Here is a 72,089-nt window from a genome sequence, read left to right as displayed (position 1 = left end):
CAACTCTCAAGCAGATGTTTTACTGCACTCAATCTGCTTATATTTCATTGTCATGGAAATAAATGAAGTTTTTAAAATCTGAATTGTATAAGAAACATAAAAAGTATTATTACAGATTTTAAAATGTCACTTAATGGATAGTTAACTTGGTAAGTGACAACATAATAATGATAGATCTCAATTTTTGTAGAGTGCCCGTCTATTGCAGTACTCTACAAATCTCACTATACCTGCCATAAAAACACCAGCGAAACAAAACAAAACAAAACAAAATAAAGCAAACAACAAAGGACAGCCTTTCTGAGGCTGATACATATCTGTTTTATCACAAGGCAAATAATCAAACGAATACTTATTGACCTGTGCTACTGGCAATACAATACTGCACAAGGATTAACATGTTTTTAATACAACCTAGTTCCAAAGATGTGTGAAGACTGTGTTTCCATTCTCAAAATGTGTGCAAGTGGATAGACCAAACTGCACTGGCAACCAAGTGAGAATTCTGCTGAGAATAGGATTCTATTCCTGGAAGAGGAAAAGGAGATCGAAAAGACTATCTGGGGCAAGGTAGATGCATTCAGATTGGTGGAGGCTGACATTTAAAGACTTGACTACATCTTGAATTCAGAGTAGGCCAGAGAAAAGCTTTGTAACAGTAGGGATAGTAATATACCCCTGGCTGGCTCCAGGGGCTGAATCAGTCTGGTTGTAAGCCTTTATTGTTTGCATTATGATGTACCTCCTCTGGTAGCAACACTGTGTCACTCCCTTAATTCTTCAGTAATGTTACAATTCCAAAAATAAATTCAGAAACTTTAAAATTATTTTCACAGAAATGAAAGGCAAACTAGTTCCCAAAATAGATATTATTCTGTCTTTATAAGGTATGTTACTTCAAAGCTTTTTATAATAACAACTAAGAATAATTGAGGCCCTGACAAATTATAAAACAATTGGCCTGCTTCACATATGTTTCAGACAAAGTAATATCTTCAGTTTAGAGCAAGAATAAATCTACTTTTCTTTTTCCCATTCACTGAAAATAGACTTCATGCCACTGCTAATAGTATTTCTGATGCTCATCTAAGGTTTCTAACAGCTCTTTGTTTTGTCATTGTGCGTACATATTGTCATGTTTCCAGATTTACATGGAGGGAAGTAAAAACTTACAGCATTTTTAGCAAATAAAGGAGCGACTTACAGAACATATGGTATTAGAGATCATTTTTATCCAAACAGAGAATGTGTATTTAATTTTAGATTTACATGTAAGTTGAAGTCTGTTAGTGAAGTCAAATACATATGCTTCACTTTTTGTCGTTTCTTCCTCTGTTTCATCTGAAGGTGTCCATAAAATTTTTGTGCATTAGTAAAAAGCTGCTATTCATTGACATGCAAATTCATCATTATTAGTCTAAAAATTAATAATATATAGATAGAAATCATTTACAATGGGGAGGGTTAATATTAAATAATATAGCTATTCAGTAAGTAGATTTTTATTTTCTATTTTTCTTTGCAAAAAGCATCAGTGTTCATCATCAATGCAAGTAACCAATTCTAAAATATTGAACAAAATACAATATAAAATATAAAAATAAATCAAAAGGCTTTAGAAATAGTTTGAAAAAAATGATGCACGGAGTAGAAATACAATAGGATTTAGATGCTATTTTGGCAAAATAATAAGAGCATTTAAGTTTTCAAACATTGTTTAAACTCAAAATTGGGGTTATTAAACACACTTCAAAATTCACTCAGATGTACACTTTTTGAGAAGATATGTTATAACTTAAAGCTTAGGTATGCTTAGTGCCCAGGGATGCAGTTCATTCACAAACTAAAAAGTAAGCTGTTTCTCTTGATATTTAGGGTCTGACACATCAGAAATTGTTAGAGCATGCTGTCTTGGAAATTGTCTATATGAAATGAAGTATTGAATCTGGTTAGTAACATTCCACATGCACTTCTGTGTTTGTTTGATTGATTATTTGTTTGTTTGTTTGTCTTTGAAGCTATAGTTATATAATGGGATTAAAAATATATGTATGTGGTCATATAAAAAAAAGTTGTATATCTATATTGCATTCCCTTATTTGCAGAAGTTTTGTTTTCTGAAATTAGAATGCAATACCATAGCTTCAGAGTACTGTTCATCCTTCAGTCTCTAATATAAGCCACAGCATGGACCAACAATGTGTCCAAAACTGATCTGTAGGTACTTCAGATGAAGTCCAAATACGAAATGAATTGATTCTGCCCTTTGAAAGCCACATTCTAGGAAGGGGTGCAGACAATTTTCTGTAGTGCTGGCTCTGTGCTGCTCTGCTCTCAAGATTGTCTTTTCAATAGATTAACTGAAGAGCTTGTTAAAACTTCTGTGGTAAACAATATAAGGTATCACGTGTCTGCATCCTGAGACTGAATGTTGTCCTTAAGTGCAGTATATGAAAATATTATTCTATAACTATAGTCTACTGTATACTTCAGAGTATTCATCAGATGCAATTTTCCTTTTTTCAGGCACAAAACTTGATTACGGATTTTCTCAGATTCAAAGAACTTTCAAGATCGGGCACTTTTTCTTAATCTGTACTAATTTCTATAAATATCAGTCAACATACGAACTCTATTAGTAACATTAGATTGTGAATAGAAATACACAATGTTAGAAACATCTCCATCTATCTTGAATGTATCCCAAAAATAGAATGAATCTGAAGGAAACACAGAAACATAGAAATAATAACCGTAAGAACTAGACAGTAACCTAGACATGGGTAGACAGAAATCCTTCCAAAACATCTGTGATTAAGAAAATCCCCCTATCCAAAACAGAGACAAGTTATTATGAATGTTATTTCTGAAGTAATATAAAAGGTAAATGTAGTCTTGCAGCACATACTGCACTGCAGTGCTTTGTGTAGTCTCCCTGAATGCCTTTGCTAGTTCTACAGATCTAGCCTTAAGTTCTCAGAAATTCTTGAGCAAGATATTCTCTACTGAAGATCATTTTATTCTGTTTTTCTTTGCTTCCTCTACAAAGTAGTGGAGCCCTTTCCAGGGAAGTACTTCATGCATCACTTTGAATTGCAAGAGAAGACATCTGCTATCATACTGATCATAGTCCAACAATAAACATGAGAAAATAATTTATATTGACATCAAATCAATCCAGAAAGCAAGCTTGCATGTACTGGTCAATATATAAAAAAAAAAAAAAATCTAACTATAGTGTTTTATAAATGTTCTTATGTCCATAAATATGCTGTTAATCTAATTCCTAGGGATAGGCAAGTGCTTCCATAAAGTCATCAGGAAATATCTTAAAAAAAAAAAAAAAAAAAAGAAAGGAAGAAAGAAAGGAAAAAAAGGAAAAAAAAAAAAAAGAAAGAAAAGAAAAAAGAATAGGTATTGCGTGTGTGCAGGAGTGCAGTGGATTTTTTGCTCTCCAGTTTAATAAATCCAATTGCCAGAGTCTAAAAACCCTTCTGATTCTTCTCCAAGAATCCCAACAAAAAGGTAATAAAACTGAGTTAATCAGAGTAATATTCCAGGCAGTTTGATTCAGTTACAGCTCAGATTAAAAATAAATTTGAATAAATATTGAGTAAAAGTTAGTCTGTGTTTTACTATATAGAAAAATATTATTTAGTGGGAGAGTAGATTAAATTTGTCAGATGGGACAGATATACTAGTTACATCAATTTAGCACAAGGCATTTTTGTAAACAGAACTCTTCTAATTGTGCATTGTCTTCAGTTCTTTGTGTGGCAAACTGATTTGCTACTGTAAAGTTATTTGACTGGGTTCTGGCCTAGGAAGCAAAGTTTGTTTTGCCCAAAATGTTAAATGACTGTGAAACACAGTATAATAAAACAGCTCAATCTACTACCAAAAAAGAAAAACACATCCAGGTGAAAGAGAACTTTAAGTCTTGATGCTGTTCAAAATCCTAAGAACCCAGAATGACTTCTGAAGGTCTTAAAATGGACTCATGTACATGCAGAGTATGCACACATTTTAAATTAAGGAGAATAGACTTCTCTCTCTCTCTCATTTTTCTTTCTTTTCCTTTTTTTCCTCTCTTTTAAATATTTTGCAAAAACAAGATCTCCATTTTCTCTTTCTGATTGGATAGAGTGTCAAAAGATATTTTCAATTAAGGTTTTATTTATTTATTTATTTATTTACTCTTATTATTTAGTCTGTAAATACAGACTAAAGTCCGTAATACAGAAGTTAGTTGTCAAATGTCCACATATACACATAATGAATCTGACAAACAACAGCCTGTATCACGACCAACTTCAGATTCTTTATTTCATCAACAGGGTTTTTTTTAAGATTACATTATCAATGTCGCTGTTACTGTCTGTGTTATCTAGTACCTCTTGTCCTTCACACCTTGGCATTTTGCTTTAAGAAAACATTTACTGCACTGACAGCTTATTTCAGTCAGTGATTTCCCCTTTTATGTTTCTTTCTGTGTTATCTGCCTTTAATTGAATCGAGCTTCTTTCTTCTTCTGATTGCTAACAAAAACATTTATGAAACACAGTTTCCACTGGCCCTGAAGATTTTCTTTGGACTTTGCAGGGTAAGCCTCCTTTCTCATACTAACTGTGAATATGGCTTTTTATCTCAGGTGGACTGTGAACACTGATTAGCTCCTGACTGGAATATTCACATACACATGAGCTAGCTTTATTAGAATTATGTAATAACATGGCCCTGCAGTTTCACAGGATATCCTGTAATCTCCTCAAAATCAGCCCTTCAGGTACAAATTCGTTGCTTAAGTAGTCCAGCAGTTTTTCCTGATCCTGCTGAATGCATCATAGCTTCCTGAAATTTTCAAATATGGAGAATTTTATAGACCTGATTTCTTTGTCCTCAGGTTTGTTTAAAGAAGAAAACAAAAGCTTTACACAGATACAGAACAACAGACAGGAGAGACAGAAGAGGCTTTTCTTCACTTTTGGTACATTATTAATTTAGTTCTAAATTTCTCAGACTACATAATAGCAATGTGATGTACATAAGTGATGGTAAGAGGAAAAAAAATGTTTTATTTCTCAGATATCTTGTGAATTAAGATGTTAATTAAAACTACTGGTTTTATCATCTACTCCTACAGACCTCCAGAGCTGAAAAATCTAAAGTCTTAGTGAGAAGGGCATTATACATTTTGCATTATTTGGATATACTCAAGTGCATCACTGGGCAGTTGAAGTACACTTTAAATATTAAGGTACTGTATTTTCATATTCAGCTTCCATTTCTTTTTAGAATAAATCAGGAGAAGCCCAGACATTTACTTTGGCTTCTGCTGTGAAACCTCTCCTACAATTTAAACCTCATTTTAACAGCTGGGAAGACTAATAGCTAGCAGACAGGTACAGCTTCATCAGAGAACTCTGATTTTAAGTTGTTGCACATATCAGATACAGAACCTCTGAGGAAAGATGTCATCAACATACATGGTGCATTACATAGAGACAGGTACATTTAGGTCATTGCCTGAAAAAAGTCAGACAAGCCTGGACCACAAGTGAGGACTGACTGCCCATGGAAGATCATTTCATAAGGGTACATAGAAATAAAGTGTTAGGAAAGAGGGGTCAGGTATTCATCCCAGTTGAGATAAAATGGAGTGATCGCAGGGAACTTACTGAAGTGGTGGCTTCAGTTGATGTTCACTTAAGACTTGAGACAAAAAAAATCAGTGGTCAGCAGGAGTTAATATGAAAATAGAACATACAAAAGTAATAGAATTCAGCTGTAAAGTCAAGAAGTACAACTAGAAAATAGTAAGTCTTACAGTCTTGATTAAACTGAGTCCTTCCTCAGTGAGATAATAGTAGTTGGATTATAGAGCAAAACATTACAATTGATTAAAACCCTGAAGACTTACTGGACCAAGAACAAACCTGGAGATAAGAATGAAGAGTAGTTTGATATAGCGATTGCAAATTCAAATTGCCTTAGATAATAAAACCTTGATCTAGAAATGTAAATGTCAGAATCAAGAATATGAAGCTACATGCTGTGAAAACTAGAAGAAGCCAAGGCATTACCTGGCATTTGGTGAAAAAATGCAAGAAATGCAGCAGGGCTTGCATGAGCTGATGAGCACCCATAAAGGACGTATAATGTGGGTAGAGAGGATAGCTGAGGAGTAAGATCTAGTGCAAGATTTTAGTTCTATTTTCATCTCCCTTTTACAACGTAAGAGGAAGATGTGCTTAAATAAAGGAATATACTTAACAGTAGGCGGTCAAATTCATTTTACAGGAGTTTTAAGTCATTTCCCAGCACTTGGGAAGCACTCAGTACGAAAAAGTCTGAAGCCAAAAGTAAGTGACACATAATTTAATTGTTAGAAAAACTTCCAGTGCCATAAAGCAGACAAAGCAAAACAAACAGACAATGCTTTGGGTAATTGACTGGACTGTGGTGGCAGGAGAAATGTGAGGGGAGGGAAGAACAGTGGGGAAGTGGCACGAAACCAACACAAAATCAAACAGAAAAATGTTCTCTACACAAAATCAAAAGAATTGTTGACCTGCAGGAAAAGATGTATCTACTGAGTGAATAAATAAATAAACAAATAAATAAGGATCATTGTGTGGCAAAGGGTTTGTCAGCTGAGACAGTCTATGAACATGTAGCAATGAGAAGTTCCAATTCCTCAGATTGCTTTTTGAGTCACCCTATGGAAAGACTTTCACAGGTAAATAAAACAGAATAGCACAACTGGGATAAAAATTAATCTTACAAGGAAGAAGGAATATTTGCAGTAAGCCTGAGCTCATTCGTCACCAACTTGCTTGCTTCCACAGACTGTCAAAGTACAAAGCTCCCTGCCAATAAGCACACATTTTTCTTGACAATCATCAACCTCAATTCTAAAATTGTCACTCTAGCAATGCTACACTTCCAGTTGCACACCTCAAAACTTGATGATCTGAGATACTGACAAAAATGCTTGGAGGAGTCCTAAAATTTGAACTAGGTCCAGCACTAAGTTATCCAAACTCTGAGAAAGGTGCTACTAAACTCATTTGCAATGGCGTGATCAAAATCTGCTAATGCATCACAGCTGCTTACACAAGCTGAAGGTCAATACTGTCAAATGAAGAAAGACTCTCATATTGTACTATGAAATCCACAAGCCATTTATTTTTGGAAAGATGCTGCCACCTGGAACTCATCAGAAGTGGTATAGTATTATTGCCAAAAGTACTTCCCATGCTCCTCCTCCATCCTGAGAACAGAATATGCCTGCATTCTGTACTGGAAATTGAGTTGCAGAATTGTAGAATGGCTTGGGTTGAAAGGAACCTTAAAGATCACCCAGTTCCAACCCCCTACCACGGCAGGGTGTCCACTCACTAAATCAGGCTGTCCAGGGTCCCATACAACCCAGCTTTGACTGTCTCCAGGGACACCACCAGCTTCTCTTGGCAGTCTGTGCTCAGTGCCTTACTGCCCTCTGAGTAAAGAACTTTGCCCTAACATTCAATCTAAATCCCTTCACCTTCAGTTTAAAGCCATTTCCCCTTGAACTATTACCATCTGCCCATGTAAAAAGTTGGTCCTCATCCTGCTTGTAAGCTCTCCTCAAGTACTGGAAACACATAATGTGGTCTTTCCAGAGCGTTCTCTAAAGGTTGGTTCTCTAAAGCCAGAGAGCAATTCTAGCCCCTGCCAGGGGAGGACTGACATTGTGCACATCACCAGAGATCTTCTGCCTCATCTTCTCTCTTCTTGGCATGCTTTGTGTTCTGTTTTGGGGGGTAAGGAGTTGGAAAAGCGAGAAGATGCACAGATCTTGATATGGTTCATCTGTGTTTTGCACTGTGGGTGTTCTCAGCCAGGAGCACATCAGTTGAGCACAGCACTTTACAGCAACTCAGCAAAACAATTTAGAACGACCAGTTTATGGTCACAAATCTATATTAATCATGTACTTTTGTCTAGCGTAGGATCAAGAAAGATTTTTGCATTCTTCAGCTGAAATAGATATATTTTGCCTAAATTCTGCTCAGATAGGTGATGATTCCCTGTTTAAGCACTTCAAACTCACATTTGTCACTACTTCCATAAATAGAGTGTTATCATACCTTCTAATTTATAGCATCTCATGTATGTGCTTATGTGAATTTATATATCTATCTATCATCTTTCACACAGTGTTATGTTTCAGAAAGAGTTAAAACTTATTTAAAATTGAATATCTCTTTCACTTTAACATTAATGTTCACAGTTGCTTATAAGCTGGGTAAATCAAATTTGCATTCAAGCAACATTATCTAAATTATAAAAATATTTATAGTGCTATTCCTTTTCATCAAAAATAGCTACGTTTGATTTTGTGATATAATTTGCTTTAAAGAGCACTAAAATTCAAAGCATGCTAAGCAAAAATAAAAAAGTTATCTGCATTTTATTTTATGCAAATCGTATTTTTAAAAGTCAAAAGCAGAAGTCTCTGAAGTTGATACAGAGCTTACATTTCTTCAGATGAAAATGTCTTAGAATTGAGAAGCTTTTAAAAGACTTCTATAACTGTGACCAGTTAAGATTTTGTATGCTCTTCCTGAGTCATCAAAATATGGAAAAAATTATTTCCCTCTATACTGTCTTTGTGTTGGCTACGAGTAATACTATTAGGTTATTAATGCAATTCCTACAATATATGTTTTTACATTTTGACATTAATAAATAAACAAATCTCCTAAGAGATAATATTTAATGAAATGTACTTTAGATGCTCTGGAAGTAATGTCTCCCATTTATTTCCACTGAAACTATAACAGACACAAAAAGGACAATAACATGGTTAGATAGAAGCATATTCTCAGCTACAAAACACATATATTTCAATGCAGTCACCTCCATTTGCTATGAATTTTCACTAGTGATGAACAAGACCCTGCACACTGTGCTTGTTTCAACCTGCACCAGCAGAGATGGCACTGCTGCTTTTTCCCCTGTTGCAAAGCATTACCCACAGACTCGCTGTGCTCAGATTCACTGTTTGGTCTTCAGAAACATTCAGCATGTGCTGATGAATATTTGTCACTGGTTGCCATTGTTTTTCACAAGGAGGAATTCAATGACACACCTTTGCTTTGTCTGCACTTACATGTCAAATGCCATTCTGTCTGATTGTCCTCTGCTGCCACCTGTAACATAAAATGGTATATTAGTGGGAAGATTCAACTTCTACTGCCGTATCACCAGCATCCACCTCTGACATACATACAATGCTATACAGTAAATGAACAGGTACTCTTATCAGCAGCAAACAGAAGAGCATTTCAAGGTAGCTCAGCAGTCAAGAAATAGGGGTGACCTGTTCATCTGTACATACGAGGCCTATAAGCTGCTCATGAAACAGGTGGAGAATCTTCTCAAACAGGAGATATCTGTCCAAACCCTTTGTATGCCAGGTGAGTGTAAAACAGACTTAATTACTTGTTGGAGTAACCTCTCCCATCAACCAGAAATTCAAGTTTGGATATAGCAAGCATTTCCTTTTGCTAAAGTACAAAGACATCAAAATTTTTTTTTCCAATTAGGAAAAAAAAATGTAAAAATAGTTCACAACAAGCTGTAGTCTTGATCTCAGCACATTCCTCAAAGTATTGCTGTCAAACAGAGATAAGTAAGAAAATACAGCTTAAGGCATATAGGAAACATTTTGTGTTGTTTTAATTTTTTTTTTTTCCCTATCACAGAGAAAGAAAAGTCAGAGGGTTTGTAGTATCTTTTTATATACAGTTTAGCTACCATTAAATTAAGGAAAATTAAAAATAGCAATAATAAAAATGGGAATTAATTCCCCAAAAGTGAATTCAGACTAAGCTTCCTTTTCTTCCTCCAAATCTATAGTGCCCAGCTGGAAATCCTGCTGGAAACTATTAGAAAAATGATGGTTCTCACTGGGAGGTCATTCACAGTTGTTAAAATATAGTAGAACCTTACAAATTCGCATACCTCATAGCCTCTCATAAACAGAAAATAAAATAAAATAAAATTATTTCCAGTCATCAGACATGGAAAATTCATGCAGTAATCTCTCATATTATGTTTCCTCCATGTTGTGTAGGGGATATACTACAGCTCTGCATGTTGTAATGAGTTAAGAAATGTTATAAATTAATGAAACTGAAGTATAGCATTTCAAATTTATGAAAAAGTCATGTAAGCTTTTGTAATTGTGATTACTTACTTCAGAATAAAGAAAAAAAAATCACCACGCAAACTCTACATTACTGGATGCACTATCATGTCTTTCAGATGCTTCCTTAAACACCATTTCTGCTGTCACAACCAAAAAGTATTCTAATAGCTGGTGTTCTGACTACATGCCTTATTAACAGCTAGGACAACTGAGCTCTTCCTGTCCCACATGGGTCTGAACTGGGATCCATGAGCTAAGGCTACTGCTGCTGAGTTAGAGAGGTTTTGGAACTAGTTTGGACTTAAGCTTTATTTGCATGCATGAGTCCAAAGAAGGATCAGGACTACATCAACACTGATATTGGTCTCCTTCCCTTCTGCAATATGAGTAGGTCAATTAGCAGCTTAAGAAGGTGCTCACTGTCTCTTCACCCTGTCAGGAAATTCCTATGACTCATAAGGAAATTCTCTGAAGAGCTGTACCGTAATGAAGGTTTTCTTAACTCCTACAGTCTTCCTCGTGGGATACTTAAACTATAGGCCTGGGTTTAGAGTTAATAGAAAAGATGTTTTGTTCCCTTTACTGTCAAAAGAGTTGGACATTTGTTGTAATTAGAAAGAGGACTTCTAATGTAGTTGTAATTGTTTTAATTGTATATGCAATACACATATTGCTAAACTACAAGGATGGACATACAACCAGACATTTTCTTGTCTTTCATGCATCTGATCAAAAAGGTTTTTTTGTTTTGTTTTGTTGTTTTTTTTTAAGTAAACAGCAGTATCCTAGCTGAACATAAGCAGAACTGTATCTAAGCAGTTAAGAGAGCCTGGGGCTAGAGCACAGGCTTAAGTGCATTCAAGCAAAGGAGATAACTGTTTTGTTCTCTCCTTTAAAAAACAGCTTTTCCTTTGGCTAGCACAGGAAAGGCAAAACAAGGAAATAGACACAAGTCTATGTATTTCTTACCTCAGTTTCTTCAGTGCACATGAATTGGTTGTGCTCTTGCATTCAAGAGATTTCATGATATTTCTCTAGACTTTCTCCTCCCTTCTCTTTTATTGAACTATATACATGGCTGTTTCTTTCTTTGCCAGTTCCCAAAACACTAATCTCTTCATCCTCAGCCTCCTTCTCTATTTCTTTTTCTCTTTTGTTTTTTCCTATTACATTCCTACTGTTCTCAAATCCTTATTTCTGCTTCCTGATTTTTTTCTTTTCACCCCAATCATAAAAAATATAGGATGATCACTTTCCCTGAAGGCAGTCTGTCCTGAGTCTCACTGAGAACAAAATATGGGAGGTGGTGTTCATCATTATTGAATTTCATGCACACAGCCTCTAGGAATATGATAGCCATTTTGATTTAAAGCAGTGTGGTTTTAGCTTTTCTGAAAGGTACAGTAGCTGATAGGCATTTTGAATTATCAGAAATTTGCATATATATACCAAGGTCTATGGGACATTAGCAATATCACATGTCACAAAGGTAATGAAGTAATGAAAACTGAAAATGTCCTGTTTTAGGTTGGCAGGTTGGCCACTCTCTGAATGATCACTCTACTTGAAATGTTAATCTGATTTACTCTACAACCATAAAAAAACTGTGCCTGGATCAGGGAAGTCTGCACACAATAGTGCGTGCCCCTAAATTAAAGACTCTTCCTTGCTGGTACACTGCAACTTCAGCTGGGGACTTCTGCACTGGAGGAATACCTGACTGCACTAAAAAAATAATAAATGTAAAACAGAGAACATGACCTCATTGGGATTTAGTTCTCACATGTCTAAGGAGCTGCTGTGGCATTTCTTCTAAAAATTAAGTTCTCTCCCTATCACACACACACAAAGAAACTTCACAGAGATTCATGCAAGTTTATTGCAGCTGTCTCCGTATTATTGATCCTGAGGTTGTTCTGTAGAACAACTGCAAACAATAAGTCACCATTGCATATTAGTCACAAAAACAAAAGGGGAGGTGAATTTGAATACAGATTCTGACCTGCTTTTTATGTCTCTGAACATTAACAAAAATTTAAGCATCACTAACCCAAACCCTGAATCTTATACAATTGAATAAATGCAGTTGACAGTGTAAAAATGTAATTTATTGGATCATCTTCAATCCTGCTGCACATAGAAAAGCAATTGCTTTATAAGGCTGATGCATTTGAAATGATGCTATTTGCAATGCTAGTAATGCTAAAGATGTAATACAGAACTGTTTCCAGTACAATAGTATGTAGATTACATTTCAAAGAGAAAGACATCTTAACAAAAGTATGCACGGATAATGACAAATAGAATCACAGAAGATATTCAGATTTTGACTGTAAGAGTATTTCTTTTGCAAAGTATTAGTGATTTGTGAACATTAAACAAACAGTGGAGATGTCTGGTATCTTTGCTTAAGCCATCAATGAAAATATTAAAAGATACTGATGTCTGGAAGAAACAGATCTAAGTAACAGATCTACAGAAATATGTTTCATAGAGTCACTCACTTTTTTACCTGGGGTTTCTTTACTACAACAAAGCTTGAACAGTTAATACTAATAAACATGTTGCAAAAGGTGGGGTTTAAAACTTAGCAAAAACAACAACAAAAAAACACTTGACAAGCCTATTCCTGAATCAGAAGATGAACAGATGACATTGCCAGCAGAGTATTCAGTATTCTGGTATAAGTTATTCTCTATGAATTCGAAAACTATACTGTAAATTGAGATATTTGCATTATAATCATAGGAAAATATATATATATATATATATATGTATATATAAGGGACAGGAAAAAGATGCCTCACCTATCCTTTCAACATGGGTTAAGAATCCAGAGATTCATTTAGCCTCATCCTAAAGACACCCACTGATGGAAATGCTATCGCTTCTCCAGGCAATCTCTTCTAGTATATCTCTGTTCTCACTGTTAATGAGGACAGAATTAACGCAGAAGATATTTTCTGGGCACCGACACTCAACATGAAAAACCCTTAATGCAAAAAGGGCTTTATATGGTAATATGTTTCAATGAATGTAAATGTTTCAAGTCTTGAGCTGCTTTCTTCAGCATGAAATGAAGCCTTTTCAAGAACTCTTTGCCGTAGGAACTAATTAGCACTCTGAAATTTGAAATGCTTAAATGCATGATTATTTGTATTATTCACATTTTCACTTCTCTAGTAGTCTTCATGAAAGAAATTTTACTGTCATCACCAGCTGCCATGAAATAGGATTTACTGAACATGTTTCTAGGTCCACAAAGCTAAAACCAATTCTTTAATTCATATAAAATAAACCACACTGTTTGATATAAACTCTATTCATTATTTAAATACCATCAGATTGTATGAGAAAGAGGAAAGTATTTCAAGGCATAATTTAGGTAGCTTGTTAAAGTTATGAAGTGCTGTTGATGATACATTAAAGAAAGGTAATTAAAAGAATTGCTGAAGTGCTAGACGTGAATGTTTAAATTCTTTATATGGTAAACTCATTTTGTGTTGTAATAAACTTTGTCATTGCAAATGAAATGCACCACCTGGCTCATTTATGTTAAATATATTATATATGTGTATACTATATGCCCCAGATGCCTCTGCCTGTTACTTAAGTACCTCAGAGAGCTGCAGGAGAGAGGTGTGTTAGGAGAGAATTGCAGAATCACAGAATATACTGGGTTGGAAAGAACCCACAAGGATCATCTAGTTCCACTCCTGGCTCCACATAGGACCACCCAAAACTCAATCCTATGTTTGTAACCATTGTCCAGATGCTCCATTACCTCTCTCAGCTCAGGGTGTGCTCTTGGGGGCCTATTCCATGCCCACTGCTCTCTGGTCTAGAACCTTTCCCTAACCACTACCAACCCTCCTGACACAGCTCCATTCTGTGCCTCTAGGCCTTGTTGCTGCCACCAGAGAGAAGAGCTCAGTGCTGCCCTGTGAGGGCTGCAGCCGCCATGAGGTCTCCCCTCATGGTGCTCCTCTTATGTCTTAGAAAATCTGTAATAGCTTTATGTCTTTCTTGTACTGTGGCACCCACCCTGCATGCAGTGGTGGAGGTGAGGCTGCGCAGTGCAGAGTGGAGGTGGCGGTGCTGGGCCTGCTGCACCACAGGTTACAGATGGCCCTTTGGCCTCTAGGGCACACTGCTGCTTCATGTTTAACTCGCTGTCCCCCAGATTCCTTTCCACAGCAGTTTTTCATTTTCTTAGTCCCCAGTACCAAAACATTTACAGGGTTGCCACATCCCAGGTGTAAAATCTGGCATTTGCTCTTCTAAAAATTAATGTGGCTTGTGATTTCCCAGCTCTTTAATTTGTTCAGATCTTTCTGCAAGGTCCGCTAGCCCTCAAGGGAGTAATCTCTCTACCCTCAGTTTAGTGTCATCTACAAACTCACTTAGCATGCATATGAGTCCTGTGTCCAGATCATTTATAAAAACATTGAAGAGAACTGGTCCCAAAATACAGCCCTTGGGAACCCCACCAGCAACTGGCTGCCAGTCTGATTCAACTGCATTTACTATAATTTTTAAGCCTGACCTATCAGCCCATTGTTCATCCATCGTATTATGTTTTTGCCAAGCTGTATGCTGGACATTTTATTCAGAAGGAGAAAAATGATACAGAAAGCTTTTCTGAAATACACAAAAAATTACATCAACTGTTTTCCTTTTGTCACCTAGGTGGGTAACCTTCTTATAAAAGGAAATTAAGTTCATTACACTGGACTTTCTCCTCATTAATCCGTGTTCACTATGACCAACAACCATGTTGCCTCTGAAGCATTTTTCAGCAATTTTCAAGATAATCTTCATAATTTTACCAGACAGTGAGGCTGACAGGCCTATAATTACCAGGGCATTCTTTCTTACTTGTCTTGAAAATGAGGACTGCATTTGCCGGTTTCCATTTCACCTCTTCCAAATCACAAAACTATTGAAAAACAATTGAGAGAGGTCTCACAATATCATCAGCCAACTCTTTTGATACCTTGGGATGAATCCCATCGGGCCCCATCATTGTACATGCATTCAGCTGAAACAGCAAATCCCACACAAATTCACTATACTGAGAGTTAGTTTTTGAAATTGTAGTCCTCCAGTTATGGGCTCCAGAGTTTCCAGAGCCCATCATATTACAGACAGAAGTTTAGCTTGCATTAAATATATTTCCTTTGCATCCCTGTTTGTGAAATGACTACCCTCATCAAATAATGGAACAATGTTATCTTTGGTTCTCCTGATGCTGTTAACAAACTTGGAAAAAAAAAAACAAAAACACAAAAAACCAACATTTTTCCCCCAACAGTAACGGGCAGCTTCAACTCTAATTGATTTTTGTCTGCATTAATTTTCTCTCTGCAGTGAAGAACAGCATCTTTGCAGTCCTACCATGTTTCCTGACCTAGCTTCCGATGTTCCTAGACATTACTGTTCCACTGGAATGGAAAAGAAAATCACAGCTCAGTCAAATTAGCCTTTTGCCACATATGCTTACTTCTAATATGTTGGAACTGCCTACTTATTTACTTTCAGGTGATACTCCAAAAGTGGCCAGCAGTGATGGCCAGCAATACTCTTGAAAGCAGATTCCCATGCAACATTACTAACTAGTTCTTTAAGCCTGAAATTTGCTCTCCCAAAAACCAGGGTAGTAGCTTTGCTGACTGTTTTTCTCATATTATCAAAAATTTCATTCAACCATTTTATGATCACTGTGGCCAAGACAGCTGCCAATCTTCCACTGACCCATGAGATCATCTCTATTTACCTGTGCTGCTTAATGCATCTCAGGTCTGCCAGTGCACACTGTTAACTCAAATTTCTTCATAATCAACTGAAGCCGCCAGATCCCTTTCTGTAGGCCTGTGCTACAGCTGCTCATCACAGACTATAAGGAGTTCCAGGATTGGACCATTCCAGGTACACAATCTGGTGTCTGCTTGTGCTAAATATCACACAACCAATGACTGACCAGCACTCTGGTGTATAAAGATTTCTCTTCAGGGCCTATCTACTCTCAAGGGAATTGGCAACTTCTTCCAAATAAATGTTGCCGAGAAACTTATTTAATATAGACCTAACTCAAGCTGCCAGGTCAATGATGAAAACATTAGAAAAAAAACCAACAAAACAACAGGCCCTAAGATTAAGTTATAGGTGTCATGGTTTAACTCTAACCTAGACAAAACTAGGAACCCCACAAGTGGTTGTCTACCACTCAGATGGTATTCTACGTTTTTCAGTTCAACCCTTCAGCTAATCGTGCACATATACCCAGCAGTATGCTGGACATTTTGTACAGAAAGATGCTGTAACAGACAGTACCAAAGCTTTGCAAAAATCCAAAAACTACATCCACTGCATTCCTTTGGTCAACTAGAGGTGTAACCTTGTCTTAAAAGAATATTAAGTTAGTAAGACATGACTTTCCCTTCATGAAGCCATATCAGCTTTCTCTGACTGCTGCATTGTTTTTCAGGTGTTCTTCAATAACTCCAAAAATTATCTTGTCCATATATTTACCAGGAACTGAAGTGAGACTGACATGCCTGTAATTGCCAGAGTCTACTCTCTTGCCCTTCCTGAAAACTGGAATAACATTTGCTAGCTTCCAGTCGACTGGAACTTTTCCACATTCCCAATATTGTTGATAAATAATGGAGAGAGGTCTTACAGTAACGTCACCCAGTTCTGTCAGTAGCCTAGGATGAATCCCATTGGGCCCCACAGATTTATGTGCATTCCAGTTGCAGCAGGAAATCCTGTACACATTCAGTATCAGCAAGGAGCTTGACAGTCCTCCACTCGTGGTCCACCAACTGAGGCCCCACAGGTCCCAGGCCTGTCAACAGTGCTAAAGACAGAGATGGGGAAGGCCCTAAATGCCAGCTTTATCTTTCATCTCTTTTTTTTGAGTGACCATCATCATTAAATAAAGGACCAATATTTTGTTTAGATCTCCTCTTATTGTTAATATACTTGAAAATAAAAACAAAGTGTAATCACAGTTGTAATTGTGCTTGGTTTTAAACTCAACCATTTCATGATCAATGTGTCCAAGACAGCATCCAAACCATTGGTTCACCCATGAGACCATCTCTATTTACAAACAACCACAACCAAGAAGGGCACCTTTTCTGGTTAGCTCCCTGAATACCTGCATCAAAAATTTCAGTGCATTCCCTGGACACTTCAGACACAGAGCCTGTCTGAAGCCAAATTCCTGCCCTCTCTAGGTGACAGAAGTAGTTTTTAGACAGACTGGTTGAATGCAGGTCAAGCACAGACAAAAAAAAAGTGCTCTGCTGAGCAGGGATCTCCCTCATTGTATCCATCCCCCTTAGTTCTTCAGTCTCTTTGATGTGAGCAGGTCAGACTTTGTATAGGGTGAAGATCAGCCTGCCCCTAGGAAGCTGCATCTTGAGCTTCATGGAAAGAAAGCGTATCTGCAGATGAGGAAAAGGAAGAGGAAGAAGGCAGCAGCACACTACTTTCTGAACATACACATGGCCTGGTATGAAACCAGGAGCTGCTGCTGTCATAAAGCTGTGCTGCTGCAGTGATACTGTGAACTACCATCTTTTGTTATGGCTGGAGCCTCACCACCCATAACCACCACTGAGGATACAAGAATTGATTTTGAAATCCTCTGTATGCTTTTCAATATCTGTTGCTGATGAGCCCATATAGCTAGAAAAAATAATACAATAAGGTAATGTATAAAGAAGAGCATTACAGATGCTCAGCAGGGTTAACAGGACTGATGGAACCTTGACTTTCTTTGAACAAATGATATAGTTTGTACACTGGTACTAAAATGGGTGTTTGCTTTGTGTTACTTGTTTGTTTTTTTGTGGTTTTTTTTTTCAAAAAATAACCTGTCTGATATAAATTATATCAAATGAAATTTGCAGTTTTCACACACACACACACAAAAAAAAAAATAGAATGACTTTTTCTGCATTTGCTGGTGATGCTGTTTGGAGGTCACTTTCTGAGACAAGCTTTTTGGAGCTGCAGAAGTGCAGAGCGTGGAAAACAGAGCTCGATCTGGCTTGTGTGAAAGGAAATTGCTAAGCTTCCATTCTTTCCCACTGAGGCTGAATTAAACCTTTCTCGCTAAATAAAATTGATTTTTAGAGCAACACAACTATTAGACACTCTGGCATCCTCAAGGATTTTTCGAAACCTTACTTTACTTACAGTGCCTGCGAGTGAATATTCTCTTTTGTAAGAAAAAAAACCAAAACCTACTCATCTCCCAGTTTCCTTGCATGTGAAATATCTGATACTGAACAATTCTGGAGACAGCCCATTAAACTAACGAGACACCGGCAAGGTTCTGTCGTCCTGTACTATCTCCCAGAACGTGGTGGAGTCACAAAATCTTCACGGCTTTCCGTGGGAGAAGAGCGACGCTGATGCTGCAGCTTTGCTCCGTCAATGTGAACCTGTGTGAGCAGATCCCTGTCGCACAGAATGGGGACAGCGCGGGACAGCCCAGCCACACAGCAAAGGGCAAAACAACGCAGAGGGAAGCGAGCACAGCTCGTGATTTCTTCCTCATGTTGCATCATGTACTTGAGTTTCAGGTTTGTTTGTTGGGATTGGTTTGCGAGGAAGGGCTGTTGGGGCATTTCATGCAAATCGTGCCCGCACAAGTTGACAACGCAGAGTGGGTGTCGATGAAACGAGCGCCGGACAGCGGATGAACCCCGCTCCTACAGCACCTTCCGAGGCGCTTCCGCCCTGACACCCCCGGGGACTGGTCGCCACCCCGAGACAGCGGCCACGTCCCCCCCCGGTACCCCGTCCCGGCCGCCCATCCACCTACAGACACGGTCCGTCCGCTGTATCGGCTGCCCCCCCCCCTCGCGGCCCGCCGGACGCGCTGGGTGCCCGCCCCCGCACGGAGCCCATTGGCCGCGCTCCGCCCGCCACCGCCCCGCCGCGGGGAGGGAGGCGCCAGCGTCGCCCTCGGGCCGCCGCCGCCGCCGCCGCCGCTAACGGAGTGAGGTCGGCGCGGAGCGGGAGCGGCTCAGAGCAGGGCGGCGGCGGGAGGAGCGGAGAGGAGCGGAGTTGTGCCCCGGGCCGAGGGGAGCGAGGAGCTGCCTGCGGGCCCAGCAACCGGGCAGGGCAGGGCAGGGGGCAGGAGAGCCAAACTAAACGCCCAACAGCCTCCGGCATCCGCGGCTGCCCGCTTTCTTTCTTTTTCTTTTTCTTTTTCTTTTTTTTTTTTTTTTTTATTTCTTAATTTTTTTTTCTCCTTAAAATCATTCCGAAAGAGAAACATCACAGTGTTTTTTGGCACACTGCTCCGCGTGCGGAGTTGATTTCCGCGCACCGCTGACAAACAAAGGAAAAGGGGGAGGGGGACCGCGCTTCGCAGAAGACATGCGTTCCGTCAGGAAGAGGTGGACTGTGTGCACCATAAGTCTCCTCCTCATCTTCTACAAGACCAAGGAGATCGCGCGCACTGAGGAGCGCCAGGAGGCTCCGCTCGCCGGGTAAATGCGGCGCCGCGCCGGGAAGGTCCCCGCGGGGACGGCGACGCTGTCCTGAGGGCTCCCCGGTTCGGCATCCCTGAACCCCGCGGTGTGCTCGCGGCCGCGGCTCTACCGAGGGCCGGGAGGGTCCGCCCAGAGCAGAGTGTGGCCCCGGCCCCCGCCCCGAAGTTTGTCCGAGCGCTGTGCGTAACTCGGGGCATTCCGTCTGCTCCGGGCACTGCTCTGCTGGAGAGCCGCCGCTGCCCTCTGCCAGCCTGTGGAAATAACAGGCGAAAAGTCCCTTCCCGCTTTGTGCTGCGCCTCAGCTTTCTCTTTCTTTGTTGGTCACCTTGGCCATGTACTCGCATGCCGACGTTACTCTTCTCCCTCATAGCATGCACCCATCCTGTGCAGGAGTTGGGTGTTCCTCCCGGGCTGCCTCTTTCCCGGCAGGGGTAACCGGCACCGTTCGGTGGAAGGATGCGTGAATCCCGCGGGCACGGTCAGCCCGGTGAGGGTGGGGACAGGGCTCGTGGCTCGTGTTCCCCCGTGCGCGTCTGCTTCGGTGATATGCGCCCAGCATCGGTTCTCTTTGGGTGTAAGCCTCTAGAGGGGAAGGTATAAAGTTACTGAAAGTGCCCATAGGAGCCCGGAGGGAGCGAGGGCAACTGCAGGCTCCGTGCGTTTCTGCACACCCCTCTGTCACCTCCGGAATCGGGGCAGAAAGCACGTCTTTCCCCAGCTGCTGCTCGGGCGCAGCGCGGCACAGTGATGCAGGACGCATCTGGGGCAGCTCTGCAGTGCAGCGGGGCAGTGGTGTGGTGCCTCGTAGGATCAGCAGGTCGTAGAATGAGAGAATCACGGAATATCCGGAGTTGGAAGGGACCTGCCAAGATCATTGAGTACAACTCCTGTCTCCACACAGCACCACCCAAAAATCAGACTGTATGAATAGGGCTGGTCATGCCTCTCTGCGCCTCTGGTGTTGTGTTTGGTACTCGAGGCGTTAAGGGTTTTCATAACTTGCTGTAACTTTCCCTGTTGTCCAGTTTGGGTGTGATGCTTCTGCTGCAGTGCTGTGGCACCCATGGATTTGGAGATGTATGGAAGTGTAAAGTGTTTAGGTTGTGGGGTGCACCGAGGTTGGTGTGAAAACAGATCTGTGAGGGACAGTCAGCCTCAAGCAGAGGTAGTGTGTTTCTTAGCAGACAGTTCTTCTTGTCAAAGTAGGGGAAGGTAAATGATTCAGGAATTAGTCACTAGGTAAAGCCCATATGTGCCAGAAAAGTCCCCTACATGTTATGATGCATTCTATTTGGCATTATTTAAGAGGGACTAAAGAGAACCAGTGCATTAACAAAAGTGTGTTTAGTCATAGGTATGTATGTCTTCAGCAGTGCTTCAAAGCAAAGCCATAAGGCACCAGTCCCAGGTCACTGAGATGCTTGCTTTGGTGGCAGCGGGACCTCCTGTGCAGGGTGGAAGGTGATGGAATGAGGGCCCTTCACACCCACTGTCCTGTGCTTTGCTGGAGGACCACAGCTGGGTGCACTGTGACCATCTCCCACCACTGCTGGCATGAGGCTCCCTTCCTCTCTGGTCTTTCTGGTATTCATGGATTGTTCCTGGCTGCCACACAGGAGATCCAACTTGTTTTTCTGTGGGATGTGTTACTTCCAGAAGCGCCAGGAACAGAACTGTGAAGGTGGGAGGTGGTCTGTTAGGGGTTTTTGGTAGCACCACAGTTAGATCCTAGGTGTTTGAAAACTGGCTGTTTGAGTGATTCCCAGGCATGTGCTGGTATCATCTGCTGTGTTTTCATAGATAAGTTTTCACAGACAGTCTTTGCAAAAGTGTGCCTGGTGTCCTCTTAAAGGTTATGCTAGTAATGAAATATTCATTACATGGAAGGGCTGTTTCCTACACATCATTGTCTTGGTGTGAAATATACCTCTTAAAGCTGCAAGGCAGTTACTCATATTTGGTGAACCATGAACAGGAGAAGAGATCGTTGTCCTGTGCTGTCTTGGTCAGATTGGTCACCAGAGGAAGCTGGGTTGGGGCTGGGGCTGATACCATCAAAAGTAAATGAAGGGGAGCATGAAGTGAATGCCTTTGTGTTCGTGCTACAACCTTAGTGCGCAGGACCTTATTTTAGTTCATGAGAACATAATTCAACATTGTTCTGCTCCACTGTATAAAAATCTGTGCAGTTCAGTGCATGTCTAAATCACGAGTGCAGAAGACAACCACATTTGGAATGCAAGGGCACCGTAGGTGGTGTCAGCATCATTTCTCCCTGAGTTGTGTCACCTGTGCCACTGTTAAGGTGCCTCAGGACTCAGTGGTGCTATCTGTGAGGTGCTTTCAGGCTGGGTACTTTCCCCAGATGCATTTTGGTATTTATTTTGTTAGATGTATACAGTTGATCTCACCACAATAAAATATATGTGGTTATCCACAGCCATTATGGGAATTTTTAAGGAGTAATATAATAATAATAAAAAAGGATAGCGAAAATATTAATTACATTCTGACTATTGAATTCAGAGTGTTCAGCAACATCCTTCCAAATTAGAGTGGGGAGGATGGTTTGCATGCACATCGTGTACATACATAATTGCTTACAGTGGTAGGTTTTTCGGTAGGTGGCACTCTTACCTATGAGTCAGTGCAGTGCTGGTGCTGCAGTGTGCTGGCATAGGAGAGGGAGGGAGAGTGCTGTCGGTGATGCTGGGCTGCTTTTGGCTTTGTTGGTTTGTTGGTTACAGGGACTCTGCAGTCGTAGCAGCTTTTGCAAATGACCACCTGCTACAAGATAAGACAGCTTAATTAATGTCCCACTGAAGGATAGTTCAAATTTAGCCTGGTGTATAATTTACAAAGTCATTGAATCACAGAATCCTTAGAGTTGGAAGGGACCTTTGGAGGTCAACTAGTCCAGCTCCCCTACAATGAACAGGTCAGGTTGCCCAGGGCTTGATCCAGCCTTGGTTCAAACATTAATGCTGAGCTTAGTGCAGCTGTATACTGTAATAGTTCTCATTAAGGGCCAGGATCCAGGTGCTTTGTGTACTTACAGCCACAGGAGAATAAAAGCCAGCCATCCCCTGGATGACCTTCAGCCACACATCTTTAATCTTACGTCCTGGTGGTAGAAGGGCTGGTGGTCATGAGTTCTGTTGGCAAGCCAAGTGGTTCTTTATTGTTGGTTGTATTTCAGACCATGCTTATTAAACTCATAAAGACACTTCTGTACATTACTGTGATGCATGTTCTTTCTTTGTTACATTCTGCATGGTAAAATGTTAAATCTGATTTTGATCTATTTGTATATATGCGCATTTATTTGTACATACATATATGCATATGTGTATGTATATATGATATATTTGTGATTAACAGCTTTGATTGAACTGAGCTTAATGTCGCTTACGGGGAAACAGTGTAGAAGATAATGAAAGCATACAGTGATAAAACACAATTCAGGCTTTATGCTGTGCTTGCAGTGTTCTATCATTTGTTTTATCTGTGTGACCCTGTTGATGAATATAACTGATAAGATTTATGATTCTTCATCAGGTACTCTGTGGTTGTCAGCCACAGCTTACTACAGTTCTTTCTTTACTCGCATAGCTACCAAAATTTCAGTATGAGGTAGATGAAGAGGTTTAAAACAACTGAAATTGTTTGGATACATGCATGCAAAAGTTTCATGGATGGAAATTTTGTGTGGTTAAAGCCATTAATGTCCAAAATTCCTCTCATGAAAGTGCTAGTGGGAGGGAGAGTCTGCGAGGCAGTTACTGTGTGCAGTGCGGCCAATTGCTGGGGGAAAGATTGAAAGTTACCATTTAGTTCTTAGTTTAATGCTGGAAATTTGTAACACAGAATTGCAGAATCTGCTTGTACACCTGGAATTTGGTGTAGATTCACATTTTAGAGTTTATTGTCTTTATTTTTTTAAATATGTTTCATTAAAAACAAAAACATACTAGAGCTCTTAAGTGGAACATTAAAGTATTAGATATAGACGTCTCAAAGGATACTCATAGGGAGAGCTTATTTTCTGTGGCAAGTAGAGAGAAGGGAAGATAACGGCTTCTTTTTGTGAAGAAAAGGCAATAGTGCCTGTGAAGTAAGGTGCTTAAAAACAGAGCTAGCCATTCTGTGACTGTCTTTTCTATGTTACATTGCAGAGATGGTGAGCTGAGTTTGAGTCGATCAATGATCAATAGCTCTGATAAAATAATCCGAAAGGGCGGCTCCGCTATCTTCCAGCATTCTGTAGAAGGTTGGAAAATCAATTCTACTTTGGTACTGGAGATAAGGTGAGTGTCTTACACAGTTCATTTCATATTACTACTGCCTACAGTTCTTCTGGTTCGGAACAAAGTCATTTGATTTACTGTTGCAGGTGTATGTTTTATAACTGTACTCTCTAAAGGTGCAGTGTTAAATGCAACTAAATGCCATTAGGCTGCAACGTAAAGTCAACCTTTGTAAGAATGAATAAAATGTTTTCACCTGGCTATGTCAGTCAGACCTTGAGGACAGTATCTGCATTATGCATGTTGTCAAGAGCCCACTTGGAGTCAGTAATGAGAAACTGGTACTTGCAGGATACGGTTTCCTCTCATCCTAGAGGCCTAGAATAGGACAGATGTAGCCTGAAAGTACCTATTTTTCTTCCTAACTACAAAGGTGTTTCAGGCAGGTGACTTAGATGTAGGAGTCAAGAGCTGGGACATGAGGTGCTGACCTCCCTGAGGCTGGTCCGAGTCAGAAGGTCAGACACCAGTGATGCTGACAGTCTCATACAGTTTTCTTTTTTTTTTTATTTTCAGAGACAGAGTGGCCAGAAAGAGCCTTAGGCTCATATTGAATGTGGGAGCACAGTAGAAGAATAAAGGCAAATGGTAGCTCTGATGTGTCTTAACAGAGTGGGCCTGCCCATGCTAGGGCCTGAGGGAAGAGCAAGTGAAAGCTTCTGAGTACTATATTGCCATCATATTTTCCTTGTCTCAGTTAGTGAGGTGGGCAGACAGCAGGAGGGAAATGTGGGGCAGGGCTTAGCAGTGTGGGGCTTAGGAGAGAAACATGAAAGTGAACAACCAATTTTAGATGCAGTTGTTTATCAGAGTAGCCTTAACTTTTGGAATATTAGGATGCTGAATTGGAATTTGATCGAATTAAACTGGATTTTCAATGTGATTGTTCTTTCTGCCTTTTTTCTTCTTTCTTTTCCTTTTTAAAACAAACACAAACAAACTAACTAAAAGAACATGTAAGGCCAGCCTAACAAAACCCCTAAACTAGCAGTCTTTCAACTTACGAAAGCGTGGCTTTTCTCAATGAGGAACTCTGGAATTTTTTTTAATGACTACAGTTCTGTGTTTTTAATTCTAAAACACATAGAGAAACAAAGAACTGTAGGACCACTAAATGATATGTGTTGGAAGAGACCTCAAAGATCATCTCGTTCCGTCCCCATTGCCTTGGGCAGGGCTGCTACCCACCAGGTCAAGCTTCCCAGGAACTCATCCAACATGGCCTTGAATGCCTCTTGAGCACATGGTTACCTCAAAAACGATTTATATGTTCACAGTGGTAGTAAAAGCAGTGAGCACTGTATTTGTCACCCCATTCTGGAGCTCCTCTAATGTGACAGGTGAAGTGCGTTCTCACTGCAGCAGCAGAGAATGAGGTCAGGGATGAAAAGCATATCAAGAATTGAGGTAGGCAGTGAACTACGCTGCTCTTTATACTTTGGATCCTGTAGATGTGCCTCAGTTCTGTGGTGCACTGTGGTATTCTGTCCCCTGTCTGGGCTCTGCGCTGCTTCCCAGGCTAATATCAGTGAGCACCTGGTAGTCAGCCACCACAGATGCACTGCCAGGCCTCAGCACTGGAGTTTTTCCCAGGAATGTCTGTCTTTTGTCACCTGTCTGGTCAATGTGCTGGCCAGTTGCTCCGAAGGTAGGCTAGGAAAGATACGCAATGTCCTGTACTGATATCTAAAATTCATATGCATGTAACAGACAGTTCAAGTTGTACAAATAGGAAGCAACTTCAGAAGAATACTGTAGAATTTTCAAATAATATATTATAGTTTTGAAGAAAACAGCACACTGTCTTACTTGTGAAGTAAACAAACTTGGAAGCCACTGAGAGACTGTAAGTAGAAAAAGGTAATTATCCTTCTTAGTCATCCAGTTTTTTGGAAAAATCAATTATCCTATTTCAGAACCCTCTACAACCAATACACCTTTACTGCTCAAGCCAAACAACAAGCTAGTAAAAAATGTTAAAATAGATTTTTGATTAAAGTTAAAAGAGAAAGTGAAACTTGAGTTATGCACATTTCTCTCCTGCTTCAGAAGCAGCATACATCATTCAGACGGGGTAAAACAGTGGTTGAATGCCTTTGAGTTTTTTTGTTTTTTTGGTTTTTTTTGTTTTGTTTTTGAAGTCTGTAACTACAAGAGTATAATCTCAATCTACCCCCAAAAAATGAGTTTCAAAATCAATACCTTTTCCTTATTGTTGGAGGTGGGGGAGTTCTGCCATTTTAAAAATAATTAATGTGCTCTGAAGAAGCGTATGGTGTGAATATGTGGTGTTTCTTAAAAATGGTAGGGTGAAGAATGATTTTTGTCTCAGTAGCACAGGTAGGAAAAATATTTATCCTGAGCACAGTATATGAAAGGAGTTCATGAACCTGCTAGTCTTACCCTCTCCAGAAACTTCTCTGCTAATATGTGTAGCATATTCAGTTATGGTATTCAGCAATGAGGAAGGGAACTTTGCAGTACTTTCTCCTGAGGATCCCCTTGTGAAATGTGTTCTGTTCCTGATGCTGACTGAACAATACACATTATTCTTCCATTTTTGCATGAGGGTTGCCATAACCTTTCTTCCCCATTTCAGCAGCAAGAAGCACCTTAACCTTAAACATTTTTGCACTAACAGGGTTAACTTCAAATGTAACTAGCAATCTCCTGTAGTGCTTTCATGGGTAAACTAACTCTTCAGCCCTCCAAAGAGCATTACACTCACTGTGAAGACCATGAGGATGATTCATGCTATTACTGCAACTGTTAATGTGAGCAATGATACTCTTGTGGTTGAGTGTCATCCTAACAAGTAACGGTAGGAGAGAAACATTTAAAAAAAGCTAGCACCTTTTCAATGATGTGTAAAAAAAACTTAGCACTTCTAAGGAGTGGAGAAATAATTTGTTTAACTATTAGCATACAGCCTAGAGACATTTCATAAAACTTTTCATCACTCATAAACTGCAGCTACCTTTATGTGTTACATCAGCTTGACACCCACAGTGACTATTTTAAAGCATGGAAAATATTTGTCAGTGAGTTTTGCTGTGTGAAAAGACTGTTCTTTAGTGGTATGTCTGGACGCTGCTGTCTGGCAGCTGGAGTGTTACGCTTTGTTATTATACTGTGCTGCTTTCCCTGTACTGTCGTGTGTTTGGTTTTATTAGCTCAGGATAGTGACCAGTTTCTGTCAAGCATAAAGGCCATATGGGTTCTTGGCCAGGTCAGGCCTTAGTGGGTTGGTGAGTGAAAAGCTTAATTATCTGGACCCATAAAGGTTTCATAGGGTGTCTTGTGTAATAGAATGCTCTCTCTCTGGGACCGTGCAGCCAGAAGAGACGGGGGAATGTAGCAGCTGTTTTGGGAGGCCAAAGCCCTTTTAGGAGATGCTAAGCAAGCATTAAAATAAAGTACTAGGCTTTCTGTGATTGAGGAAGGAATGATGATGTCATTAATTACAAGAGACTCTAGCAAATTTGCTCTTTTGCCGGTCACAGTTGCTCTAGCGGGAGAGTGATTTTTCCAACTGATGTTACCTACTGATTGCTGACAACTTCTTTGAAAAATAATAAGTAATTCCTGTGCCTGAGGGAAGAAGACTGCTTGTTTGACTCCCTCTCTGTCAGAATGATTTCAGCCCTGTGTAAGGACAACACACCTTCTGCAAAATTGTGCATTTTAAGTCCTCCTTATTCTTAGTAGAAATGTCAAGGTTTTCCTGGTACAGGAACTGGGAAATTTCAGTTGCATAAGGGGCTGTACCTTCAAACAGGAGAGGTGTGGCTGAGATGATACAGACCTCACTGATGGGAGACTGATGCTAGCACTTCTGTAGCCTGTGTGAAATCATATAATTGCATTGTGAGGTTTCAGGATGGGACTTTATTCTTCCACTTATTTTTGATTAAATATGGGCATGTGTTTTTGTTGAAGGAAGCAGATAGAAGCTTTGAGTTTTGGGAAAACAAAATGAAAAACATGATGCGTGTCTAGGCTGTATTCATCTCTTTACAATGTGAGAGAGTGGAAATTTCCCTTCAGAAAAGTGTGAGAACTTCTAAGATGTTAACAGCATCATTTAAAAAAAGTACAAAAAAAAAAAAACAAACAACATTGTGACTTCCCTCTGAAGAGTTTTGATTGTTATCATTGTTTATCTTTCAAGTTAATGTGAAACAGCTATGATAAGACACTGAACAGCAAGTGATAGACACTAAGCTGGCACTGGAACAGTGAAATTGCTCTGAAGCTTTTGTAGGAGCTTTCGGAGGTTTTAGAGCCAGCCATTCTGTTTCTTCCAGATTCTGAGGCCTGCGAACTGGGGCTTTCCAGTATGGTTTAGTCACAATAAGCTTTAGAGGTTTTTTCCTCCTCCATCCTTAAACATAAACTGGAAATTCAGTGTTCTCTATAATTTGAGGCGGTTAACTCCTTTGACCCTTTTTCTTTGATTCTAGCTTTCTCGAGTGCATGGAAAGCTGAGGTATTTCTAGCCTTTGTATGTTAAGCAGCAGTGAGGTCATGCTGTGTTTAAAAGTCCACTCTTCCTTTTGCTTGTAAGCTCTGAAGATTTGTAGCTCAATTATGATAGCTCAGTTATTGAAGCTGGCTTAGTGTATGCTTCAGCTGCTGAAGTGACCTTTTGTGGTCAAGGAGGAGTGTGGTGCCCTGAAAGTGGTGAGGGGGTGCTAGCATGGAAACAGTGAGCAACTGCCTGTTAGCCAGCACTTGTGTTGGTCGTCTGTGGGCTGGTGATTGCCATGAACCTCTCTTTCCCTTGTTAGATGCAGTATGGATAGTTTTAACGAATCATGTCTCCACAGGTGAGAGTCTACAATGACTTAAGTGGAGCAGGAACTTCCTGAGAGTGAGATGTTACTGGGCATATGCTAATTATGTATCAAAAGAATTGCTTACATGGTTTTGTGAAAAAAAAAAAAAACAAAACATCAAATGAATCCCAAAATATCTAAAACTTGAAAAGCCTAAGTTCATTTTAAGAGAGATCTAAGACAGCAAATTAGCTAACTCTTAAATTATAAGTGTGATCAAGACAATATTTAGAAATCTAAATAACTACTTCTGGTTCATTTCTTTATGGAGAAAAAGAAAAACAAAGCAAAAAAAAAAAAAAATCAACCAACCTCTATATGTTTGTAGATAAGTAGCCACTGGCCTTTCAGTAATAAGTAGCTCTTTAGAAAAACAACTACAAAAAACTGTAGTTTTCTTAGCATGTGAAAAACAGTCCAAGTAGTTGGATGAAATGCACATGCAGAAAACTAACAAACCAGTCTTAATTTAGGAGGAATCTCCATGTGATCGGTACACGCAGAGACAGCATTGAAAGGATGTCCTGGAAAGGAACGATAGTTAATCAAACATACACTGTAAGTAACTCTTTCAGTGCTGAAGGCAAGCAAAGAGGTGGAGAGCACTGCTCCTTTGGAACAGTATTTTTAGTGTTCTTAAATAATAACAACAGAACAAGAGAGAACTGCAGTAACATGAGGTCACAGCCTGCCCTTCTTGACAGCTGCAACTCCTCTTTGCCATCAGAGGAAGCAGGGATGTTTGCACCTAAGTTGGTTTTGGTCAATGGGATTTCTGTGTTTCTCTTTGACTGAAAAAGAACTTTTTTTAAAAAGCTCTTCAAGGAAAGAAGCAATTAATTGGCAAAAAAAGTATGTGTTGCCTTGTCCATTGTTCTTGGGGGTGTCAACAACTGAGAGCCACCTTCTGTCTTCCACATGGGAAGGGTGAAGCAGTGTCATTACTTGCAGGACTTATTATCAAATTGTTTAAAGGCCTGAGTAAATCAGTTGGAAAAAGTCTGCAGGAGAGCAACAAGAAGTGTCAGTGACCTCAAACACATGACCTGTATTTAAAAATAAATAAATAAATAAATAAATAAATTCAATTGGATGTCTTCCAATGAAGGTTCTTGCCAAGACTTAGCAGTTATCTGTCCTCCACATGCAAGGTAAATGAAAAAACAGGCTTCAGTTGCTGTGAGAAAGGACCACACCAGCAGTAGGAATACTGTGCTCCAGTAAGGGTAGGAAAGCACTGAAATTAATTAAGGTTGTGAAAGAGTTTCTTGAGTCTACACTATTGGGGAGGTTGCTAGGACTAAGTTGGAGAAATGTGCAGGGTGATCTTGAAGAAGATGTATCTTCAGAGGGGCAGGGTGTGGACTAGGTAATCACTCAGTCCTTCTATTTCCATAAGGTAGTAGCTGGTGACTTAAACTCAGCTAGCTACCTCAGTACTGAGGATACCAGTCAGGCACTTCTACAAGTCATGGGAGTTCCCAGCCAGAAAAGCCAGAGCACTCTGATGACAAGGTTTTCCAGCAGTGCCATGCACAGAAAGGAGAATTTTCCCTGGAAAGGTATTTCAGATGGAGTTGTTGCCTAATTTGGCTTTCATTGGCAGAACATATATTAGTGTTCTTGACCACTGTTTAGAAATTTATTTGCAATCTTAAAAGCCAAGTATTTAAATGGTTTCTTTTTCTTAATAATCCACAGAGTCTGGAGGCAAAGGAGGAAGAGTTAACCACTGTGTAATTGTAAGTGTAGTTGTGTAGTTCAAAGTAAAACCAGAAAATGCGTGTAAGTAGAAAAATGTCACCACATTGCTCTGAAATAATACACGTCATATTGTTTGGAAAGCTGTTTGAAGACAGTGCTATCTGTTACATATCTCTTGTCAGATAACCAGGAGTTGTACTCAGTGTTTAGATATTGTGAACATCTGTTTTTGGTCACTGAAGAAAAGCCCCAGGTCAACTACATGTTGTGACACCATGTTTATGTAAGTCATGTAAACAGGTTGTGGACAGTTGCTTGGCTCCAGATAAGCCTGAGCCCTGTCTACCTCACCCGCCCACAAAGGGCTCAATTGCAGTTTTATTCATCCAAACAAAACTTGTAGACCACCTCAAATGAAACAGTTCTGCTCCATGTTCTATCTTAAGGTAGCAGAAGCTCCATCTATTTAACACATTTACTAAAAGGTTCACTAAAAGTTATGCTGTTTTTTTTCCTTCCTCTAACTGAATATGCTTTTGAATTTTGTGTTCATCAAGATGTGAATTAGCATTTACTGAAAATTAGAAAATTATTCTTCAAGTCCATTTATTCAGCCTTTTTGTGGCTTTTTGTGGGAGTTTTTCTTTTCTTTTCTTTTTTTTTTTTTTTGCCTTGGGACAGAATAGAGATTTAAAAATGCTCTTATTATTAAACAGCATCAAGACTGAGACACCCATATGTGTTTCATGGTTCGTAGTTATCATATCCTTTAGCATATCTTTTTATCTCAACCCTTACGTGAAAGCGGGAAGTTCTGCTGTCTCTATGGTACAGATGAGTCAACAGCAGAGAGGAACTTAAAACAATAATATGAACATCTGCATTCCTAATCATATTTCCTTTAATATTAAAAATACATATTTTAATGCTGAAATTATTACACATTTCTTATCAGCACAGGGATTCTTATACATAATTCGTATCTGTGCGCACAATAGAATTTTCTAATGAAAAATTCAGACTTAAAAATTCCAGCTGTTTAATATGTGGCTGGCTGTATTGATCTGATTTAGGTCCTCTTGAGGTTTTCTGGAGAAATTTCCAGAGTATATGTAAGACCACTGACAGGTAAAAAAGATTTGACTGTGAATTATTAAATAAGTAATGGAAGCTAAGGCACTTTTTTGCTTTTATTTTTTGGCAGTGTTTGTATAACTTAACTGCCTACCTCTTATATTTTGGAATAATGCAACAACATAGCAACATTTGTGCATCAGAGTACTTGTTACACAAACATTCAGGTCTATTAATTCCAGATATCAGGTATGGGTGCCTGAAATAATTAAAGCAAAGGTGGTAGAGATCATGTGTGACTCTTTTTTTTTTTTTTTTTTTTTTTTTTTTAGACAGAGCCCTAGATTTCATGTAATTTATGTTGTGTCTTCTGGTTTAGTTGTGGTCACCCCACTGCATTATGCATTATGAAATAAGTCTCTGGATACTTTGGCTGATGCTGTTGGTAACTTTCAGTGCATTCATCATCCCTTACAGCCAGTGGTCTGGTGGTGGATCTTAGATAATAAATAATAATTCTGTTCTAATAATTCTAGTCACTTATAGTGCTGCTAGATCAGACAAGTCATTCTTTCGTGCTCTTATTTATTTATTTATTTATTTGTTTATTTTCCTTCTAATTTTATAGCAGTTTTTGTATTTGTTGTGGAGTATTCACAAAATGAATCCATCAGCCTGTTAGGATTAAAGTTCATCAGACTTACAGGCTGATGTGAAGCCTTTGCCGTGTGTTACAGAAATACTTTATCTGGCCCTTTACACCAGTTGCTGAAAGTTTTCCGTACTCTGAATTTTAATATTCTCCACCAATCTCCCTTATTCTGAGACACTCAGTGCAAGCTGTCTTTGCCCCAGTGCTCCTTCATTTATACCTGACAACTGTAAAAGACACCCCAGAACATTCTTTTTTCCCCTTTGTCCTGGTGTATCAAGTGAGAGGAAGCACTCAAAAAAAATATTTTTATCCTGTTTCCCTTCCCCTATGGCTTTTAAAGTCAATTCCAGGCTGAGTGCTTTGTGTAATGGCAAGGTTTAGACTTGCTCTTTCCTCTTAAGGCGGTGACAGAAGAGCTGTCTGGTCATGGTTTTCCTCTAGTTCATTCCTTTTTACTTGAGATTATTTCTCCTTTATGTTTCTCAGCGGGTGTTGCAGCTGCTGGAGCAGCATCTCTGGTTATCTTTTCCTGTTTTGTTCTGCTTTAAGGAAGTTCTGCTCTAAATGTTGGTTACGCAAAAATAGCGTTCTCTTACTCAAGAAATAGTCTATTTTAAATCCTATTTTATCTGCTGACAGCAGTGGAAAATGTGAAGTTACTGCTTTTCTTCTTGTAATACTTGTTAGTATTACAGAACTAGAAAAAAGAAGTATGTTTATATTAACAGCTATGGGGATGACCTACCTCAGCTCGGCAAGTCCTATCTGTTCCATATTGGACTTCAGCATGAGCTTAAATTCAGGCATGGTATTCACACCTGCTCACAAACATTCACACTTTACAGTGCAGGCATGGGCATGGGTGCATGGCACAGTGGCCATCCTGAGGTAGCAGCGCCTCCTGCAGCTCTGACCTTCTATAGCTTTTTATCCCAGAGACGGATGTGTACTACAGACTTCTTGAGACTACTAGTGCAGGATTCAGTCCGTACTTTAGTCCTTAAAAGAGTTTTAAAATGCTTGCTTACATACTTAAGAGTGCTTTAGCATTTGCCACCTCACCATCAGGTGTAGGTTATCATGATTTAACTTTTGCAGCTGACTTTGAAGCAGATGCACTTTACCTGTTATTTTCTGGGCACTGTGGGTATACGGATGCGTAATTATCTTAGTGCCTTGATCTGTGGTAGCTTGTTAAGCCCTGATCTTGATCATGGATATCTGAACTCTGTGAACAGTTCGAACATTTAGTGGCAGAGAAATGAGCTACAGGACTGAATTAAACTGATTCAAAGTAACGATTGTGTTCTAGGAAGTGCTTCTCTGAGTTCAGGGAACAGTTTAACTAGACCTTGGGCAGAAGTACTTTAATTTGCAGCATGTTTTTAAGTTGATTTAGCTTAGATCAGACAGTGGGTGTTCTTATTGCAAGCTAATTAGAATAACTTAAGCTGAGCTTCTGTTAATTACTACTAAGTTTATGCTAAACTGAATGTGTTGCAGTGAAATAAGGAGCTGTATGAAAACAGCTTTTCTCAAACCAAGCTGGGTTGTGAGACATGACAATGAAGTGAAACACTTATTTCTTAGACCATAAATACTTCATGTTTTAAACTGTCATGTTTCTATGAAAACAAACAGCTCCTGTCCTCTTTGAAGCACGTGAACATTCTGAAACTTTGTAAAACATTACAGTAGTATACGCTGTGTAATTTCTCTCTCTCTCTCTATATATATATATTCATATACTGTAAATCCTTTTCCCTTGGGATTAAGATCTACTGCTGTAGTACTTTACTTGTGATATCGTAATTAAGATTTGAATTCTGTTGTAACAGCTTTCGTCTAACTCCATCCTAGAACATGGGAAGTGACTTCTGTCTGTCTAATGCTAACTACCTTTGGTAGTATGCGGCATGCTCTGCATGGTCTCCATTACTCTTAGATAATTCCATGCATCAGTGAATACTGGTTCTTATCTGTGCATCTTTCTTTTTTTTTTCCACACAGAAAGAGTATTCTTCGTTTCTTGGATGCGGAAAGAGACGTCTCAGTGGTCAAAAGCAGCTTCAAGCCAGGAGATGTAATCCATTATGTACTAGACAGACGTCGCACCCTAAATATTTCTCAGGATTTGCACAGCCTTCTCCCTGAGGTTTCCCCAATGAAGAATCGCCGATTTAAAACCTGTGCTGTAGTTGGAAATTCTGGCATCCTTCTGGACAGTGGCTGTGGAAAAGAGATAGATACCCATGACTTTGTTATAAGGTGAGTGTTCTGCTTTTGAACATGCTACCTGCTGTGCTTCTTGGACAAAAGCTGGGAGAAGTGCTTTCATATCACCTACAGATTTCAGGGGTTATCTGAAATTGCAGAACAGTTAATGTGAAACTGTGTTCCTCAGTATGGGTTTTTCCAAATTTGAATATGGTCCTGTATTATTTACAAGAGATTTTTTTTTTCCTAAAGTGAAAGTAAAACAAGAAGCACACTTGGTGAGGAGTGAGAGATTTGAGCTACTTATTTTTCCTGTTGCTTCTTTTCCAAACAAAATAATTATTGTTACAGAGCCCATAGTAGAAAAAATGCAAAATATTATCTTTTTCAAAAATATTCTTTTTTTCAGTAGTGATGGCCTTATCTCTCTTTAGCCAGTGGTGATGGCCTGTTGTAAATTACTACATTACTTCTGTGCACTGTGGGGTAAAATTTCAGTGTGATGTGTTGATGCTGAACCAGATGGCTGCCATTAAGGTAATTGGAAGTCACACATGTAAATCTTTTCACATTGCTTTCGAAGTGTATCCATGCAGTTTGGGAAAAAATGCCGACAGGCTTCGCTTTTTATTCATTCATCTGTCAAGTGCATACAATAGAATACCACTGGCCTTCATAAATCAATAGAAACTATGCAGGAATCATAGCTAGCTTCATCTGAGAGCGTGGCATTATATGGATATAGAGAAGGTTAGGCAGAAGATAGGTAGGTCACTTTGATTTTTAACAAAAATTTGTAATTGGTTTGCTATTAGAAGTGTGAAAATGCAGTGTTAAAATGCAATATAGAAATCTTTGTTGTTGCAGGTTACTTTTCTTTTCCTTACCTTGAGAAAAGATGTTGGCAAAAATCCAAAGAATGGAAAAGAAAGATACTTTTTCAATCCTTAATTCAAAATTGGGTGTAAGCATGAAAGTGGCATTTTATTTGATGGGTATATTAGCAAGGGGCCCTTGGAACAATTACACATCACTCTTACATTTTTTCCTGTCTGTTTTGCTTGTATCAGGGTTAGTCTTTGAAGTTAGCATCCTTAATGCAGAGGGAATCCACAAATAAATATCAGTTTTTTGAATAGCTTTTAGTTATGCCATAGTTTTATACTGTCTCATTGATTAAATGTGATTTATCCAACAGAAATACAGTAAAACTAAGATGCTAGGGAAAAGTCTGCTTTTCAGAAAGCAAATGGGAGCGTGATTCAGAAAGTTTCAAGTCAACAAAGTGTGTTCTTTGTTCACATGTTTAATTTAATTGAAGTTACATCCATAGCCTTCCTCCCATTCAACTGAAATCTAAGTTTTGACATCTAATGAGATTTTAACAAGTTGAAGCTACATGGCATAAAGATAAAATTTTTACATCAAAAAGTTACAACTGCTGATCAGTTTTTCAGGCTGGAAAGACATTTCCTTTGGTGTATGAATAGGTAAAGCAATCTTAATAACAAATAGTCTTCTGGATAAAAGCACATCTTTGACCCTGCAGTCTACAGACCATTTTAATACAGAGAAGTTTTTGATGTAGAAATCAGACTTAAAACTTGTCAGAAGTTCACAGATTCTCCATGGTTAACTTAATGTATTGTAATGTGTTGTAATGTAGGTGATGTATGCCATGTGTCTGTTTAAAGTAGAGAATGGAAAACTCCTTTTATTTCAAACTAAAGTCAAAGCATACTTCAGGGTTATAATTTCCTACATTCCTGTCCTTAATTTTAAATAAATAAATAAATAAATAAATAAAATTATACATGATGTATGTGGTTGCATGATCTAATACTACTGTCCATTTGGTAACCACTCAACTCTGGCTGTTGGGAATCTGGTGTTTGTAGCATGGCAGCCTGTTGCTGTGTTTTTCTTCAGCTCATTTTTCTACAGGTAGTATGTACTAATTCTACTCACTGCCTAGCACTGTTTTGAAAAGCAGTTCATGTATGTATATAGAAAATCATGAGTGCAGATAGGTATGTTGACTGATGAACAAAACTGTTGCAGAATCTTATGATGATGAGTGCATTATTATCTAGGGGCTGCAAAAAGTGATTTAAATTGCTGGAGTTAAATTTATGATCCAGATGGTTTTGATAGTAATGTATGCTTTGTTTTAGAGAGAGTTGTTTTGTAGAACAGTTTTAATGGTAGATTCAACACCAACAATGCCACTAATTTTATGATTAAACTGGTGGTGAAAGTCTGTGAAATTGAAAAGGATGCAATACCCTAAATTTTAATATTTCTATTAAGGTGATTTGAATATCTTGGTAATAACTAATGAGAACAAAGAATAAGAGAAGATATGCCTTATCAAGAGTAAAGATGTAGTCAATACCTAGTGCTTTGCCAGATGCTATCAGGTGTAAATTAGTTAGTATCTTTGAAAGTCATCCAAAGTTGCTAATAACTGGCCATCTTTCTTCAAGACAATCCAGCCTTCTGTTTAACAGTGCCTCTCAAAGAACATTTATCCAACAAAGATACAAGGTAATTAGAATACTTAAATTTAGACGGATGCTTAAAAATAGACATCTTTACTAGAGGTAAATAATAACCATTCTTGCAATCCTACAAATTTTACAAGTAAAACAATGCAATTTTTCTTGAGGCAAGGGCATAAATAGGAGTCATTCTTGTAAGCAATGTAATATCAGTATAAGCGGATTTACTGTATTTACTGGACATTTTAAAGTGTTCTGTTTTTTTAGTTACTTGATCACATGGGGACTTCCTTTGTTTTTGTAATGTCAGAAATGAAGAGTCTAGGGACATGTCTTCTGCCAGGATAAAATGGATTAGTTCCACAAGTTTAGCAAAGTCATGCTTGCTTTGACAGCAGAAAATGTGACACATCTAGTTAAAATGGTAAGCACAGGGGCTCTTCTCTAGTAATAATGATAAAAAACCTATGATGTCTATACTACTACTACACTAATTTCCTGTTTCTTATATCCCTTCTGTTTTTAGTTTGTTTGTTTACACCCTATTGATCCTTGCACCTCCAAATCTTATGTAATGGAAAGCTAAAGCGAAGTACATATTACTGCCATGCCTAGAAAAGGCTCTGAATCCTTCCCAAATCACTGATTCCATAAAATAAATAAGAACAGAAATATTACACAATTCATCCAATTGCATTTTAAATGTTCAAATGGTGCAGTTCTGTTTCAGGAGCTATTTTTCATGTGGTGCTCTTTTCAGCTGTTTCTATAGCTGTTGGGTCAGATGCTGTTCACATCTGAGAGTTAAATGTGATACATTTTACTTTCCTTTTGTCTACACTTTTTCGTACTGGAGATCAGAGACCAGAGCTCTGTTAGGTGTACTACCTATCTCAAGTGATGTTATTGTAGCCTTTGTTTGTGTTGTAGCTTCCATGTAAATAAATGCATTACTTTAAGAGCAAACTGAATATGTTATAATGATACCCTCTCTTCGTTCTGCCTTTCCTATCTTCTCACCTCTCCTCCTGTTCTTTAATGGACTTTATTGTGGAATCTTTTCAAACGTAGGTGCCAACTAGAGTTTTGCAGTTTTTTTGTTAAATAAACTATGGAAATAAGTTGCAAAATCTTGTGGGTTTACACCTGGTGATGCCACTTCTAGACAAATCCCTTTCATTTTAGTTTGTGTATGTGGAGAACAAACCTGAAATAGTTAAGACATGTTACATGAAGCTGCTTGCCTGCCATAGACCTGCACTGGCAAGGAGCAACCATGACAGGATATCAGTATTTAATTGCTTCTTTTGGATTGAGGTACACAGTTTATATATTACAAATCCTTTTACCCAGCAGAGAATCATCCTTCTAGTTTAACTATCAGTATCTAGGAATGAAGCTGAAATTTTTTGCATTGTCACTAATGATATTTTAGTAGATGAACCTAGGTCTTCTTTTTCCAGTGCAACTCCTACTTTTGTTTCTTGCCTTGTCCAGTCTCATGCTTAGTGAATTTGAGATGGAAAAAGCTTGTAGTCATTTAATAGATTTGCTGTTTGATCCTGTGTTAGGAGGAAGATAATCTGTCCCACTTCCTCCCTGATGTCCTAGTTTTGTGGACAATTGTGATGTGAGCAGCAGACAATTAGCATCTCTGTCCAGAAAGAAGAAAATGACAGAACTTCCAACCATATGTGATTTCTCATTTCAGGAGCATAGCTGACATTTCTCTGTGTCTCCTCTAATCTTAATCTGAGGAGACAGTGGTAGTATCTTTTTTCTTCTGTTTTGTTCCTTACATTGATAGGAAAAAAACAGTTATAAATTTGTCAGAAGCATAAGTTTGAGAGTAGTAATTTACGTATATCTTGTAACTATTTTTTTGTTTGTTTGTTTTTAAACATTAGCTTTTGTGTTTCAATACTCATTTGATTTGCCTTGCTTGGAGCACAGCCATTGTGCCAGTGGAGCTGGATGCACAAGAAATTAGATCTGTTGAAAGAGAAGTTGCCAGTTAAACAGACCTTACTTCAAAACAAAACACTTCCTTTGAATGTGTCATCACTAGCTCATTAGACTATTTTCAGCTTTTAAATGTGGCACTCTTTTTTTTCCTTCTCTCTCTTCCTTCTTTAGCGTCAAAATTCTTAACAACTGCAATCTACAAATACACTTCCTCAGTAATTTGGATGGTCTCCCGTAGACGGAGTAGCCTCTACCTCAGGAGTACTACCTTGAAGTAGGTCTGATTTCTTGTGGCCACATTTCCTTTTTGGCTTCACCTAATAATAACGTCAAGTGCTGGAAGGGGCTGTGCATGACCACAGTGTCAGTCAGCCTGTTCTAGGAACAGAACTGAAACAGATATTTCCATATGAAGCTGAACTTGTTCTGTCAATAAGTAACACCTGTGCCACAAATGCTGGTGGGCCACAGTACTGAATACCTTACATAAGCAATTAAAGTTTAACACTGGAGCATTTCCTTGGAGCATTTTTAGAAAACAAACAAACAAACAAAGTAATTTAATTCTTAATATAAGAGTTGAATTAAGGACCTAAATTTAGAAAACTAATGGATCTGCAATAAGAAATGACCTCTGTAAACTCATATTCACATAGTTCCATTTTATCTTGGTGCATCTTGAACACTGACGAGCATGGAGATCAACCACCACTTTAGGATTTCCATTCCAGATTTGACCACTCTTACAATAAATACATTTTTCCTAATATCCAGTCTGAACCTTCCTTGGTGCTTTGTGCTTTTGTCTCACATTCTATCATAATGAGCCTTGTCCCTCTTTGGTTTTGTTTGAACTCCCTCTCCCAGCTTTATTTTGTCTCATTAGACCAGCTTCTGAACACTTGTACTGTAAAAAAAGTGCTTAGAAGAATTACAAGAATAAGTGAATAGTCATTATCTTCGTGCAAGGGGAGAAATAAGTAGCACTGGTGTTTACAGCTACTATTGTAATTGACCAGCTTGATTTTCTGTGCTGCGCGTGACTATTATTTCCAGCCTGTTCTTACCATCCCAATATTAGTAACCTTGTTGTAAAGTTCGTCCTACCCAAATCTGATCTGCAGTCCACTTAGTTGGATTGTCTAAGGTGAAGGCAACAAAGAAGTACTTCTAGAATGAAAATGTGTATATGTAGTGGAAGATATGTTGCAGAAAAATGTTTCCGAGGGCTCAAATTTTAAACAATGGCACTGCTGCAAGGTATCAGTAATGCAGCATGTGAGAAAGAGGGAGCTCAGTAAAGATAGTATTCTATTTATTCTAATAGATTTGGTATAGCAGTGGTAACATAGTGAAAAAGAAAAAGAGAGGAAGGAAGGGAATAAAGGGAAGGAAGGGAGGAAGGGAGGAAAGGAGGGAGGAAGGAAGGAAGGAAGGAAGGAAGGAAGGAAGGAAGGAAGGAAGGAAGGAAGGAAGGAAGGAAGGAAGGAAGGAAGGAAGGAAGGAAGGAAGGAAGGAAGGAAGGAAGGAAGGAAGGAAGGAAGGAAGGAAGGAAGGAAGGAAGGAAGGAAGGAAGGAAGGAAGGAAGGAAGGAAGGAAGGAAGGAAGGAAGGAAGGAAGGAAGGATTAGAATCATTATTTGCAGGATGTGACCTCTGATAAATGAGAAGTGGCTTAGCATGAGCAATCATATAAACTGTTGAGCTACAACTAATGCAGTGGTTTTTGTTTCTTTAACTGAGAGAGAAATATTGTAAGCTTGTCTTGTATTTATTTATGTTCTACTAAAATAACAGCAGAGAAGGGGTAACAGCATCTAGTTACTTCTTTGCAAACAGTCTTGCAAAGTTCAGATGTATTTTGTTACTGCATTATTTTAAATGTCAGCACTTCTACTTATACATATTTATATACTTGAGTTTTTTGAAAGATCAAATGCTAAAGGTTGCTCAGCATTTGAAAAACAAAATGTCTTACCTGCCTCTAGTCTTACAATAGGTGCCTAATTTGAAACCTTAAAGTTTAGAGCATATGACTAAGATTTGAAAAGAACTACTTTTAGGCAACAAATTGTTACTAAGTACATTTGGGTTGCTCGTTGCTTTCTGAAGTTGTACTTGAAATGTCTGAATATAAAAGTTAAGAATTTATGCTGCTAGATATGTTATGTTTCATACCTTTCTAAAATACAGACATGACGTATATGACCGATAAAGGAGTTTTAAAGTGAAGTGTAGGTAGACCTTCTATTTGGTAGGCATGTGTTGACTTTCTGTTGTTAGGCTTTGGGTGGCATTGTGCTGAGATGCTGCTCTCAGGCCACATGCACTTCTAAACGGGAAAAATGTTGTAGGCTCTGATTTTGTTGACAAGTAAGAGTAAGAGTTGTCAAAAGAAACGAAGAATTGTATTAGAACCATTTGGCCTATGTTATTCATGCACACTTTTAGTACAACACACTGCTTTTTAAACAAGGTAAGTTCCTTAAGTTGAACAGAGAGAATAGGATTTGCAATGCCAGGCTTTGTCTCATGTTTGTCAGTAATAGATTCTGTCCTTTGTATGTAGCTGAGACCGTGCCGAAAAAAAAGTACTGCTGGGCAAGAATCCTTTTTATGTTCAGCAGTGCATCCTTAGAAGAGATATATTTTCGAGCAGAGGTGATTCAGTGGATCTCATTGGTTGATATTTTTATGCAACACAGTTTTTGACAACTGCAGGTTACAGGTTTATACACTGATGGTTTTAGAGACATTAGAAATTCTCAAAGCTATTGATGTAAGTGGGAGAAAATGTATATCCTGAATAAAATTTTCTAAAAGATATTTCTCTTCGCCTGTAATACATGAAGAAAGTTTGTCAAGAAGATGTGTAGAGTTACAGAAAAATGTAAATCCATTTTCCAGGAAAGTTTACATCTGCCTCCATGTCATGAGATACTTGTACAACTGAATCCCTTCAGAATATGTAGGGCTTATAGCTTTATGAACATTTATTTCTGAAGACGATTGCAACTTCATTTGATTACAGAATAAAGTGTTGTTCTGGGGAATTAGTATTGTTATTAAGGCCTAGATCATGGGGGTTAATCTTTATCACCATGCTGAGTTGAGTTATTTTTATATCACGTGAGTATCTGACCATTAGAAGGTGCTAAAGGATTAAGCTTAAGTAATAAGTTCATTGTGTCAGAAGATAATTGCAGAACTAGTGGAATGACATTATGCTTGGAATATAATAACATGGAAATGTTTCAAAAGACTTAGGTCTGACATCACTTAGCATCCTTTCACTCAGCTAAAAAGTTTGCCAGATCATGAAAATACTGTGTCATGGTGCTGCAGTGGTACGTACCAACTAGAGATGAATTCACAGAAGATGTTCTGGAGGTGATTTGTCTTACACAGGTCTAACTCATCACGGAAATCATAGGTAGCTTCTGAAGTACAGACACAAGGCTCTCATGCTGCGCATGGAGAAGGGCTTCCTGCTTATGATGCACATATTTATATGATAGAGTTGAAAAGATTTGATGAGTAAAGGCCTGATGAGAGCGACAGTTGGACAAGGTTCGAATATAAGACATCTTGGCAGAATGGAAATGTGATTTTTTTTTTTTAATTTTTTATTTTTTCAAAAAAAGTTTAATTTCAAAATGAAATAAAAATACAAAATTTCAAAACATCTGATCAACTGCAGTGATATTCTGAAACAACAAAAATATTTTTATCATGAGCTAAATTTAATTTGTCAATTGTACTTAAATACTGTACTGAACAAAAAGGCAGTGAGAATATAAACTGTACCTAAATTGGCTGACATGATTTCCTGTAAGTTTGTGAGTTGCTGGTAACAAGATGAGAAATGAGCACTAATGAAAGGTAGTAGGTGTTACAAGGCATACTCCGAGCTATGTTTTTTAAAGCATGTTGACACTGTTTTCAAATGTACAAAAAAGTCTTTTCTCGCTGACCTAGTTGCATTCAATGTTGTGGGTTTCTTTTTTTCTAAGTCTGAAAATGTTGGCAAAATGCTATGTACAATCACACTGTCACTGGTATTTTTTCCTCATGTCAATTGAAATGGGCTTGCATGTTCATTTTTAGCTTTTCCTTCATGCATACATTTCTGAGTTAATGTTTCATATTTATTTTCATTTTTCCATTAATTTCTTCCTCTTCAGGTGCAATCTAGCTCCCGTGGTGGAGTTTGCTGCAGATGTGGGAAATAAGTCTGATTTTATTACCATGAACCCATCAGTTGTACAAAGAGCATTTGGAGGCTTTCGGAATGAGAGTGACAGAGAAAAATTTGTGCATAGACTATCCATGCTGAATGACAGTGTCCTTTGGATCCCTGCTTTCATGGTCAAAGGCGGAGAGAAGCATGTGGAGTGGGTTAATGCATTAATCCTTAAGAATAAATTGAAAGTGCGAACCGCCTATCCATCACTGAGACTTATTCATGCTGTCAGAGGGTAAGTGTCTGGAAAAGACTGGTCTGTCCTTGGCACAATGAAACTCATAACTAGAATTTCTAACAGCCAGAAAAAAAGACCACGTAAATTGTTAAAACGATTAGCATATTTCCCCTATTGTTGTAATGGATTGCATTTATGATGAAATAAGCTTGTTTGGCAATAAATGTCATCCACTCATTTAGCCTACTGTAATGCAAACAATTGAAATGCAATAGCACAATATCATTTCTGTTCTGCTTTTATATGCAAAGTATTTTTATGCTCATTATAGTTGGAAATTGGTGAAAAACAGACGGGATTCAAAGAATATTTGTATTCTTAACAAATCAGAGGACAATAAAATTGGGGCAAGATTATGGAGCAAAAAATAAATTTATGTAACATGTTGGCAGTAGGGAAACAACCATGTAGATAATGAAGTCTGACAGATCTGAAAGTATTGAGCTCCTTCCCAGAACGCCTAAGATTTTGTAGCAGTCTTTCTCCTTTTAAATTCAGCCAAGTGTTTGGTCAATTCAAGAGTACTGACCAAAAAGTTGCATGTTCACGCTTTGTGCAGTGGCTTGGTTCTTTCTAGCCTCATAATCAAACAAAACTCTTAGTTGAAGGCTCCATTGCAAGTAAGAGTATATAGGGCTATGTATGAAAAACACTCAGAATACTGTAGTGCAATATCTATTTGTTATGCAAATTACAATAGTGTGATAATATTTAGCTTCTGTTCCTTGACCTATCTGATTCAAGGAGTTTTGGAAGATGTCTTAAAGCTCGCACAGCAATTAATTATCATGTATCTGCCTAAAAAGTTTGTTGTGTTACAGCAGTGAAGATAGGAGCAGAGGGGATGTCTCACCTGATAGCCTAATGTAGTATGAGAACATGAGAATAAAGCTTAGAAATATGTTGTTCTTTGGGGTATTAGAGCTTTTGAGTGTGTTTTTCCTCATCTGCCATAGACTGACTGCTCTGTTCTTAATATGGTATAATTCTGGCACTGAAAGAAATCACTGTCCCTTTTGGGATTTCACTGATTTTTCACTGTGTTGCTCAGTTTTTTGGTGGATAGTTCTTTTATAGTACAGTTACAGTTTAGTTACTTTTGGGCCTTGATTGTGTTGAATTTGCAAGTGTTCAAAGTGCCTGTAGTGCATAGATAAGTGCAGTGGTCTTTGCATGTGTGTATAAATCTAAACAAATAAGTTCACTTTCAAATTACAAGCAGCTGTTCTCATTCCCATCTGCCAAGTCTAGGCAAAATTATCAAGTATGAATTGTAATTCAGAGCACTGTCTGTCAGTTGCCCATCCTAAGGCCCCTCTAGATGGCCTGGGTTCCAAGATTTTGTACTTTTGTTGTCTCTCTGAAGTAAAAATAACTTAAACTCTGCCATCACAATTGCTGATGAAAATTTAGGCTGTACTGTATTTCTGGCTCTAGCTATTGGTGTCATCTGATGTGATGACACAAACCCATTGAATCTGTGCTCTAACCACTAGGCCCTCCACTTTCAGGCTTTGTTGTTTTATCAGGTTGCTTTTGCTGTTTTGTTGTTCTTCTTGTAGGTAGCTCAATATCATAATGTATTAATATTCTTTCTTGTAATTAAGAACAGAATAAGAAGACTAAAATTAGAAGATAAATTTGTCCTTGATTTCACCCTTGATTTTACGTAAAATGCAATGCATGACATGAATGTGTCTTCATGAGTCAAATTTGGAAGCGATGCAGCTAGCAATAACACATTTAGTATGCTCTTTAGATTTTACAGAAGGCAGACTAACAACACCAGTCCATAATAATAAGGGTTGTATTACAACAAGGTTAAATTTAAGGAGTGAGTGTCATCTCCTTATAGGTTGCATTAAACCCTTCTAAGTTGTGTTTGGTTTCTGTTTTAAATGGAATGTCATGACAGTATGGGAAACATGAGCAAAAATAATGTTTTTAAATTGAAGAGTGCTTGAGCTAAAAATTATTATTTTCTGCAAGTGAACCGACTGTTAAATCAGTTCACTTTGAACAGTAAGACGTGGGGGAATTTAAGGAAGCTGTGAGTGTTAAGTTCAGTTTGAAACTAAAGGACAGACAACCCCATTGCCATTTAAAGCAGCATGTGCAATTTAGCTACATATTTTTAAGTAAAATATTCATATTACTGTATTCTGTGATGCTCATAACTATTTCAATTCTACAGTAAGCTAGAAAGACAGTAAGTAAGAAGAGACAGTTCCTAAAACATATGCATCTGAAACAGTCCTTGTTTTATGAATCTGAACTATTTTTGTCTGTTTTTGATAGTTTTGCAAGCTTTGTGTTTGCAAGTGTAAGTCTTTGTGACCACACAAAGTAAACAGAGATGACCTGTGGAGGGCCCATGGTGCTGCAAAACAGAAAAGATAAAATAAACACAACCTGAGAACAGCTTTTAGTTGGATGAGAAAACAGGAAATCTACCCACAAGAACTGCATTAAAGCACTGCAAGGGCTATGCAGACTGTTCTTAACAGGGTGTTTGAGCACACATGTAAGGCTTATGCTTTTGTCTTTCAGTGTGTTAAGCTATAAGAGGGAAATGAAGTTTAAGTTATTGGTAAAAGAATGATAAGGAAATACAAATTCTGTTGATTGTCATAAGGAAATGACTTGCAAGTATGTTTGCAACTTCTGTTGTGTAGAGTGCAAGTGCTCTCAAATATTTGCATCTTTGTTCCAGTGTAGTGTAATGATCTTTTAATTTACAAATGCTTGGAGCAGTCATTGTCCTCTGTTTCTATTCATAACATCCTCAATCTCCTTTTCACTTTCATGCAAATAAAAATTTGCTTATTTTCCTTCTCTTGTCTTTTGGATACCAAAGCATTCTGGCTTTGAGTATCCATATTTTGGATTAAATAATAATTGATATGAAGGTAGTTAGAACTACTTTAATTTAGACTACAGTGATAAGAGAATCACTCAGGAAAGTCGGTATGGCTCAAATAGTGCTTCCTACATTTTTAAATCATCCAAATGGCGTAACTAAAGCACAGTGAGAATTTTTTTAAACTGTGCCGAAGACATAATACCAGGAGGATGTACTGAACTAGCATATTAGTTTGAAAGTATGTGCTTATGGAGATGAATAAAAGGTGCAGTTTTATCTTTAATAAGCTAAAATAGTCCCTTAGCTGTTTTTGAGAACTTAAGTAGCCATGCTCATTTTGGTTTCAAGGGCTACACCACATCCTTATAATTCAGCTGGGTGAAATGAGGCTTGTATTTTAAACATATTACACTGAAACTACAGGTCTGTATAATCCAAAAATACACAATTCTGTACTACAGGCCTGAAAACTGACTAAAAAGAGCATATGTCTACTATAACAGGTTTCAGTTCTTTTTTTTTTACTTGAAGAACAGGTTGCTTGTGTAAATGTAAATTGATACTGACTTATTTAACCCACCTACAATTTTATGAAAAACACACAAATGTAGTATATTGTGTGCTGAAGAATTTAATAACTAATGCTTATAAATTCAGTCTGACATACTAAGTAGTAATAGAGATCTTTAATGCTGAAGGATGCAGGCTGATGGCCATAAGGCTTGGAAAGGATTGTCTCTATTCTTCTTGTATGTATCACACTGCCACATTGTTCAAGCAAATTAGATTCTTCCTTCATTAGTCGTTAAAGCGTAAGGCATAGTCAGTTTCCAAAGAGAGGACAGTAGTTTCCTTGGACTTCTGTTCAAATCCTGTGTCACTTAACTCTGTGTGCTCTTATAAATAATAACAGCAGTTTTGCTGCAGTCTCATACATCACTAAGATTCTGTCCTTTATTTCCCCCCCCCCTCCCCCCCCTCGTTTTATTTTAATAAGAGCAATTTTCTGAGCAGTGCTTAGTGTTTGGGAGTTGGTTTTGGTTGCATACTAGCATAAAGTCTGTATTCCCAGAACATTCTGAAAACTTTTTTCTGTCCATTCTTGCATGTTTTGGGTCATAAAACAGGTAATGTGGTGTTCAGAAAAGAAATTGCTTTATATATATATATATATTGGGTTTTTTGTGGATTCCACGCCTTATTAAACTCAGGTGAATGATGTCTTCTCCTCTAAAATCTCAGAGGGGCTCAAAGTTTTGAGAACAGATTATATAAACACTAAGTCCAGCATGGCAGCTGGTACCTTAACCAGTAGTATGAATATTAAATGGCTGATGTATACATTTATCTAACTTCAGCAGTTTTATACCAAGATGAATTGGTAGTTCCATGTGATAATTTGTTTGTTCGTACTTCAGAAGTTTGTTTATCAAGTTAAAAAATGGGATTTAGAAACTGTTTGGGGGGCAGTTGCATGATTTCCTTTTGAAGTGTTTCTAAAAGCTTTTTTAATGGAATTTTTAATGTAACTGTGCGCACATTATTGACAAAATAATTGAGGTACTTTGTACCAAACTGAGTTCAAGATGAAGGTAGAATCTATAAATGAGGAGCTTAATTGATTAAAAGGATTCTTTGCTATCTAATGCCAGTGCTAGGAAGGTTGATTATAAAGTAATTAAGATGAATAAACAGCATTAGTTGTTTGTTGTTGTTTTTTTTTTTAATTGAATTTAGCAACAAATTTCAGAAACTTTGATTTATTAATAGATTTGAGATTTCATACTGAACACTTTCATTATTAGGATTATTTTTAATGATCTACTCCAGGTGTGTGATACTCTTTGAAGCGTGGAGTGTGTCTGTATGACCTAGTCTCAGTAGCAGAGTTCCACTGGAAGGCATGCTAAACTACAGGGTAGGGAAGCAGGAACTGAGCTTACAGGGATCAGAGTCCAGATGCTCTTGTTTATTTCTGGCAGTGGCAGACAACTAAACCTGGAAAGAGGACGAGCAGATGCTTTTTGCCGTTGGTGCTGTCTTTCAGTTCCCCGGGGGGAGCAGGGAGAGCTGCTGAGGCTAGGCACATTGTTGATGCACTGGAGGCCAGAGTTAACTATCAGAACCCGCATCTGCTGGTGCATATTGGAAGACATGGGCTGAAGATGTGGAAACACCCTCACTCCTGCCAACGCTGTCCTTTTATCTTCTGTAGCTTTCTGAGAACTTTTTTTTCATGTTTCCTCCCTGTCTCCATGAAACAAAATTCTCACATTTATCTTAACGTGTGAGAATGTTTTCTTGGCTTTTTTCCTGTTGGAGTCATCCCATGAACTATGAGTCACTCAAGAGCGGTAAATCGTCACAACTGCTTCACAGAAGATTCCTTCAGCCTTAGGGGTACGCAACAGCTGTGTGGGCATCCTGTGGGATTAGCTTGGGCTCCGCTAACTTCCTCCTTGCTACTGCCTTTACGAGAGTGGTATTAGACTTCATCCTACGCTAAACACAGCAGAATTCCCACTGAAATCTCTGTGTTGTGCCTGTGTAAAGAGTATGCCACGTCTATTTATGGGCATTTCAGTGCAGAGTCTTTTTCTCTTTGTTAGTGAAAGCAAACAGCTGTTGTTTGAGTGGAGTGACCTTTTGCACAGCTTCAGCACAGCTCTGGCGTCCTTAACTGTGGGAAATACAGGAGAAGTACTCTGAGAAACTGAAACATGCAGAAATCAAATATTTCTCCAGCAGCTCTCTGCTAATAAAGAAACAATTGCTGGTAGCAGTTGATACTGTAAACAGTTTAGTTCCTTTCTTTACTGCTACCATATTTGTTTCTTGCTGCTAAAATATGTTCCTAAAGAAAGGATATTTGGAACCGCATGGATTGCAATCACTACAGAAATCAAAGAATGAAAAAGTCAGCTGACAATAAAAAAATAGATTTAATATAAAATGAGAAAGGTTTCCATCATGTCAGAAAAAAATACTCAAAATATGTGGGGGGAGAGAAAAAATAATCAGATTTCTCTGCTTTCCAGTGAACTATGCTCCTGTTTTCCATAAATGTGAGTGTAGGAATAGTGTTTTTGTGTCACAAGTATCCTTCTGGCTTGGTCTAACCTAGTAGTGGAGCTTTGCCTGTCATTTGCTTTTCAAACAAATGGTACACCAGTCAGTTTGGATTTTCAGTACTTGCATCGTGTGAAGTCATTCTTCATGTCTCAAGATCCTTCCCTAATGTGAGAAAAGCATGTGGCACTCCTTTTCCTGAGCCTGAGACACCACCAAAGCACCCAAACTAATCTCAACCCAGCAGCTGATGGCCAGGGCTGCAAGAGACATGCATGCCATTAAAGTTACCAGTCTGCTTAACTGGCTTAGAGCTCCTCAGCATATCCTGCTGTTTGCTTTGCACAAAATCCCCTCTGTTCTTTTGTTTTGGGGAAGTTTAGTAAAGATGAGATGTGATTCTTTCTGAGATAAATAAGTCTTCAGTGGGAGAAAATAGAGTTGAAGTAGGGGAGAACACAAAGGGGAAACAGAACATAGGAGGGCTGCTCTGAAAGTAACACTTCCTATTTTATTATGTTGAACTACAGTATCAGAGGCAGACACTGGTGGTATGAAAGTAGAAGTTGAACCTACCCACCAATGTTCTGTTAAATGTTGTTACCATGTGGCAGATGGCATCAGAGCAGCAGCCTGACAGAATGTCATCTGACATGCCAGTACATATGAAGCAAAGGTGTGTCACTAAGTTCCTTCACGTGGAAAAAATGACACCCACCGTACATTCATTGATGTTTGATGAACATTACTTGGAAACCAAACAGTGGATGTGAGCACAGCAAAAGCTGGACTGTGCGTGAGTGTGGCATGCAAGCTTATGTTTGTAGTTGGCAATAATGCATGGCTAGTGGTGGTGACTATGTTGAAAGAAGAGTGCATTGTAGCTGAGAACTTTCTCCAACAAATAATGTTATTGTGCTTTTTGTATCTGTTCTAGTTTCCATGGAAATAAATAGGAGGCATGACTTTTTTGAAGTGACCTATGTGTATGCTTTTTATAAATCTATTTTCCATAGTCTAGTCCATTCAGCAAAGTAGAACTTGAAAAGTCAAGTCATGATTGTAGGGAGAAAACCCTTATCCTTATTTATTTGTTGACAGTAAAGCTCTGAGTTGCTTTGTGTGTGTGTGTGTGTGTGTGTGTGTGTGTGTGTGTGTGTTCCTTTTGCTGTGGCTACTGCTCTGATCCTGAACACGAGCAATAACTGCACTTAGGAATTGTAAAAATTTACTCTCCTAAGGTTGAATTTTAGCTTTCAAGCAGATAAGAGCAGCGGTCTTGGTTACATGAAAAATAAAGAAATTGCTTATTTTCAAGTTTTTGAAGCTTAGTGTGTGGTTGTTAGCATGACTGTTAGCAACTAAGGAAGGGATAAACTACATATAGTTTATTCATGCATTGTATTTGCATGTTTACATTTGATAGCAATTTTGGTACTGATTTGTTATTTTTCAATTGTTTTATATGCTCTTGCATAGCATCTTTTAATTTCTGCATTTTCAAAAAGTGTAAAAAAATGTGGAATTAATTAACTCCCATTTTTCTGCATCTTGCTCCTGTAACAATAATTGTTGCTGTACAGCAGAAGAGCAAATCAGAAAGTTTTCATAGGCTGTAAAGGGGATCCACAGAGTCCATAAAGAGCTGTGTTTGGCAGACAGTGCTAATAGGATGGAGAGGAGTTTCTCAATGCTTTTGATGCATGAAGCGAGCTGTCTGTTTATTCTGTGTGATATGTGTCTGAATGAGGAAGTCAGGTTTACTTTTAGTTCTTTAAAGGAAGGTGAAACTCACAGTTCTGCTATTTTCTGTTTTGTCTGAAATGGTTTGGTAGATTTTTCAAAAATCTGTATATTTAGCTTTCATCTTAATAAACTTATGTGATGAGTAGCAGTTATGTTGAGTATCTAGGCAGTAATCTATTTCTTCATATGATTAGTTAATTTCTGAAGTGGAGTGGAAATTAGTGAACAGGTATGGTTTTAAAAGATGTGACTAAAAATGACTAACGTGTTCCCTCCACTTTGTGAAGTGTACTGCTGGATCTGGCTGGAGTGACGTTAACGTTCTTCACAGTAGCCTTTTGCCTGTTCTGGTGGCTAAATCACTGTCGGTAGCACACCACTGCTTTGGCATCAAGACCTTCTCCTTGTCTTGCTCTTCCCCCACAGTGAGCTGGCTTGGGTGGAGAAGAGGCTGGGAAGAGGCACAGCTGGGATATCTGACCTGAGCTGACCAAACACATGTTCCCACATAAAGCTAATAATGAAAAACCTGCAGTAGTGAAATACGTTTGTTGTTGTCTTTTTGTCTTCCAGAACAGCCACTGCTGAAAGACTGAGTGGCTGAGCCTTTAGACTATGTGTGGAAGGTGCTGAGTTACTACCTATGCATAACTTCAGATTTTTATTTTTTTTTTTCCATTTCCTTTGCCTAGTAAGCTGTCTTTTATCTCAGTGCCTGAGTTATCACACACTTTTGCTCTTCCTGTCATCTCCCCCATCCCACTGGGGAGCAGTGAGCAGCTGTGTGGGTGATTACTTGTGAAATCAAGCAAGACTGAGTTTTTCAGTGGCTGGAAAAGCCTTCTAGTCTGCTTGGTTTGCATCAGAGAATTAAGAGATTTGGTGAGTTACAAGATGAGGAAATGGGTGAGCATTATTTATTCAGTGTACTTGTGAAAGTAAAAGGCAAGGTGGTTAGGTCAGTGCTGTAATGTGAACAGAGTTTTTAAGCACTGAGCATGTTTGGAAAGAAAATAGTTGACCAGTTGGGCTACAGTTCTGTATTGTGGTTCTTGGGTGTTAGAATTCTAACACACCACAGTTCAGTTAGAAGCTCGCCACACAGGGCGTAGGGTTTAAATCTCTTGAAAGTCCCTTGCCTCCACCTTGTTGTACACTGTCTTGTGCACCTCCTTCAGCTAACTCCTGGGAATCCTGTTCTCAGGTGTCCTGCTGTCCTAATGCTCCTGTACAGACAATGAAGACATGTTTGTTATGTATGGGAGGTTAAGTTGTATGTGAGTTCATATTCACTGAGAGATTGAGTTTGCTGCTCTGAAGTAATGATTTTGAGATTTGTACTTTAATCTTCAGCAGGTGAATTTATGGGCCACAAAAAAGTTAAGAAAATAAACTTGTATTTGTAAATGTAAAAGAAAATGCTTTTATTTTTACATTGCTTTTCAGTATTTTTTTTTTTTTGAAATAACACTTGATATACCTCAGAAGCATTGCAAACATGTTACTTACATTTCCCATTCTGTTTTTAGTAGGCACAAGTGTAATTGTTTGTGTTCTTTGGAGTGTGTGTTTAGTGAAGTTGTCAAAGAGAATTGACTTAGGGAAAGCTATTGCTAGAGCTTGTGTTTCTGTTTAATCTTAGTTGTGCTCTATTAACCAGCAGAGAGATACAGGAGAATTTCCAACCAGAATGAGCAATCGTTTTCTCTTACAACTTGCGAACAAAGACATGGAAAAGGATCCTAGAGAAGATCCTACTGAGAGTAAGAGCAGCTACTGTTTTCAGAACATCTAGGAGGCTGATGGGGTTTTGTGTTGTTTTGTTGTTGTTGTTGTTTGTTTTCCTGTCTTCATTTCAGTATAAAAGAGGGCACAGTTACCAGACGTGCTAGAAGGAGAGGAAGTAGTAGGTATGCTGGAGTCATACTGAAACCAACAGGCATCACGTCTTAATCTTATGTCAGAATCTTTATCTTCAGATGAAGCCTGTAGCATGCAGAAGGCCTAAAAGGGTAGGATAATACTCTTCATGTTCCAGACAGCTCCTACAGTCTAAAATTCATCTGCAGAGTTTGTGAACTTTAAATAGCGTGTGCTGGCAAGAACTTTCCAGATGAGGCCCTTCTCATGGTTAGTCTGTAAGGGACAAAGAAGAAGATGCAAGAAAGAGAATGTAGACTGTGACATATTGCTCTTCAAGTCAAGAAGCTTTTAGAAAATAAACCTGAGTGTTCTAGGTGTATTTTAGGGTGGGTGGTTTTTTGGTTTTTGTTTGTTTGTTTTTTGTTGTTCCTTTTACAAAGCTAGAAATCATTTAAAAATCACAAATTTGAGATCCCGAAAGGCTGTTAAAGACAGGGTCCAGGAAGGAGCACTTTTGATGCTGCAGTGTGTTCTCCCTTTAGAACAGTGAGGTGTACTTACTGGCAGCAGATGGGAAGCTGGATGGTTACGTGAATCCTCACAGATGTTGCTGTGAACATTGCTGTAGACTTTGGGGCTGATGTAAGGGATGGGTGTAAGCTGGTGCCATGAAGAGTGCAGGTCTTGACTTACAGACCCACTGATGACCACTGGGATTTCCACTGCCAGCAAAGGATTTATCTTGTGATTTTTGTAGAGGACATGAGACCCGAGGGATGCTTCAAACATCTGAACAGATCTGAAGGGTCACTGGAGAGGCTGAGTCAGTTAAGAGGTGGAGTGCATGAATTCTGGTGATGGAGAAGAACTAATTTGAGATTATGTGGTTAGGGGAAAATTTGGCCGAAGCATTTGTAAATCTCAGCTCTGTGATGTTGTTAGTAGTGAATCCCTTTACAGAGCAGTAGGCTGCTCACTCACAAGGGTAATGCAGAAGGGGCTGTTTTAAAGCATAGGATTTGTCTGACCATCTCCTGCTTTTACCTCATCAGTCTGCTAAGCTGTTTTGGTACCGTGATTGTTCTCTGAAGCAGAGGTGAAAAAGAGGAAATCTGTCTTTCTGTTTTTGTTTTCAATGTATATAACTTGTTTGTAATGCGTAAAGCAAGTTACAGGCACAAAGTATCTGGGAAATGTGCCAGGAAATAAACACACTTTAATTCTATAATGCTAATGACTGCAAGTTGAATAGCTTGACCTCAGACAGAAGATCTTACTTCAAATTGTTGATAATTATATGGCTGATGGTGACTTAGTAGAGCCACTGGCACTGTACTATATCTAAAATTAGATTAGCGTCTGCTTAACCAGTGCTTTAACCAAGAAAGTGACAAGTACTTTTTTTCCTCTTCAAAAGAATTGTTAATTGTTAATTTCATCCACAAATATTTTTTTTATTATTATTATTTTTAATATAATTTTACAGTTACCTGCCTGACTGATTTGTGTTTTATCTTTTTTAACAATATTAATAAAAACAGACACGTATCTTGCATACCTTATACATGCGTTTAAAAACAGATTAAACCCAATGAAAGAAAATAAAATAAATTACAAAAAAGACAGAGGACGCATATGTATTTTTTTTAATATTTTTTTTTTCAAATACTGGCCAATTTTGACAAAATGTTGGGCTTGGGGCTTGTTTTTTGTTTTTTTTTTTTCATAGTTTTCTACACTAGTTTTTGAAATATGTAGTATAAAAGACAAATGGATGCAGGAAGCTGTCATGTTGGCAGATCTGGGAGGACAGCAATACAAATACAGGAAGTCTTTCTGGAAGAAAATCAAACACTAATCTCCTTGTTCAAAAACCATGGGAATTTGTGTTGCAAATCGCTTGGAAAAATTAATCAGTGCAATCTGCAGCCTTTCTCATAGTTATCACATGTTAATTTATGACCCAGTGTAGTAGTGACTCAAACCGTTTTTTTCTCAGTCTGTTGCATGTCCTTGTGAAAGCAGTTGGTGGGCTTGGCAGAGCTCTGATCACATTTTATTGCTGATAATTGGCATTATGGTTGGCATTGTTTGCCATGAAGCAAAAGCTTAACAGAATGTGAAAAATGAACATTTGCTCTTCAAATACACCGACTCTTTGGCACAGAATCGTAGAATGTCTTGGGTTGGAAGGGATCTCAAGGATCATCCAGCTCCAAGCTCCCTGCGACACTCAGGACTGCCAGCTACTAGCTAAGTACTAGATAGATTGCCCGGGGCCCCATCCAACCTGGCCTTGAACACCTCCAGGGATGGCACATCCACAGTGTCTCTGGGCAACATGTTCTCATACTTATCAGTAAAAACTTTACTCTAAATCTTCCCTCTTTTAGTTTAAAACCATTCCCCCTTGTCCTATCACTGTCTACTCATGTGAGAAGTTATTTTGCTCCCTTTAAATATTGAAAAGCCACTATGTGGACTCCGGTGTATTGTTTAAAAGTGTTTTTCATGTTTGATGGACTTCATAAGGCAATGTCTCACTTCTGATCTGTATATTAAGTTGCAATGGAAGAAATTATTTCTGTTCAATCATGTTCTTCAAAACAGGCTTTAAACAATGTTTTTTTACCTATCTGAAATCTTGTGGAATCTTTATCTTAGGGAGTAACTTCTACCTCCTTATTATATTGAAGTAGTTTACTTTTATTAGTATGAAGACTGGTTCTTCTGCTTGATTAATTCATAGCAGCTGTGGGATATATTGTGGTAAAATCAATAGCTTTTATATGTATTTGATTAGTCTGCTCTATCTCATTGTACTGTTAAAATCTAAATGCCTGTAATGGGCATTTTATGTAGTAATTTCTAAAAGAGAGACTTCAAATGTTATTGATTAAATCAAGAGGTTGGATTTTCTTCTATATAACTGAGTGTAGTTTAACAAATAATGTAGAACTGCACATGTTGATATACTGTATCAATTGGGAGCTGATGTTAGTCTTTGACTTCAGGCTTCAAGGGGAGTTGAGCACAAAATGGTTTTACGCTATCAATCCAATGAGCAAAATGCATCCTGGAGCACTCTAATTTATATTCTAATTTCTCTTCTTTTATATATAGAGAGAGAGAGGGAGAGAGACAGATATGCAGGTTATTTTTTTGTTGTTTTTTTGTTGTTTTTGTTCTTTTATGGCCTTAACTAAAAGATAGAAAATTGTTTGCTTATTATTTTTAATTATTGTTTTGCTGCGCTGTTTTTTTTTGTTTTTTTTTTCTTCTGTTAGACCTTATTATTGGAATCTAGATCTTATTTTTTGTACTTGATATGAATATTTGCTCTCCTGGTGGAAGGCAGAATTATTAGTGCAAGTTGTACCCCAGTAACATGCTGTTGCAATTTTTCAGAGGAAAGAAAAATATTAATCAATTTGAAGCTATAGAAGACTTTGATTAAAATATTAAGAATTCTGTATTTAAAACAAACAAACAAACAAAGCAACCTCTTCATGACTGAACTGCCCCGAACTTTCCAAAGTGTTTCAAGGTGACAGCAGGAGGAAGATATGTGTTGGGGCAAGCTCAGTGCTTGCGGGAGTAGGGAATTCTGACTGGTGGTGGACAGGTATGTAGATATAATCACAGAATTGCTCAGGTTGGAAAAGACCTTAAGGATCATCAATTCTAGCCACAACCTAACTGTACAACCCTAACTCTAACAACCCTCCGCTAAATTATGTACCCGAGCAGGTAAATACCTTGTTGGGGAAACAGCAAGTACAGTTAGTGCCTTCTGCATCTCGAAAGTCACAATGAAAACAGAATTGATTGAGATAACTTCTCAAAGTGCATACACTTTGATAAAGAAGAGGTTAAAAGGAACTGTGCAGACTGAGAAGTACCATTCAGAATTTTCTGTGAAAATCCTACACAATTTAGCACAATGTGAAGACTAAAGTGTACCACAGATGGAACAAAATGTTGTCCCATCAGCAAAACATTTGCTCAGACGTATTTTAAAAGTTTTGAATGAGAGTTGCTCAGTGAGGAGAGTATGAAAGTTAAGGGAAGACACATATTCCCTTAGAGCTGAAAACATGTGATATGGATAATGATAGATGAAAGTGAATAAATGATTGGAAGATCAGTGGCTAGCAGGAAAAATATTCTGTTCTACTGCAAATAATAAACAAAACTAACTATGTCTCCTAGATTCTAACAAGGGAATGCAAAACAGGCCAGGGCTTAGAACCTGAGGATTCCTAAAACAGATTTTTAGATTAACAAAATAACTTGTTTAAACTTGTTTAAGGAAGTCTTAACAAAACATTACAGGATGTGTATGCATGCCAGCCAACACAGTAAGGCTATGAGAAGACAGTTCTTATAAGAGAATATGAAGAAATAACTGATAAGGTGATCCTTCTCGTGGTATTTAGCTAGAACTACCTCAAGCCCAGTTTGCTAATATCACTGAATTATAAACTGTTTCATTCTTCAGTAGGGATCAACTTTTTACATTTAAAATGCCCTTCTTGCATTAGGTTTGGATCTCAATTGTTCAGAAAATAAGGACATTTCTAGATTATGTTTTGATTCAAAACTGCTATTTCACTCTTACATGCAAGTACACATGCACACAATTACTTCTTTTTCTGTTGTTTTTTTTTTTCCTGTTACTTGCTTACTTTTGAATATAGTAGTCTAGTTTTTGTGAGAAACCTCAAAGAACATTTCAAACATGCTAGTTAGAATCATTAGGAGATGTCTTAGAGACCTTTACTGATGCCCTGACTGCAAAAGGGCTCTCAGTGTGTGTTGCCAGGTGGGAAAAGATCTTCATATGATGTGGACATCCTACACTCAGCACCAGATCTCCTGCCCCACAGAGCAAATTCAGATTGTCCCCAGTGCTTGTGAATTTCCAATTCCAGGGGAGCAGAAATCCAAATAATTTAGTATAGAATCATAGAATAGCTTGGGTTGGAAGGTTCCTTAAAGGTCAAGCAGTGCCAACCCCTGCTGTGGACAAGTTGTCCAAGGTTGTGTTGATCAGTTTATGACTGAAAATGCTGGTTGAGCCTGCTCTTTTAGAGTGATGGCTTCTGGCTTTGGGATCTCAACAGGAATTTGTTGTTCCTTATCAGCTGCACCACTAAGCATCAGCAAACTTGCTGAGGGTACACTCAGTCCTACTGCCTGTATTTTCTGTATAGATGCTGAAGAGCACTGGTCTAAGATGAACCCAAGGGGAACACCACTCAAGAACAGCCTCCACCTGGATATAGAACTGTTCACCAAAACACTGTCTGTAACCATCCAACCAGCCCTTTATCCACCAAATATCCATATTTCTCTAACTTAGTGATAAGGATGTGGTATGGGACCATGTCAAAGGCCTTGCAAAGGTGGAGGCAGACAGCATCAGTTGACCTTGCTTTTTCTACCTATGCCATCACTCCATCACAGAATGCCACCACACTGATCAGGCAAGGAAGTATTTATACTTCTGTTAGTATCTGATCTCAGTGATGTTGTCTGTATGTCACATGCATAACTCATATAAGAGTTTAAACTATTTTATCAAGAAATCTCTTCTGGCATGTTAGCTGCTATGAGATTTTCAAGTCAGTTCAAAACAACTGACAGGCCAGTAGCATGTAAATAAAACTGAAATTTAATGCAGGCCATTGTTCTCATATGTAATCTGCTTTGCAGCCCTTATCTATGAGCACAGTCCTGTGTCTTTGCTGGTAACCTGACAAATCCTTCTGAAAGTTATTTCTGTGAAGGTAGGCCTTCACTGTTAATGACTCTTAAGAGAAATGCATCTGTATTTTCCAAAAGGGCAATTGATGTATATGCAAAATATACTTGGAAATTTGTTTTATGTTCTCAGAGTACTTGTGCTCATCTGGTGTCTAAATAATGTGAATTATAGTTCCTGTGAGAATAGCCATTACAGATTTTTTTGCCTGTTTGGTCATTAATATATTGTTCACAGAATGAAAGTGAAACCTCAGTTTTCAGTTTCAGTCACACCATAGCTGTCTTGAAAAAAGACATCACTTTCCTACTATGACATGTTTAATGTTTTAGAAGCTGCATCAATTCTCTTTTCACAGAAGCTCTTGGAGACATCTCTTGTTAGTGCTACGAATAACTTACAATTTTGAAAGTAAAGTTATACAAGCATGGGCTAGTATCTCTGCACTCCTGTAATTTTCAGTTAGCCCAGCAATTGAAATTTAGGGTGAGCCTTTATACTACAGTTTGGTTCTCTATGAACGTGCTAGAGCAGGATAGCGCACTGTTACTTTCTAGAGGAATGCCGACAATTTCATTAGTGAAATCTAATGCGGAACAGCTGCTAAATCACATTTTTCTTTCTTGTATAAAGCCTATTTAAAGATAATTGCAGTTGCTTTTTAAAAATATACATAGATAAGTACTCCAGCAACTTCTGTAGATTAAGTGCAGAATTGTAATAAATATGTATTGTTTATTGCTTAAATTGCACATTCACTTTGCTTTCTTTTTTTATTCCGTAAGCTTTCTATCTCCTATTTCTCCTTTCTTCCAGAGTTTGCTATTTGCAGATGGAAAATATAAGTAACAACCAACTTCTTCAAAAAGGAGGATTTTCCTAGTAGAAAACTTGACATTTCATTGAAATTATTTCTAATAAAAGTATAATAGTGCACACTTTCATTCCTACTGTTTCTTCCTTAGATCTTAAAGATCAACAATTTCATAGACCCACTGTACCCATAATAGTGTGAAAATAAGAACATTTACCAAAGCTTCATAGCTAAGTGAAGAAATTATCTGTCTTCAGTTGAGTTATGTTTTGTACAAGCAGTTTTGTTTTGAGGCACAGGTGTTTAGAAGAACAACTTTATCTATTTATTTATTTTTAATTTCTGATATAAAGTTCAGCTTTTGCTCACATTCTGGAATACCTAACCATGACAGATATGAGCAGGGTGTCAAGTGTCTCAGTGCTAAGCTTTGCAGGGGTATGACAACGTGATGCTCTTCCAGCCTAATAAGATCCTGGCTTTGTAGATGTGCTTTGTGGTGGCCCTTGCCTTTTAAAAATTAGGCCCCACAGACATACACTTCTATTTTCTTTCAGAAGTTACTGAAGCAGATGGAAGATACTGTTATTCATTCTCATGTTTTAGTACAGTATTTGGCACAGAGTGCTTGCAGAGGACCTGAAAACTTAAAGTTATTTCTTCTAGAGGTGACAAACTGAGTCCCATATTTTTCTGCAGACATGGTTTGTCATATATTTTTTAGTGAGCATTTCTGAGGAAACAGTTGTCTCTCTGTCCTGCTGGAGTGCTTCTGCATTATAATAAAAAACATAATCTTACTGTTTAACACAACAAGCTGCAGTCACTGATTCATCAGTGACCAAAAGAGGGGTCTTTCTTTGCTTTGGCTGAATTTTCTTATCAAATATCTTAAGCGGCTTTTTCGTCTTTCAGTCTTCTAAACCAAGCTCAATATTTACTTTTTGGATATGAAAAGTGAAGGAGATCATTTGGTTTCAAATGAGAGTGTTCTAATGGCTTGAAAATACTGCTTAAATGAGTCAGTGGTTGAGACAGTCTTATAAGTATTCCGTACAGTGGCTGAGAAGACCCTCTTCTTTTTTTATAAAAATTACTGCCTTATAATTCCAAATAATATGTGGTTTATGTGGCTTATGGCTGTGGAGGATTCCAGCTGTGATCCCAAAATCTTTTTATGTATGAGCAAAGAGTTCATATGCTTACATGGTTTTAACAGGCAAGTGATTCTTAATTCAGAGGCAAAAGAAATGCAGTGCTATACAGTAACTTGATACTTCTTTATCCTTAGCAGATCCTTTTCTTATTGAGGTGGTTTGCCATAAGTTGATAAGGCTGCCTTGGGAGCACAGCATTCGACAATAGTTCAAAGCAGAATATATATTCCCCCTATACCAGGGAAGTTGGGCTTTTTTTGTTTGTTTGTTTGTTTGTTTGGGTTGGGTTTTGGTTGGTTGGTTTGTTTGGTTGGTTGTTTTTTTTTTTCAAGACAGGAAATAGTAAGCTTCAATATGTTTTGCCATATCCAGAAAAGACTGTGTACACAGCGGTTAAATATATGTAGAAAGATGGTAACACTTAATGGCAGCCTGCTGGCCATGCCCACTGATAGCTGGGGCAAAGTAATGTGTGTTCCATGATCATATTCACCATTGATGTCATTAATTTTTTTCATTCTCTTTCACAGCAAGGTTTCCATGCAGAGTTTCTTGAGTGGCGTTTTAAGTCTTCTTCATAAGCAAAAATTTAAATGTGGAACTTAGCAATGGGAGATGATGAGATAATGGGGAAAAAAGTAAAAGCAGTCCTTAATATTGATGTAATTAGCTAAGCTTAGTTGAAAGTGAATGACAATTTGCTGAATGTTTCATCTCTTCATTAAGCAGTGATTTCTGTTGCTGAGGTAATTGTACATACTGTTTCAAAATACTGTACATTGAAAGATGTAAAGCAGTCTCATGCAAACCCTCATCAGTGACTCCATGGTGGCTGTTTAACTCTCAGTGTTATTTGTATTTGAATCCTTTCATGCTTTCTTTATGGAGTATGCTACCTAATACATTTTTAATTATCACATTAATGTATTTAATTAATACAGTTGAGAGGGTCAGATGAAGGGCTGTTTATATCACCGACGCCATTAATCCCACTGAAGATATGAAAGTTCAAATATAAGGAGCTGAGAAATAGTAGAGGCCTTATTCCTTCAGAGTTTGTTATTTCAACTAACGTTTTCTAGAAAATAACCTAAATAAATTGAGTTGCTTCACTAAAGACAGTGGAAGTTTCAGCTTTGCCTATGGGAAAGTTAAAGTCAAACAAGTGACTCAACTTTCGTATTTGGGAATAATTACTTAAAATGACTACAGGTAAAAGCATAGTTTTATGGTAATCTGTGCGATGCTTCTGTGACAGGATACCTCTTTCTTCAGTATAAGTTGCTATTCGTAATATGCCATCCAGCATGCCATCCAACCAAATTCTGGGTCTAAGACCCAGTCTTCTGTCTGCTAAACTGTCTGGTGAAGTAGGTCCTTCCCTTGCCTGCTGTCGTGCAGATACTGGATGCCAAGTGGATAAATATGTTAAACAGAGAGGAGGTGCCAGGCTATGCTCCTCTGGCCAACAGTTTAGCTTTAGAAGGAGATTCGTCTGCAACACTGTGTTTGTCAGCTTGTGGGTTTCACTCATTTTAGTAGGCTCGATGTTGTCATCCAAAACATCCTAGAACAGTGAATTTAAAAGTTCAGTAGTACATTCTGTGGAAAAATACTTTCATCTGTTTGATCTAGACATACTAATTAATTTATCCATTGGGTACATAGCTTCTATACTGCAGTCCTTCTGTTTAAGTCATTAAAACCCTCTTTGCCCTCTTTACACACTACAGAAGTTTCATTACTTTTTTCTTCTGGTTTTTGACTTCTTGTTTGTTTTGGAGAATTATTTTAAAGAATGTAATTGAGACAATGTGCAAGCTCTAGCTTCTTCTTGTACTACATCTTTTCACACTATCTTTTCCCCTATGTTACTCCTTAATTTTATGTTTTCAAATACCATATAAAATTTAAAGCTCAATTAAAAGTACTCTCTCAATTTAGTGACTGTAGAAGGAAAAGAATTTCACTGCCAGGCAAGCATACATAAATAGATTCACACTGAAAATGACCTACCTCTCTGTTAACAGAGCTTGATGTGTAATCTTTAAGAGCTATTTGGAATTATAAACTTTTGTGTTTCCTCCTATTCAAACAAGATCAGAGAAAACAATTAAAAATACACTGAAATACTCACAGTCTGATTCTGATCTACCATACTGGGCAACATTATCGACTTTGATACACAGATACAGCAAGTAAAAGCATTAAATATGCTAAATTATGAGGTAGTTCAATGTAGCCCATCAGTTCAGATTTTCCTTGTTAATGCCAGGATAGCCTTGAGAAAGCACATTATGTGTTCTAATCTAGTCAGAATTTATCTATTCCACAGTAGCAGAAAAAATAATTGTCATCGGAATTCTCCATTTAGAGTTATGAAGATTGACAGAAGTTGTTTAATGTATTTGTTATTGTGAAATATCATTTATCCACTGTCTTTTAAAGAGATATCTATATTTTTGATAGCTTATTTGAATTGCATTTTTGTCAGTAGCTGCAAGGAGTCATAACCAGGTAGCAGTATGTTATTCAATTAACATTTTGTCTGAAATCATGCTTTTAATAGTGCACTCCAGTTTTATAAATGCAAAGGTATTTTGCTAGGTGTAAATGGAAGTCTGGGCGTTTTGACTGCAGATTAAACTATAGGTGATATTTTCAACTGTCAGAAATAAGTTCAGTATTTTTATAGGCCAAAATACTGTCATTTCATGAGCACATAAGACAAGCATGTCTTTTACCAATGATTATTAGGTTATTATACATATTAATGTATCTCACATTCATTCGGGCAGGCTTATTTCTTTATTTGGTTTTTGTTTGTTTGTTTGTTTGTTTTACAGCTTTCTGCTATAAAAGCTCATACTCATACTAATTTCCCTCAAAATTCCATTCATTTTATCAGATAGTAACAAATTACAATAGTATGCTGCTGATACAAGGCTTAAGACCAGTGAAGCGAACACCTAATTTGTAACTTGTACTGCGTGTTACCTGGTCTGTTCCCAGTATCAAACGATCGATTATAGCAATTGTAGATTTGTGCTGGTGACTGGGGACAATCATTTTGATGGAAACTTTACTGCCTAATCAAAGAAGGAAGGTTTTATATTATATTCTACTCACATTCTGTTTTTCATTTTCTTTCACTTTCTTTCAATTTCTTTCATGCAAGGTTGAGTTAAACTGTTTCAGCTCAGCTGACGTTAAGAAAAGATGAATGTTTGTAAGGATGTAAAGGCATTGTGAAATATTATAAAGAAATAGAAATATGCTCAAAAGTAGATTTAGAATGTCCAGATCTCAAGAACTTTGAGGATTTGTTGGCTGCAGTGGTAACAAATGCTTAAGTTCTTATTTTCTAATATAATTTTATTGATTCTGATGGAGATACAGCAAGTATGGCATAGGAACTTCTACATAAAGTTTTCCTACCTCTACTTCCCTGTATGTAGTTGAAAACCTTCTTGCAGTTCTTGAAATAGCAAGAATTGACCTGCAAATATCTCAGATTACAAAGGTATCTTAAACTCTACAGATAAGGTATCAGTAGTTTGCCTTGTTGACTTACAGGTAGTTTATGACCAGTTCTGAACTCTGCATGCAGTACAGGAATTGTTGGATTCCATCTAGTCCCCTACTTTTGCCCATTCTATCTGCATTCACTTCAGCCGTGTTCTACCTATTCTGTAATGTCAGACAATTGTGTTACCTTCTTGATAGTAAGTGCAGTCAGTAACACATTTGGACTGCAGTGCTTGGATATCTTTTTTCATTTTTAAGAGCAACCAAAGAGATAAATTTACTTTTTCTACGACAAACAGAAGATGTGCTTTTAAGTTCTGAAATTGTGAGATGCTCTTCATTATGCCTTTAATACTTATTTCTGTACAGAAGCTCTCAGTAAGAAGTTGTGGCCCTCTCAGGTACACCCATTTACTGTTAACTTTCTTCTCTGCAGTAATCATTTCACAAGGTTGGATAAGTTTGACTTTCAGTCTGCTGTGCCTATGATACAAAAGTGTTGAGATTAGCTTTTTCAAAACCTTTTTTACAACCAAATTTTCAAAAGTAACAGTAATAAAAAAATCATGGGATCTAAAAAAAAAACCAACAACTTTTAAAGTCATCTGGTCAAAACATCAACGTAACTGGGTCCACCATTAAACGTTGTCCCTAAATGTCACAGGACACAATTGACAGTTCTAGCACTTCCCTGGTCAGCCCATTTCAATGCCTAAAAACCCTTTCCATTCTTCTTAATATCCAGTCTAAACCTCCTCTGGTGCAACTTGAGTGGTTCTTCTTATACTGTCATGTGTCTCCTGTGTAAAAACATGGACATCCCTCTTGCTACAGCCTCTTCTAAGGTGGTTAGAAAGAGAGTTGAGGTCTTCCCTCAGTCTCCTCCATACTGAACAACCTCGTGTCCCTCTGCCACTCCTCGTAAGTCTTTTTCTAGTCCATTCACCAGTTCTGTTGCACTTCTCTAAATATATTCCGGCCACTCAATATGCATTTTGTAATAAGAAGCCCAAAACTGAGCACTGTATTCAGGGTGTGGTTCCTGTAGGGTCTGTGTTTTGGAAAAGGGAAACTGAAGAGGCCAGATGCAATGAGAAGATTGTTACTAATATTACATAGCATCTGATGCTTTTGAGACTGTTCGTTGTTTGACTGAAAGTACATTTTTGTTGTCTTTTCTCATTTGGGTGAGTAGATGTTAACAGAGAGTCATTTTTCTTTACCTCTAAATGCTTTTAATATAATCAGGTTGTATACTCTAGGCCTCAACCTTACTGTAACTGTTTAACACAAGGATAACTCTGTTCTTGTAAGGCTAATCTCCCTTGACCCCCTCTAGGAGTGTAGTCATACAGTGCAATGGTTTAGATTTGTGTGGCAATGCTGTGTAAGGAGTTGATTATTTTACCAGTTTACAGCTTCTTGTTGCCATAGCTTGACCGGTACAGCTGTGAATATGGCTGATGTTTATCTGGACCAGAAGAATGACCAGGTTTAAATTTCTAAATGCACTTGTTTTTATGTAATGCTACTGGATCAAGGCTGGGAAAATTACTGTAGCAGCAATAATAGGATGGCCCTCTGAGTAAAGAATTTCATCCTAACATCTAACCTCAGTCTTCCCTTGTTTAGTTTAAAGCCATTACCTCCTGTCCTATCACTATAGGCCCTAGAAAAAATGTGTCCATATATTTCTTAATGGGTGCCTGTAAGTAGAGTACTGAAAGGCTGTAATGAGACCTCTCCAAAGCCTTCTCTTGTCTAGGCTGAACAAACCCAGCTTCCTCAACATTTCTTCACAGGGGATGTGCTCCAGCCATATGATTGCTTCCGTGGCCCTCCTCTGGACCCAGTCTTGACAGTCCATGTCTTTCTTGTGTTGATAAACCAACCTGTTAATTGCACTTCTTTTGCTGCAGCCAAGAATACAGTTTGCTTTCTGTGCTGCAAGCTCAACTTGTTGATTTTAGTACTTCACAGCATGATGCAGTGCAGTGCAGAATACTGCTCCTCCAAGTTCTTCCCCTCAGAACTGCTGTCAGTTCATATTTGTGCTTTGGATTGCCCCAGTTCATGTGCAGGACCTTGCACTTGGCTTTGTTATACTTCAGGATGTTTATCTGGGCACACCTCTCAAACTTGCTCTAGATGGTATCCCTTTCATCCAGTATTTCAACTGCACCACCAGTTTGGCTTTGTCTCTGAGCACTTTCTCATGATCTACATGATTTATTTACTAGTAGTTGTATGAGAAGATTTTAATGTACTTTTTTTTTATCTTTACAGCTACTGGCTGACAAACAAGGTGCACATCAAACGACCCAGCACCGGTCTCCTCATGTACACGCTTGCCACCAGATTTTGTGATGAAATTCACCTGTATGGATTTTGGCCATTCCCAAAGGATTTACATGGAAAACCAGTCAAATATCATTATTATGATGATCTGAAATATCGGTACTTTTCCAATGCCAGCCCACACAGGATGCCATTAGAGTTTAAAACATTATATGTACTACATAACAGAGGAGCACTTAAGTTAACAACAGGGAAATGTGTACAGCAATAAAGCACATGTAAAGTACAGTAAGAAGGACAGAATATGCTCTTCATCATAAAGATGCTGTGGAATGGCAGTGGGATCCCAGTGAGGATATGTTTCAATACCCTTTCAGCCATTGGAAAAAAGAATTTTATCAGAAGTACATAACCAGCTATTATACCTGCAAAGTGCTATAAAACTAAGCTATCTTGACTGCAAGGGTTCAAGTAAGTGCCACTTTCACTAAGAACAAAGTTTGAATGTATACTCAGTAGTGTTTACAGTATCCAATGATACATTCATCATGAATTAAAGAAGAAAAATATAGCCTGCTTACTGCTGACTTACCACTGTGGTCAGAGAGGAAACATCACCTGGGGACAATGTATTTTCTTCTGTAAAGAAACTAGGCTTTGGAAGGAAAAAAAAAATATATATATATATATATCATGATGGAATTGAGTAGAGAAAGTGAAATCCATAAGGTCAAACAAGTAAATGAATTCAGTCAGGGGACTGTTTCTGATTCTGTATTATAACCAGAGCTTTTGTTGCTGTTTTTCTTATGGCTGTTGGTTGGGTTTTGTTGCTTTTGAGTATTTGAGTCCTTAAAGGATTTTGAGGATGTAATGAGTAATTAAAAATACATATTTTATGGAATTCTCTTAGGGGGAAAAAAAACAAAAACACAAAAAACTACAAAAAATAAACACAAAAAAAACAAAAGGGTAGGAGGGTGGAGGGAAACATAAAATACTTTGTCAGTTGTTATTGTGTTGTAACCTACTGTCACACAACTCTTAACCTCCCAATTGTTTTTCTAGCTTCAGTTGTTGATACATGGAAGCACTCAGAGATAGGTCATTTTGAGCCATTTTTTCAAGAGTGTTGCTGTTGTGTTCAGATTTGAAGACATTTACAAAAAGGTGCCCTTATTTTTGGTACCAAAGATTACTCTTACAGTGTGTATACAGCTTTTTCCTTGAAGAAGTAGATTTAGTATGATGTTTCTTTGCTGCTGAGGGAACCATGTTTAAGTTTTTGAACTGAACATCTCAGAAGTGAAGACTCTGTACTTTGCCTATATTATTTCATTCTTCAGAAAAATCTGCAAGGGTAAAGAAATTATTTCATACATTCAAAAATATATGTGATTTTTATTCCTAATTGAATGGAAAACACAGAGTCTAAAGAAACTCAGGTGACATAGTGGAATATGATTCAAGATGAAGAAGTCCAATTAAATGGAAAACAGATGAACTGTAGATCAATGAGTTCTTTTGAAACTTACATTTCTAATGGTGTTGGATGATAACTCCATCTAATATACCTCTTTTCTATCAGCTTGATGTTCTGATGTGTAATTCACTGAAATAACACAGAGCTGCATTATTTTACACTGATTCTTCTGAGCATCAACTTTGTTTATCCGTGAAACTGAGAATTCTTTCCCTCTCTTCGTTCAGAAATAAATGAAGAAGATATAGGAGGGCAAGGAAGGGTCAGTACAACATATAATAGTATACAGTACCCGTGTGCATACAGTATGTTTTAGATTTTCAGGAGCAGGTGAAGTGAAAACACTGTGGTTCCACCCTTTTCATGTAAGGCTAGACTAAGGAGATGGCATGCAGATACCAGGAGTATTTTCTTCTTACGTTTTCAGCTCTAGGTTAGATTTTCATCTCTGGTGATGTTTAGTATATTCATCTTAGTTTGAGCAGTTAATACATAGCAAGGCACTAACAAATGCCAGTCTAACAGAAGCTCAGAAGAGCACCTTAGTGAGCTTTATCTGTTCCTCTGGGAATGGTTTTTTCTTCAAAGTGGTGCCAGGCAATCAACAAAAAGAGAATTCAAGTAAACTAAAATACAAACTGTGCTGCAAGCTGTCCATTTTGAGGTAGTTTGTGACAGTGGGTTACCAGTTGTTCTAGGTTGATATGAATTGCAATGTGCCCTGGAGTTTTCTGGTTGGTTTAATTGCCTTGGTTGTTAGTGCTGTGTTGCCTCTCAGATAACAGGCTTTATTAAAATTACTACTTTTATCATCCAACACTATCCACAACTAATATGGAGTACATACAATAAGAAGAAAGATCCCTAATATTGTGATGAGATCTGCCCCATTGAGGATCAACCGTGGAATATCCACTGACTGAACGTTCCTCAAATTTATCCTCCCATAGGCCATGGTAATTAATTACCAGCCATGTTTTCTAAATACATGTTAAAAATAAGAACCAAGAGCTACATCTGGACAGCCGTGAATATTTTTCCAATTCTCATTGCAGCTCTACATTAAAGAACTCAGTTTCATACATATAAATTTATTATAAATGGTTTAACATCATGTATATTAATGTTTTTGTGGCAGACAGTCTTTCATATTTCATAAAGATAATAGATAAATACCTTTGATTGTTAAGTATTCAGCTTTGGGAAAATTCTTTCTCCCACATCTCTGAGCCACTCTCCACTGAACCTTTCAGAGTTTGGCTTGTTTACATAATCTGATGTCTAGTAAAAACTATATCACTGTTTTGTTAACAATAAAATCAATACATGACTGAGGTCAGCACCTTTTTATTTTTTTTTTTCTTTTAACTTTCTTTTTTTTTCCAATTGATTGCAATCTGAAGAAAAATAGGTGTGGGTTCAGAACATTTTATTAGTGTTTGATCTGGAAAAGTGCTGTGCACTCTTTACAGTGACTTTCCTGGAGAGATGTGTCCAGGATTTAGATGGGGATCTAGATTAGCATATTTCAGGATATTAATCTGAAATTGCACGTTATTTATTTTTAAGAGCACTGTTACTTTGTGTTGGGAAAAGCACAATTGTTCTAAATGTAGATAAAATAAAGGAAGAGTGTTTACAGAGAGCATCATTCCTGCACAGTACTACTGCTACTGAGCATATGTAACACAATTTCTGTGGTTTGAAGTATTGATATGTATTCTGTCAGAATTGTCATGTTTGACACTTTAATATTATTCCAAGTACGGCTATTGGGGATTGTTTTCTTATTTGTACAACTGTAAAATAAAGAATTTTTTTTCATTTTTCTGCTATATTCTACTCCATATTCCTTTCTAATACAGTGTTGATAGTTATTTTTCAAGTATGTGCAAGTTATGAAGATGTGTGGGTGAATGTCTGCTCCCTTAAGGGTGTCAGATTGAGGACTTTCTCAGCACAAAAGGGGATATTAAGACAAGGAGGAAGCCATAAACAAGAATACAGACACAAACCCAGTCAACAGATGGTAACAGAGGCAGTAGCTGGTAAGTCACGCTGCTTGTTAATGTGGAGTGTGAGAATCTCTCTTCCAGTACCATTATTTGATTGAGGACCTTGTCAAGTGGGATACTAGGGAAATAGGGGAAGCAATAAAATACATAGAGGCACAAACCTGGTAGACAAGTGTAATAGAGACCAGAGCAAGAAAACAGCTTGGTAACTCATGTTAATTGATGGACTGACAAGAAACTGCACACAGAGTGGGCCTTTGCTGCTGATAAGGATGCAGACACAAGGGTCTGGGATGTCAGGGGGAGTCAGTGGGACTGTGTCAACTGATAAGGTGACCTGTAAGGGAAGGGAACAGGGGTCAGCAAAATGTTGAACAGATAGAAGAGGTAGGTGGGAAAGGGGCTGGTTGCATGTGAGTAGTTGCCAGTCAGCACGTTTGTCTGACTGAGGTTTGCACCTGGTCGCCACAGCCTGTCCTGTCTATTAAATCCTCTCTCAGTCATCTCTCTGTGTGATCTCAGTCTGTTTCATGTTGGATTATTGGGGTCTGGGTGCTGGCTCCTGGGAAGCGGTGAATGGACTGGGTGCCAGAGCCCAGTGTCAAACTGGGGGCATCAGACAGCTGGTTGTGCACAGGCAGGTGAGAGGCCCGGGGTGTGGGCAGAGGGGCTGTGCTGTGCTGTGCTGTGCTGTGCTGTGCTGTGCTGGGAGTGGTGGGTGTGTGAGTGCCGGTGTTGTCCCATGGATGTTGCATGTGGGCGTGCAGCAGGGCCTGCTGGCTCTGTCAGCCCCAGGGTGGGAGGATGAGCCCCTCATGTGTGGGGTCCTCTGCGTGGGGCTGCTGTGGGCAGCACCTGGGCTGGGGCCTGCTGAGTAGCAGCCATGCAGCAGTAGCTGAGCCAGAGCAGGTGGAGGAGGCTGCCCTGCCCCTCATCATGTAGCAGTAAGTGCAATAAGTTACTTGCACCCTGCAGTATCTGAACCATGCCACAGCTTAAAATGAGAAAGTGGGGTCATGGTTTATACTTGGTATCCATTTGCTAGTATTGCTGGGGTGATGTTGATCATTGCTGCCAGCAGCCCAATTCAGTGGTTCCAGGCCTGGTCACCAGCTATCCCCATGTGTGTGATAAAAAATCTGGCACAGTTAGACTGCTTTGAGATAAGACAATCCAGGTACATCCATGGATTTGTTTTATAGCCAAATTCTATAACTTAATGCAGAGACGAAGTACACAGAAAGCAGCTGGACTGCAAAGCTTCAAAGCCCAGACAGTTTGTTTTTAAAGGCTTAAAGTGGGAAAAAAGTGACTACTGTCAGGCCTGTTGCTTCTGGGTGCTGCAGCATAGCTGGATTTACCATCTTGCAGGAGCAATCAGTCCCTTCAACCCGTACCCCAGTGAGACAGTTTCAGAATGGGACTTCCAAAATCCAGAAGAGGAAAAGTGGTTTCAGCATTGTAATGAGGGGTTAGCAACCCTGTGCTGGAGAAACAACACAAAGATTTGAGGGATTAACAGCTCAAAGTGTAGACAGAGGCTTAGCAATGGCTACTGATTATAGGATAAGAGAAGCTGTTAAAAGCAGGGGATTGCTTCATGCAGCTGAGCCTGTGTACTGACAGGATCAAAAACTCCTCCAGGTGCAGTGTGGAGTCCATTGGCCACAACAACAGTACAAAGCAAGTAGGAAGGACTGTTGCATCAGCATACCCAAGGTGTACTAAATACCAGGAGAGGGCAAACAGGAGAGGTTGGTGATTTTCTCACAGATAGAAACTGGAGGAACCCAAGTTGATCTCAATCATTCTCATACTTTCAAACTCTCAAGCACTCAACACCTGTCTGTGATACACAAGAAGTCTGTTCCGCTGCCAGGCATACACCAGGGCACTGGCTAAAGCTTCAAACCCTGTCCTGGGCCCCAACCATGCTTAGCAACAGGACCAAAAGATTGATCAATCTTTTCAACACTCCCATCAGAGTTCTTAAATTCCCTAAATGATAGACATACAGACATACACTCAA

At 38.3% G+C, this 72,089-nt stretch overlaps 1 protein-coding gene across 5 annotated transcripts; it reads left to right on the top strand.

Annotated features, from left to right (window-relative positions):
- Nucleotides 1-19,164: 19,164 nt before the first annotated feature.
- ST8SIA4 (ST8 alpha-N-acetyl-neuraminide alpha-2,8-sialyltransferase 4) lies at nt 19,165-69,880 on the top strand. Of its 5 annotated transcripts, none has more exons than XM_015849477.3 (5): nt 19,165-19,713; nt 23,892-24,023; nt 34,305-34,562; nt 43,161-43,454; nt 66,551-69,880. In XM_015849477.3, exons 1-5 carry the CDS (start codon nt 19,601-19,603, stop codon nt 66,831-66,833), a joined length of 1,080 nt encoding a protein of 359 aa, XP_015704963.1. In that variant the 5' UTR covers nt 19,165-19,600; the 3' UTR covers nt 66,834-69,880. The 5 variants fall into 5 exon arrangements, with proteins under 5 accessions (XP_015704963.1, XP_085385598.1, XP_085385599.1 ...); XM_085529472.1 differs by having other exon boundaries at nt 19,182-19,713; nt 59,582-66,579; XM_085529473.1 differs by lacking the exon at nt 43,161-43,454 and having other exon boundaries at nt 19,182-19,713.
- Nucleotides 69,881-72,089: the final 2,209 nt, after the last annotated feature.

The sequence above is a fragment of the Coturnix japonica genome, chromosome Z (assembly GCF_054131305.1).
Source record: "Coturnix japonica strain WE chromosome Z, WE-NBRP24, whole genome shotgun sequence".
NCBI classification, from domain to species: Eukaryota; Metazoa; Chordata; class Aves; order Galliformes; family Phasianidae; genus Coturnix; species Coturnix japonica.
The sequence above is the reverse complement of the archived record's forward strand: the minus strand, read 5'-3'. Positions and strand labels throughout refer to the sequence as shown.

Excerpts from the sequence above, each read along its gene's own strand:
- ST8SIA4 (XM_015849477.3), top strand. The coding sequence starts at position 19,601 with ATGCGTTCCGTCAGGAAGAGGTGGACTGTGTGCACCATAAGTCTCCTC. Across the intron at positions 19,714-23,891 it reads CAGGAGGCTCCGCTCGCCGG|AGATGGTGAGCTGAGTTTGA; the intron begins GTAAATGCGGCG and ends GTTACATTGCAG. Across the intron at positions 24,024-34,304 it reads ACTTTGGTACTGGAGATAAG|AAAGAGTATTCTTCGTTTCT; the intron begins GTGAGTGTCTTA and ends TTTTCCACACAG.